This window comes from Bufo gargarizans, chromosome 8, assembly GCF_014858855.1.
Source record: "Bufo gargarizans isolate SCDJY-AF-19 chromosome 8, ASM1485885v1, whole genome shotgun sequence".
Taxonomy (NCBI): Eukaryota; Metazoa; Chordata; class Amphibia; order Anura; family Bufonidae; genus Bufo; species Bufo gargarizans.
Genome location: NC_058087.1, coordinates 198210035 through 198282123, shown reverse-complemented (window position 1 = coordinate 198282123; position 72089 = coordinate 198210035). Strand labels below are relative to the sequence as shown.

The following is a 72089-nucleotide window of genomic DNA, read 5'->3' as shown; positions in this document are numbered from 1 at the left end:
TGCAGTGGAGGCTGAGGACAAGCAGGCAACAGAGGACATTGGTGCAGAACCCACAGCTTGAGAACGTGGATGTGGCAGTGGCCAAGTTGCTGGTAAGGCTGGGCAGGAACCATATTTACCCAGTGGGTCGTAAAGGACATATATTATCCTTCACCGTACTGTAGTTATAGCATCACACGTCGGCACTGCCATGAACTTTAGCAGACACCGAGAGGCTCAAGGACTGGCCCACCTTGTGTTCAACATACAAGTACAGGGCTGGTACTGCCTTTTTGGAAAAGTAATGGCGGCTTTGGACTCTCCACCTTGGTTCGGCACAAGCCATCAGTACTCTAAAAGGTGCACCACATAGAATGGCATGGACTGTGGTACCAGCAACTTGGCCAGGAGCACGTTCAGCTTCTATGCCATTGGATAAGTGCATGCATACTGTTGTCTTTTTGCAATCGCCCCTGTGATCGATTGCTGATGAAATGAGTGACGAGGAGGAGGAGGAACAGTAGCGTCAGGACCAGAAGATGGTTGGAAGGAAACACAGCTCCCTTCTGCTGAGGTGGTGGAGCCTTGACTTCTGAAGAATGGCTGTGGACCACTGGGTGATGCAGCAGGCTGTACCACTACATTAGCTCCACGGTTTTCCCAGGCCACTTTATGGTGCATGTGTTGACTCAGGGCCGTGGTGCCAACATTGGCACCCTGGCCACACTTCACCTTCTGCCCACAGATTCTTCAAATGGCAATGCTGACGTCCTCTGGATGCTTGATGAAAAATTGCCACACCGCTGAGTATGGCATTTTCCCTCCACCACTCCATGCTGACTGCCAGCTACCGCAGCATCCGTGAACCCGTGCACCGCTACTTCTTTCTGGACAGGTAGGCTCCTGCATAGCAGGAGGTCTACCGCGGGCACATTTGTCTCCAGATCTCACACTGCTGCCACACTGCTGACTCACTGCCACACTACCACCCTGCTGGCTCAGCCGCTGCCTCATGACCAAGCTGCCACCCTCTTCTCCTGATGATGATGAAGAACCTTCTTCCCATGTGCCATCGGATACATCATCATCCACTACTGCCTGCATGTCACTGATGTCACCCTCACCAGTATCTGGGCCAGGTGCCTGACTTCCCACAACACAAGTTTCCAAACCTCTCTCATCATTGCTACGTGTCCGCTTACCGGAGTAAGCAGTGGATCTCACATTCAGATCTTGGCTGGGCAGTAGCTGCTGACAGCCCTCTAGAAGCCTGTCCTCGCTGAAAAATAGAGCCGAGCCGATGGCATACAATACTTTTCAAGCTGAAGGAACAGAAAATAAAAGAGGCAGATTGAGGACAGATGGGGGCACAAAGCTTGTTCCCGGGCCATACCAACTGAGCGTGGTGTCAGAGCAACCCACCGACTCCTGGCTGGGGGTGTTTGATGTCACTTGCGATGAAGTAGAAGACCGAGTCAACCAATTCAAGAACAGCTGGATAGCTGGTCAAAACACGACCGCTGGATGACACTGTGCAGGGGCAGTAGGTACGTGCACGGAGGGCTGATGGGAGTAGTAGTTGTGCTCATGGTTTTGTAGCTCCCTCGGTCGGCGTGCAGTGATGAGGAAGACAGCACTAAAGCCTCCGGGGCACTCTCTATTGCAGGGAACACCAGCCAGATGGAAGTTGAGGTGCCCTTGATGATAATGGGTGTTTGAGGTTGCTTGGGTGGCTGGGCCCCTGTGTTGTTGTGACACCAGCACTGTTAGGTGTGCAGCCAGCCAGTAGCGCACGGGCAACACGTGAGGTGCACGGTGGACCGATGAGGGGCCAAATTGAAACACACAGTTCATCAGTTTACTCACGGTTAGCAGAAAGCCTCCCTGGGCTGGCAGCACAGTGTTGAGGTGGACAGCACGAAATCCTCCAGGGCACGCTCTGTGGTAGGGAAGCATCAGCCAAGATGGTGGTTGAGGTGCCCTTGATGTTAGGGGTGCTTAGGGTGCTTGTTGCGGCTGAGTCCCTTGATAGTTTTTGTTGTGATGCCAGTACCGTTAATGGTGGTACAACCATTATTAGGAATAATGAGCTAGACAGCGTAAGATGCAACTCACAACCTTTACTGTTGATGACTTAGGTTGCAGCAGTACAAAAATGCAGTCTCTTGATGTTAACAGAGTAGGTCCGCAAATCCACTGTTTCTAGGCTATTTAGACTTGATTTGGAGCTGTGGGTTAGGTGTACCTTGTTCCTGTTGATGTGCTCAGTCCTATTCATTTTCCTTTCCCTACAAGCTGAACATTGGGACAGGCAAACCCATCTGTCTCTCAGAAGTATGGTGTGGCTTCCAGAAGCTTTAAGTCCTCCACCATGCAAAGGTGTCTGTGGCCCTCAATAATGGCTCTTATCACCGATGATTCCTTAGGAAGCTTGTTTCTATTCCAGGGAGGCAAACTCTCTCCTACTGGTCAGGGATGCAAGTATATAGTCCGGCCACAGAAGGAGAACGCTCTTCTGCGCCTCACATAGTAGTGGGACGCTGCAGGTGCAATGAGCAGATGGAGTGGAATGCTGAGACCAAGTTCCTTAACAAACTCCCAGTACTTTACTGAAGCTGATGCAAAGGTCATCAATGTATGCAAAAGTAATTTACAGCAAGGCAGCTTTTACAGTGATTCAGATCAGTTCCCAAAAGTTGCACAAGGAGCAGTTTTCTATGACAATCAATCTTTCTCCCTTATTTCTCCAGGTTGGAGGGATGTACTATGTCTGCTGTACTGTTTAATCACATACTTCTGTATGCTCTCTAGGATTACTATATTCTGACAGATGTTTTTTCTGTCCTTGGTTATGGTGGGCAGCTTGTAGCTTAGAATCTCTCCACCTAATGCAAAGGAGACTAGAGCCTGATAAACGACAATTACCTTCCTTTACCAATATTCTCACTCCCTCTCTGAGTTGCCTGATTCCTCTGCAATTTTTCCCTTCTATGGGCTGGTTCATGGAACTAACTATGGATTTTGGATAACTCTCCAAATTGGCTGCTGAGGTCATACATCTCACACACACACACACACACACACACTGACCTTCTTCTCCTTCTCCTCTTTACTGTGTGTAGGGTAGAGTCAGCCCTGGAAGGCTTGTTAAAACCTCCCCTTCCCACTTTATTGGAACTCATATGCAAGCACTATTTACATGAAACACGATCACAGTAATAAGCAGTGTGTTTCAGGACACTGCATCTCCCCCTGCTTTAATGTAAGTCGTCCTCGACGCACTCTTGCCACGATGATGCATCACCTGAAAAATATAAAAAGAGCATGCATGCATATACACAGTACTATTACCCCATTCTTGTGTTCTCTCTTCTTTGGCTATAAGAGAATTGGGTTAGGCATATCTATATCAGGAGTATCACAATATAAAATGAGTGGCAAGGGCCGTAGTTTCTCTTGTAACTGGGGATCTGGGGGGCGCTGACCTGGGACAGCAAACAGTAAAGACCAGGATAGTCCATAATGTAAACAAAAGGGACATTTCTCAGGAGGCTCACAGGGTATGAGACCGTTCCCTGGGCATATAGCATGATGGTTGTGAACATCACGGAGGGCTTTAGTGCTTCAAAGTCCATCTCCGGGCACATGACTTGAACGTGGCAAAATAAGGGCAAAAGAGTCTTTAGAGAGTCCTTAGGGCAAGGAAAAGACTCAAGACAATGAGTCTCCTACTCTGGCTCTGTAGCTCTAAATGATGTAAAAATGCAATCATAGTTGAACTGGAAAGGGCTGGTCTCCTCCTCTGCTGCAGCTTCTGGAACACCCTATAACGGGCAGGCGGCTGACCTTTAGTGGTCCGGTCAGATCTCCAAAGTGGCTGTGGCTCTATTGGCCTTGGTTCAATGTAACTTGGTACATCTTCAGCTTCTGAGGATCCTCCACGAGGTAGTTCTTCCAGCTGAAGTGGGGCTGTATTAGTCTTTGCGGGAACAACAAAGTTAAGCCATGGTGTAAGGAACCACTGAAGGGGATCTGAGTCTAATAGTAATTTTCCAATAGACGGTGTTGGTTTCTCTGGATCAGGTGGCTTTTCAGTCAATTGCTCTGTGGATGGAATTTCTTCTTGGACAATTTATTATCGTAGATATCAGTCTCAGGATTAGAAATAGCTGTGATGATGTAGGATTTTCTTTCCCATTTACTGTCCAGCTTCCTACTGTGATAATTATTTTTCAGCCACACATGGTTACCAATTTTGAAGGGTTCTGCTTTGGCAGACTGATCATAGTCTTTCTGATGCATTTGACGTGCATTCGCCATGCAGATCTGGACAATCTCTTGAGCATGAGCTAGGCGTTTTTTACTGTTCACTCACCCAATCTGTTTGTGGTAAAGGATTGATGGAATCTGGAACTTGCACATCCAAGGTGAGATCTGCAGGTAACCTGCCTTGATGGCCAAACATACGGTAATATGGGGTGAATCCAGTAGAACAATGGATGGTATTGTTGTAAAGATACATCAGTTGAGGTAGTAGTGTTGGCCAATCAGTTATTTTAGCAGGTGGTACAGCTCTCAACATTTCAATGAAGTAAGTTTTGGATCATTTTCTCAGAGTCCATTACCTTGAGGACGGTAAGCTGTTGTTCTCATCTTATGACAATTGTGAAGTGAACATAGTTCATGGAAGAGTTGGGATTTAAAGGCAGATCCTTGATCTTTGAGAATTTTTTCAGGACATCCATAGGCCAACAGGAAATTCTTCCAGAAAACGTTTGCAGTGGTTTTGTATGTCAAGTCTTTAACAGGTATAAGCTACAAATAATTTGGCGTAGTGAACAATTATTGTCATAGCGTAGGTATATCCTGAGCGACTTGGTTCTAGCTTTACGTGATCAATGGCCACTATCTCTAGAGGTGTTCGGCTTACAATGGGATGTAATGGTGCTCTTTGGTCTTGTCTTTCACTTCTTCCAATGGCACAAGTAGAACAGTCTCGACACCAATTTTCAATATCTTCTCTCATTCCAACCCAATAAAATCTTCGGCAGATGGTAGCTTCTGTTTTTTGAAGACCAAAGTGTCCTGACTAGAAACGGCCTTGTGGTCATTTTGTGGTGAACTTTGCTCATTCGCGGTTTACCAAACAGGAGAATATATGGTGATGTCCGCCGGCGCCATATTCTTAGCATTGTGAAGAATTTTGACCCATGACACATCCATCAGGTGGGACAGGACAGCCAATTGAGACCTTTTTTAGCACATGGACACACACCAGACCCTATCAATAAACCCGATCTGGCCGCCATTTTACATTCAGTTTTTTTGCCAGTGTAGGGGGAGGTTGCTGTGTGGAGCAGGGACAGGCTGTTAGGGACACCAAACACTAGCTAATAGGGCCACAAAAGTCCTTTTAAGGACTGGTATAGATGTGCTGTCGATAGGTGTGACTTACTGAGGGGTGTGATATACTTATAATATACTTTCTAACATAGAGAACATATTATAGGGCATTTGTATTGTGCAGCAGTTGTGTGCGGTTCTGCTGCGATACCGCAGCTATACAGAGTGACAAACACTATTGGAGTAACTAATTGCAACTGGTGTGATATACCAGTTTCCCCCTAAAAAAAACGATTAAGGGGTGCGATATACCTGCTTCCACAAAATACTGATTGAGGGGTGTGATACACCAGCTTCCACCAAATATTTATTAAGGGGTTTGATTTGCCAGCTTCCAGCAAATACTCATTATTGGGTTCTATATACCTGTTTCCACAAAATACTGATAGAGGGTATTGATATATCGGCTTCCACCAAATATTGATTAAGGCATGCTGTGGCGAAAGCCACTTCGCCACAGTGTTTTGGAGGGGCGCCTCCTGCCCTCTCATCAGCCAGGCCTACTTTGTTCACAAAGGACTTGGACTAACTTGAACCCCTGGTCTAATTAGTACCATTTTGGGATGTTAAATGTCTATGTGTATTGAAAAGGGTGGGACATTTATACGTTGAGTAGGGAGGTCTGTTCCATTGTCTCTCTGTGTGTATTGGCGATGTCCTTTGTCCTGAGAGATAATTGAATTACTTCTCGGTTGTCTCCAGGACAGAGGATATTGTGTATTCGCCTGCCTGTGATGATTGCATCAACCCAGTGTGAGGTAATTCTATCATGGGCAGAGGGGAGGATTTTGTGTGGGAGTGTCTGAGTGTATTGTACACGGGTATTGGCTGTTTTTACAAAACCCTGTGGGTGGTAACCTTGTTGGAAGATGTGTATAAAATGCTTGTGTGTTAAAATAAAGAGGCTGCTTTATACATTCATGAAGTTTTGGCTCATGTTCGGGGAATGCGATAACTACACTCTTGGGGATTGCTATATCACAATACTCCCGTGAGTATAAGCTCTTGTAAGAGCTTGTTCATGGCTCCTGCTCTCTGGATGTAGGAGAGATTCACCCACTGGAAGCTGAAGCCCGGTCTTGGGTCCAGCGTGGGTGGAGGACGGTGAGACCCCAAACAAGCTACGGCGGTTCGTGGGGTCTGCAGTGTGTACGGTGTCAAGTGAAGTGCTGGGAGTCCTCGGAAAGCACTAGGAGCATCTATTGACGGAGGTACCTGGTCGGGGTGCCAGGAGATCCATTACACATGCGATATATCTGCTTACACAAATACTGTTCTTCTATAGGGACTTTGTCACAGGGTCATTTTGAAAATGACAGGCAGAGGAAGAGGTAGGCCATTCCACAGGGGTGGTAGGGGTCGGGCAGGTGCACCAGGCCGGAGCCTAAGTGGGAAGTTGCAGAAGTTGCGTGCGATTACGTCAAAGAACGCGCCAGAGTTGGTTGAGTGACTCACTCAGCCTTCCTCTTCTGCACTCTCCTCATCGTCTCTATCTGCACCCTCTTCACTCTTTGCTGTGTGCACCCCTGAAGACACCACCACCACCACCATAGCCCCCTCCACTCGAGTCAGAGGAATTATTTTCCTATCCATTCCCAGACCTTACTGATGCGCAGCCATTTTTGGCATTGGATGAGGAAGAGGAGGTAGCAACCGCTGTCCCCCAGCAGTCTGACGACAGTACTCAGATCAGCCCAAGGAGAGAGGTCCCCGCTGTTGCTGCCTACTCTGAGATCTCTAATGTCAGTGATGGTGAAGGTGACGATGATGACGTGTCGATGGACATCCCGTGGGTGCCCACAAGAGAGGAAGAGGAGGGGAGTTCAGAGGGAGAGACGGAGCAGCAGATAGGGAGGAGAAGGAGTAACAGGCAGAACTTACAGTGCACAGGAGGCAAAAAGCAGACTGCTAATGTATCTGGAGTGAGCCATCCACCATGCACAGTCACATCTGGCGCTCCCAGGACGCTGGCACATGGCTCCGCAGTGTGGGCTTTTTTTAACGTGTCAGCTGCTGACAATAGTGTTGCCATCTGCAGCCTGTGTTGTCAACGCCTAAGTTGCGGTAAGCCCAACACTCACCTAGGGATGATCGCCTTAAGAAAGTACCTGGCCTCACATCACTGAATCCAGTGGGAGCAGCACCGTCAGAACCCACAAATCCACACTCCTGGAGATCCACGTCCAGCCTTTCTCCTTCTCCTCTCTCCTCCCATTTGTCCTCTACTCAACCTTCCACCTTGCCGTCGTCGCGTTCATCTGGCAAAAGGCAGGCTTCAGTGGCCCAAATGTTAGAACGTAAAAAGTTGATGATGCTAGATAACCCTCTTGCCCAACGGCTGACCGCCAGCATTTCGGAACTGCTAGCCCACCAACTACTGCCATATACACTGGTGGACGTGGAGACCTTTAGAAATTTTGTGGCCATTGGCACACCGCAATGGAAGGTCCCTGGAAGGAAATATTTCTCCCAAAAGTGCATCTCAGAGCTATATGGCCATGTTCAGCGGCAAGTGAATGTATCTCTGGCACACAGTGTCGGTGCCAAGATACATCTGACCACAGACACGTGGTCTAGCAAACACGGGCATGGAAGGTACATTACTTTTACTGCCCACTGGGTAAACCTTCTGACGGCCATCAAGCATGCAACCCGTGGCACCCGTGTGGATTTGGTGTTACCGCCACGGATTACATGCAGGCCTGCCTCTTCTTCTCCTTCTCCTACTCCATCCTCCGTCTCCTCCTCGGCTGACTCCTCCTTTTCAACTTCTACCGCCTACTTCGCTGCACCGCCCTGCTCCCCAGAAACGATTTGACGTGCCAGGTGAGACGTTGCCATGCTGTGCTGCGGCTGTTGTGCCTAGAAGCCACGAGCCATACCGTTCCTACACTGCTTTCAGCTCTGTGGTCACAGGCCGATCAGTGGCTAACCCCGCTCAATTTGGCAGTTCATAAAGTGGTGTGCGACATCGGTGCCAATCTGCTGAGCGCGCTGAAACAGGGCAAAATGACACACATGCCGTGCATGGCACATGTCCTGAACTTAGTCGTGCAGCGATTCATTGCAAACACCCTGGGGTCCAAGACGTTTTGCGGCAGGCCAGGAAAATCTCTGTCCATTTTAGAAGATCTTACACGGCCATGGCTCGCCTTGCTTACATTCAGCGGCGACACCATCTGCCCGTCAGACGTCTGATTTGTGACTTCCCGATGCGCTGGAACTCCACCTTGTATATGCTTGATAGGCTGCTCCAGCAGAAACGTGCAGTTAATGACTACCTCTACGAACTCTGCAGCAGGACAGGTTTTGGTGAGCTTGTTTTTTTTTTCACTGCGCCAGTGGCTGCTCATGCATGATGCATGCAGACTTCTGCGGCCATTTGATGAGATCACCAAACTGGTCAGTCCCAGCCGGGGCGCCATCAGTGACATCGTACCTTACACCTACTTTCTGGAGCGTGCATTGCGTTGTATCATTGATCAAGACGTCGAGGAGCAGGAGCTGGAAGATGATGAAGTCGCAATGCTGGATGAATTCCCAGGGGGGGGCTACTCCATCTGAGACAAGTCAGCAGGAGTCAGAGGAGGATGGTGCCTGGTGTTGTCCGTGGATGGGGGGAGGAGACAGAGGACGACATTCTTCTGGCCTCTCCTGCTTTTCTAAAAATGAATAAGGCATGGATCTCGGAGGAATTCAACACCTGTGACGACCACTTTAATTGAATTTCCTCATGCCAGCCCACACATATCTGCCACCACCCAGAACAAAGAATAGTCCCTGCCTTATGTATATACAGCGGCATAAAAGGCCTTTTCTGTCCGGTGAATGCCTAATTTTTGGGGCCTGTACTAGCCGACAGTTACATATTTATCCTGTGACCGCCTAATGCACATCCAACCACAGAATCCCAAGTTCTTAGCTGTCAGGTGAATGCCTATTGCCTAATTTCTGGGGCCTGTACTGGTCGACAGTTAAATTTTTTATCTGTAGCCACATAATCACACCCCTGTCTCACTCCTCTGCCTCTCATTATGGTGGCGTATGAACCACATAGATCTTCTTTCTCATCATCTTCTCCACTCGGTCCGGACACTTCTCTCAGCCGCCTTGTCTCTGCAGAGTGTGACACACAGACATCTGAGCTTCCTCACATTCTGTCATTATCCCCCAACTGGAGTCCCCACAGTGTTATCCTGCTGAATGCTGTGCCCCCCCCAGGGGTGTAGCTATAGGGGGTGCAGAGGTAGCAGTCGCTACTGGGCCCAGGAGCATGAAGGGGCTCAAAGACACTTGTGCCGCATAAGAAGACACACAAAGCACTGAGGGAAGGGGGGCCCAAGCTGAACTCTTGCACCGGGGCCAATGAGTCCTTTAGTTACGCCCCTGCCCCCCCCCTAATACCCCCAAATACTATCCTGAAGAAACATTACTGCCCCCCATAGTAATAGTGCTCCTCATAGTCCCACCAACAGTAAATTCCCTTCTAGAATGCCCTCATTAATAACACTGCCCCAACCGTGATAATGCTCCTCAACAATGCCCCCATTATTAGAAGAGCCCTCCCATATTAATAATACCCTCATAGAGTCCCCAGTAGAAATAAGGCCCCCTATTGTTCCCCCAGTGGTTAATAAAGCTCCCTACAGACCCCTCAGTAGTAATAAGGCCCCCATAGTGCGCTTAGTAGAAATAAGGCGGATCTATAAGACCCTCCTATAGAGCCCCCAGCAGTAATAAGACCGCCTATAATGTCCCCTGGATCTGCAGTGCCCCCTGCAGTTATAATCCTCCCTCCACCATACAGTCCCATGTAAATAACACCAGCCGCCTCCAACGCACAATCCCATGTAAACATCACCCCCTAAGGCTACTTTCACACTTGCGTTCATGCGGATCTGTCCTGTACTACAAACAAATGCATCCGTTCAGGACCGACTCGTTTGTATCAGATTTGAATTTCTAAGTCCCAATACGGATCCGTCCTGACTTACATTGAAAGTCAATGGGGACGGATCCTTTTACAATTGCACCATTTTGTGTCAATGCAAAGGGATCCGTCCCCATTGACTTACATTGTAAGTCAGGACGGTTCCGTTTGGCTCCGCAAGGCCATGCGGACACAAAAACGCTGCTTGCAGCATTTTGGGGTCCGTCTCCAAAACGGAACTGGGGGCCGTACGGAGCCGAACGAATGCATTCGGAATGAATCCGCATCCATTCAGAATGCATTGGGGTTAAACTGATGCATTTGGGGCTGCTGTGAGAGCCCTGAAACGGATCTCACAAGCGGATCCCCAAACCAAGTGTGAACGTAGCCTAAACATTAAGTCCCATGTACATAAACATCATCACCCCCCCATCCACTTTCAACATACAGTCCCATGTAAATAACATCACTCCCTCCCCAGCCACCTCAAGCACACAGTTCCATGTCAATAACTTCCCTCCCTTCACCCCTAACATACATCCCAGTTAAATAACTACAACTCCCAGCATTGCTCTGCCTCTCCCTTCACTTACCTCTTCTCATGTACAGACATCATCATTAGGCTCCTTCTCCTCTTTACTCTGGTCTAATCCTGCACTGGTCACATGATGGTGACATCATCCAGGTCATCCTATCACAGCCTGTTTTGCTGATCACATGACCTGTGATGTCACCTCAGGTCCTTCAGCTCTTCCCAGTGTATTAGATTCAATTGTATTGCCGTTCTGTGTACAGCAATACAGTTGTATCTAGCAGGCAGGACATTCGGGGCCTGGGACAAAACAGGTTCCAAATGTTTTAATCTAGCGACGCCCCTGCCCTGCATTGTGTCCTCCTATCACACCCTGTGCAGTGCCCCTACTTATTCCCTGTACTGTGCCCTCTTATACTCTTTTATCCGGTCACAGTATGGCAGTGTTATCCGGTCACTGTATGGCGGTGTTATCCGGTCACTGTACAGAGGTGTTATCCGGTCACTGTATGGCGGTGGTATCCAATATCTGGATGGCCATAACTGTATCCCTTTACCTGCCCACGCCATCCTTTTTTAGACCTAGCATGAGCGGAAAAAATATGCAGATTGCGGTGCTAAGGACCCTAAGGACCTTTGCGCCACAATCTGTGTCAGAAATACGCCTAACAGAGACGTATATTTCTATATAATAAATGACCTCCTAATTGTATTATTATTCGGGGGTAGGGCCAATATCTTTATATTATATAGATTCCAGTGTATTATACTGCGCCCTGTATTTACCAGTAGAAGATGATCCTTGGAAGCACAGTCCTCATCCCCGACCACCAGGACCAGGCAGCACTCTGTCAGTACATGGCGGCCTCCCCTCTCCGCCGCGCTGCTCCGCTGTGTACTGGGGCTTATTCTGACACTGGGGCTGGGTTCACATCCTATTTTTGCCATCCATTTAATGCATACCAAAAATGTCTGCGTTACCAGATGCCTCAGACTAATGCCATACAGTGGCGTCCGGTCACCATACAGTCCTCAGACTGATACCGTACAGTGGCGTCCGGTCACCATACAGTTCCATGGTAGAAAAAACATTTACATTAACGTCTGCATTTTTAATGGACTCTGCAGGATGCAAAACGTGGAGCGCTGCACATTCGTATACATCAAACCGATAGGAAATAACATTCTCCTAGGCTCCAGCAGGGCACATTTTTGAGAGTTTCCCTGATTAAAATACATATTTTTAGTGGGAATTTTTGCCATTGATCCCCCTCTGGTCACTGTCCATGTTGTGGGACTATTTGTGGACTCATAGTTTGTATTTGGTGACTGCAAATATGACCTGAAGGTTTTTCAGGTTCGCCTGCTATTAAAGTCAATGGGTACGATGCAAATGCGCGGTTTGTGAACATTTGATGGTGAACGCGCTTTTGCGAATCGTCCCGGCCGATGTTCGTCAATCACTAATGTTCAGGTTAAGTTTTTATCTTCCCCTGAAACTAATGATAGTTATCAACCAGGAATTAACAGTACCCATGCACATCCAGTGGCGCCCACCCCAAGCCTCTGCTGGGCCCCCAGACCAACCTTCAGCAACCAACACTACGGGGGTAATCTTCTGCACCTCACATTACTGTATATGTTGTAAGCATCACAGACCAAACCTGTAACATAAAGGCTGCGGCATGGATCTTGTACCTGACGGTACTGCTACTGCGTTTCCGTCATAATTTAGCAGCTCTGCATTTAAATTCTGCATAACAAAGGGTTAAATCTGCGGCAGAACCCATAGCATAGAAGGACATCTGAATGATTTAAAATCATTACAATAATTTATGGATTTCACCATAGTTTCCACATCTGGTGGATGAGACCTCTTCTAATCACCTCCACTTTGCTGCTACGGTAATTGCTGTGGATTTTCTGCGCCCTCAACTGCCCCGGACTACTCCTCCCCTAATCCATACTTTCCAGTATCTTGGCCCTATGCCCCTTTTTACAGTCCACATCCCCTTTAGAGACAGGTCACCCCATTTACATGACCTGGCTCTGCCCCCTCACTGTGTGGTCGGACTCCAGGGATGAGACTTGCCAACTCTTCCAGAAGTCTCAGTGTTCTGCCCGTCAGGATGAGACGAGCTTCACGTAACCCTTTACCCCTGGATGTGGCCGTGGAGAGGAGAGGATTACAAATGGTGGACAGGATGGTGGATGCAGAGACAGAAGTCCGGCCTTTCCTGTGTTTCTCTATAGGTAGTAACGTCACAGAGTGCTTGACAAGCAACTTAAGCAGGGAGAAATCATAACTTCAGATGGAAAAAATGAGGAATATTAGAAAAACGAATATAAAGCACTATATTTGAAATATTCGTGCGCTCAACACTAATGATAATCTTCCATCTCCTGTAGATTTAGGGTTGCAGGTGATACCAGATCTCCGCATGGCGGTTCTGCTATTATGGGGGTTCCTTGGTGGAGGTAATGACATGTTCAGGGGACCATGGCCTCTATTTCTCCCATGTCGCAATATGTCCTATAGACATCCTTTTTGTGTTACAACTGACACCTGGTGAAAACTATTCCCCTTGTCAAGGGTCGTGTCACACTGACAGCCTCCACTGCAGAAGTGACCACACTGTGCAGGGAACGGCAGCATCTAGTTGTCCCAGTAGGGAACGGTGATTCTGACTGGCCCGTCCCACTGTCCCTATCTTTTTGCATGATCCTCTCTAAGCAGGGGCCCACAACTGGTCAACAGTCCATTCCTAAATATGTGTAGGGGTCTATACGGGAAGAGAAGAACCACTATTGTCCCTGTTACTGCCACTGATGCTGATGCCGCCCTTCCCACTCTGTCATGGAGCCACTACTGTCACTGCCACCCTCTGCAATCTGTCATGGGGCTACTACTGTCACTGCCACCTTCCAATCTGTCATGGGGCCACTACTGTCACTGCCACCCTCTCCAATCTGTCATGGGGCCACTACTGTCACTGCCACCCTCTCCAATCTGTCATGGGGCTACTACTGTCACTGCCACCCTTTCCAATCTGTCATGGGGCCACTACTGTCACTGCCACCCTCTCCAATCTGTCATGGGGCCACTACTGTCACTGCCACCCTCTCCAATCTGTCATGGGGCTACTACTGTCACTGCCACCCTTTCCAATCTGTCATGGAGCCACTACTGTCACTGCCACCCTCTGCAATCTGTCATGGAGCCACTACTGTCACTGCCACCCTCTCCAATCTGTCATGGGGCCACTACTGTCACTGCCACCCTCTCCAATCTGTCATGGAGCCACTACTTTCACTGCCACCCTCTCCAATCTGTCATGGAGCCACTACTGTCACTGCCACCCTCTCCAATCTGTCATGGAGCCACTACTGTCACTGCCACCCTCTCTAATCTGTCATGGGGCCACTACTGTCACTTCCACCCTCTCCAATCTGTCATGGGGCCACTACTGTCACTGCCACCCTCTCTAATCTGTCATGGGGCCACTACTGTCACTTCCACCCTCTCCAATCTGTCATGGGGCCACTACTTGAATCTTGATGCACTGCACGGTTAAGTCCACAGTGATAAATTAGACCTGACGATAAGACTGACCTGTAATACTGATGCTCAGTAAATCTTCCATGTTTCCTCCATCATCTAAATGTCCACGGTCTTGTCCTAGGATGCTGAAGAATCTTCAATTGTTTTTTTTATCCCTTAGAACTCTTCACAGGATGTTTCTGGCTGGAGGAGACATCTTTACACAACCTGATATTTTGTGGTTCTCCATGTTTTTTCCTCATCTACCGTACATGTCGGAAGATAATACTTATATATTGAGGGTGTACTGATTGTATAGAACCAGATGCTGGTAGGAGAATACCTTGACGGGCCCACGATACCTTTCATCTGCTTCTCCAGTCGCTCCTCCTCATATACCCATCTGGCTCTTTTCCTCGAATGGACCAACCAACAGTGATGGACACAAGACCCCCAAGGTTTATTACAGGTATGATATTATTAGAAGTACTTGCACAGAAGCCACGATTCAGTGAAATCACCTTACAACTTCTGGATAATTTTATAAACCCACAGCAACATATGAAATGGAGAGATTGTAAGACATCAGTTCTATAGATCATATCTATCTAGAGCAGGGACGTCCAACCTGTGGCCCACCAGCTATTGCAAAAGTACAACTTCCATCATGCCATCATGCCCGGACAGTGTGCAGCTATCAGGACATGCTTGGAGTTGTAGTTTTGTTGCAACAGCTGGAGGGCTGCGGGTTGGACCTCCCAGAGCATATAAATTAATAGATTTTGATCTTGCAGAATTCTATAAAGGACAATCTCGGGGGACCTCCTGTGCACAGCGTCTATGGTGTTTGTTTTCTTGTACAGTCCTCACCAGCAGCTATGTCAAACATCTATCTGTCATGAGGACCAGCGGCTTCTGTTATAAGAGAGTGATATAACATGGGAGGAGATTAACTAGATCGGTAGATTGCACGATGTGATAGATTTGAGACATCTTGCTGGACACGATGGACACCATCTCTTGGTTGACTTACCTTAGACCTGTATTTTGTCGTAAAATTATGGTCAGCACCATTAATAAATAATTTCCCAACTCCACCTAGCCACTTTTCAAGCCTACCTAGTGGGGTGCAAAAATTGTCAAAAGTTTTCAAAGCTCCAATGACAAAAAGGTAAAAAACATCTGGCTCAACCCATTAGACTTCTTTGGCATATACCTGTGGGACGTTGATTAGATGGCATTGATCGAGGGTCAGTTATGGACGCTGCGTTCCTGGGCTCACATTTTTAGACAGATCTGCACACAGCATTCCTTATCTACAACATCTGCTCTTCCTGGTTTATCACATTTCAGAGTTGGTCACAGTCCAGGAATGCGCTGCACATTCCATGTGACATCTCGGCAGATGCTGCGATTGCATGTCTGCGGGTCATAAGGAAGCAACAGTGAAGAAAAATGATAAATATGGAAATGCTTGTGGATTGGTAGAAAGTTCAATATCTCCAGAGCAGAAGATAGAAGAGGAAGCTCCTGCACTAGTGATGGGATGGATCTTCATCTACAGGTCCCAATGAAGTCAGTTCAACCTGTCATATTTATATAGAGGTCATGCCTGTATGCAGCTGCCATGGCCGTCCACAACATCCAAATCTATAATAATGTACATCCCGCAAGGCTTAGCTCTTAGCATCATGTTTGCTGCAGTCAGTAGGTTTGTGGGTTAGGCTAGGGCTACAGAGTATAACTACACAGCAACATGTGTTGTAATGATAGTCAATGGTGTCACACTGCGACTCAACAGTAGCACAGAAATCCAACTTGGATGGCTTGGATTGCGACAGTCGTGTTGCAGCCGCAGCATGTTGCATGTCGCAGTGCGCCACGATTGACTATCATTATAAAAAATGTCTTGCGACATTGGTGCGGCACGAATGTGTAGCCCTAGCCTTAATCTTCCAGGCACCGATTTGCTTCTTCCCCTGTACACGTTGCCTACCTGCACATTGTGCTGCTGGTGATGATCAAACATCATCGTTAGTGTTGAGCTGAATTTCCTGGCTCTTTGTGGTAAAGAATACATTTTTTCCTAAAATGGCAGCTACACGTGTTACAAAGTGAAAGTAAGAAGCTCGGGAATGCAAGATCACCCATAATGCCATGCAGACGGCCAATCAGCATCTAGCCAGCCCCTGTGATGTCACAGCCCTACAAAAAGCCTCACCCCGTCCGGTCTCTGAGATTTCAATGGGAACGGGGTATAGGGAGAGACGTGACAAACGCTAGGGACAGTGATTAAGAAAGCCTTAAATTGTAAAATATTGGATAGGAAGAGACAGTGTAGGGAGAACATAGGGAGACTTTTTACACTGCATAGGGAGAGCATAGGGAGAGTGCAGGGACTAATTGAACAGTGTCCACCTTGGTTAATAGATAAGCAATTCTACTGCCCCTTGATTCACTAATTGGGGTGAAAAAGCCGTCTAATCCTGCTGCTATTGGGGTGTCCACACTGTTTTATAGAAAAGTCCTTCTATAACGCCTTCATTCTGCAATTGATGTGAAAGTATAAGTGGTCTATTTTTACAGTTATTTCTTTTTCTACCTTCTTTTATAGATAAGTAATTCCAGTAATTAATTCTGTAATTGGGGTGAAAAAACTGTCTATACTACTGCTATAGGGGTGTCCACATTGTTTTATACATACACTACTCACAAAAAGCTAGGGATATTTGACTTTCGGGTGCAATTAATGGAAAATGTGATAAGCTCATGCTACAGTGATATTATATAATGAAAGTCGGGCATTAAGTAGAACCAGGAAAGGTGATTTCCTCATCTTAAACAATTTATTGAAACAAAAAGCCACCACCAGTGCTGGGTATACCCCCACAAAAAATGTCTGGGTCTCAATAATTTGTCCTGTGGCCTTGAGCATCAATTACAGCTTGACAACTACATCTTATGCAGTTTACAAGTCGACCTATTGTCTGCTGAGGCATGGCGTCCCACTCTTCTTAAAGGGTTCTGGGGTACAGAGTTACGAACTTCTACACGGCGACTCAGCTGATCCCATAGGTTTTCAATGGGATTCAGGTCTGGAGAAAGTTAAGGGCACTCCATTTGAGGTACTCCAGTCTCCAGGAGTCGTTCCCTAATGATGCAAACGTGATAAACTTGCACATTGTCCTCCATGAAGATGACATTAGGCCTATGTTGTTCATGCAGAGGCACAATGACTGGATTAATGATGTTCTTCCATTAGTATAGGCTTGTCACTGGACCATTCATAATGTGTAGTGCAGATCTGTATTGACTAGACACCCCTGTCCACACTGTAATACCACCACCACCACCGGCTGGTCTGGTGACAGCAGTGACTGATGCAGAACGCTCTCCTTGACGTCTCCAACATCGTTGGCGCCATCATTTCTGCTCAGCATGAACAGCACTGAGGCCACTGGTCCCTTGTACAGCGTAGATGCTCCCTAGCGCATACAAGATAATAATGCCTGTGCCTGGTGGTGTGGTCAGGTACCCTTGCAGGTTGTTTAGCATCAGACCTTGCTGATGTAAATGGTTTCGAATGGTCTGATGTGACACTTTGGTGCCTCTCACCTCCCTTAACCCCTTAAGGACTTAGGACGTATCGGTACGGCATGGTTCCCGAGTCCTTAAGGACCCATGACGTACCGGTACGTCATGAGTTTAAAATAAGATTGCGGCGCCCCGGGGGTTAATCCGAACGGGATTTCGGCTGAAATCATTCAGCGGCATCCTGTCACAACGCCGAGGGGGGTCATGTGACCCCCCCGTATCGGCGATCGCAGCAAACCGCAGGTCAATTCAGACCTGCAGTTTGCTGCGCTTTTAGCCGATTCTGATCCCCGCGGTCTCTGACCGCGGGGATCAAACGTTAAATTGCCAGAAATTAAGTTTTATTAACCCCCCCTGCACCCCTGAATTATATTATGTGGGCGGGTGGTGCAGGGGGGGTGTCGCAGGCGGTGCGGGAGGCGCCCGCCTCTCCTTGAATAATCGTTGGCTTCTAGTGGGTATACCAGGGTGCCAGCACATTGCTGGCACCCTGGTATAAACGGCTGACATCGGTGATGCGATGTCAGCCGTTTAACCCTTTCCATACAGCGGTCCGTACGGACCGCTGTATGGAAAAGGTTAACAGCTCAGGGAGCTCCCTCCCTCTCCGATCGGGGGGCTGCTGTGCCTTTGCAGCCCCCCCGATGGGAGAGGGAGAGAGCTCCCAGGCAGCCCCCCGACAGACCCGTCCTTACCCTTCCCCGTCTGCGAAGTTCTGAACACTACTGAGCAGACGGGGAAGGTTCCCATGGCAACAGGACGCCTTCTCAGGCATCCTGCTGTCCATGGTGCTGAACAGATCTGTGCTGAAGGCAGAGATCTGTTCAGACAAAGTGTAAGTAAAATTCAGTACAGTACAATATATATTGTACAGTACTGTATTATACAGACATCAGACCCACTGGATCTTCAAGAACCAAGTGGGTCTGGGTCAAAAAAAATGTAAAAAGAAAGTGAAAAAAGTTAAGATAAAAAAAAACACATTTATCACTGAATAAAAAAATAATAAAAAAATACACTACACATATTAGGTATCGCCGCGTCCATAACGACCTGATCTATAAAACGGTCATTTTACTTTCCCCGCACGGTGAACGCCATAAAAATGAAAAAATAAAAACTATGAGAAAATTGAAATTTTGCCCACCTTACTTCCCAAAAAAGGTAATAAAAGTGATCAAAAATTTGCATGTACGTCAAAATAGTACCAATCAAACCGTCATCTCATCCCGCAAAAATCATACCCTACCCAAGATAATCGGCCAAAAACTGAAAAAACTATGGCTCTTAGACTATGGAAACACTAAAACATGATTTTTTTTGTTTCAAAAATGAAATCATTGTGTAAAACTTAAATAAATAAAAAAAAGTATATATATTAGGTATCGACGCGTCCGTATCGACCAGCTCTATAAAAATATCACATGACCTAACCCCTCAGATGACCACCGTAAAAAAATAAAAATAAAAACTGTGTAAAAAAAGCAATTTTTTGTCATCTTACATCACAAAAAGTGTAATAGCAAGCGATCAAAATTCATATGGACCCCAAAATAGTGCCAATCAAACCGTCATCTCATCCCGCAAAAAATGAGATCCTACTTAAGATAATTGCCCAAAAACTGAAAAAACTATGTCTCTTAGACTATGGAGGCACTAAAACATTTTTTTTGTTTTAAAAATGAAATCATTGTGTAAAACATACATAAAAAAAAAAATTGTATACATATTAGGTATCGCCACGTCCGTGACAACCTGCTTATAAAATTACCACATGATCTAACCTGTCAGATGAATTTTGTAAATAACAAAAAATAAAAACGTGCCAAAAAATCTATTTCTTGTTACCTTGCCGCACAAAAAAGTGTAATATAGAGCAACCAAAAATCATATGTACCCTAAACTAGTACCAACAAAACTGCCACCCTATCCCGTAGTTTCTAAAATGGGGTAACTTTTTTGGAGTTTCTACTCTAGGGGTGCATCAGGTGGGTTTCAAATGGGACATGGTGTCAAAAAACCAGTCCAGCAAAATCTGCCTTCCAAAAACCGTATGGCATTCCTTTCCTTCTGCGCCCTGCCATGTGCCCGTACAGTGGTTTACCACCACATATGGGGTGTTTCTGTAAACTACAGAATCAGGACCATAAATAATGAGTTTTGTTTGGCTGTTAACCCTTGCTTTGTAACTGGAAAAAAAATATTAAAATGGAAAATCTGCCAAAAAAGTGAAATTTTGAAATTGTATCTCTATTTTCCATAAAATCTTGTGCAACACCTAAAGGGTTAACAAAGTTTGTAAAATCAGTTTTGAATACCTTGAGGGGTGTAGTTTCTTAGATGGGGTCACTTTTATGGAGTTTCTACTTTAGGGGTGCATCAGGGGGGCTTCAAATGGGACATGGTGTCAAAAAACCAGTCCAGCAAAATCTGGCTTCCAAAAACCATACGGCGCACCTTTCCCTCTACGCCCTACTGTGTGCCCGTACAGTAGTTTACGGCCACATATGGGGTGTTTCTGTAAACGGCAGAGTCAGGGCAATAAAGATACAGTCTTGTTTGGCTGTTAACCCTTGCTTTGTTAGTAGAAAAAATGGGTTAAAATGGAAAATTAGGCAAAAAAATGAAATTCTCAAATTTCATCCCCATTTGCCAATAACTCTTGTGCAACACCTAAAGGGTTAACAAAGTTTGTAAAATCAGTTTTGAATACCTTGAGGGGTGTAGTTTATAGAATGGGGTCATTTTTGGGCAGTTTCTATTATGTAAGCCTCGCAAAGTGACTTCAGACCTGAACTGGTCCCTAAAAATTGGGTTTTTGTAAATTTCAGAAAAATTTCAAGATTTGCTTCTAAACTTCTAAGCCTTGTAACATCCCCAAAAAATAAAATATCATTCCCAAAATGCTGCAAACATGAAGAAGACATATGGGGAATGTAAAGTCATCAACATTTTTGGGGGTATTGCTATGTATTACAGAAGTAGAGAAACTGAAACTTTGAAATTTGCAAATTTTTCTAAATTTTTGGTAAATATGGTATTTTTTTATCCCAAAAAATTTACTTTTTTGACCCAATTTTTGCAGTGTCATGAAGTACAATATGTGATGAAAAAACAATCTCAGAACGGCCTGGATAAGTCAAAGCGTTTTAAAGTTATCAGCACTTAAAGTGACACTGGTCCGATTTTCAAAAAATGGCCAAGTCCTTAAGGTGAAATAGGGCTGAGTCCTTAAGGGGTTAAATGTGCCTAGAATTGTGAGGCATTCATCATCCTGTTCATGCATAACCATGGGAGACTGGTGAGAGGGCATAACCATGGGAGGCTGGTGAGAGGGCATCCACCTGGCCTATAACCTTCCCTTTGTTCTGCCCGACCAACGCCAGCAGAGCTTGGTTTATCACCAAAACTGTGGTCTTGCCCAATAGAAACTGCCTAAAGGCCTCTTGTGCCCATCTCATGGCCAGATACTCTTTTTCTACTCTTTCCCGGGTGATGATGATGCGCTCTCGCACTCTTTGATATCACTCTCTTTTTAGATCCTCTGGCTCCCGCACATGATCCTCATGTCCTTTCTTGGACTGCTGCCGCTCTTGACTGAACTGTTCCCAGTCATGGTCGCGTCCAGACACTTGTCCAGACACTTTCTCCTTTGTTTTGCAGGGCTCCTTCAGCAGAGCATGCTTGCCCCTGCTCGCTTCTTTTACGTGCATCTGGTTCACTTCTTCCTTCTTTTTAGCAGTGGTTTCCCCAGCTTTGGTGGCAGATTCAGAGACCTTTGCTTCTTTAGTGGCTTTTTCCACTTCTGCTGCCAGACTCTGCTTTGGACTCTGCCGCACCTGCTGACTTCACGGCCTTAACTTCTTCAGCCTTTGTCTTTTTGGAGTCTCCAGTCTCTTTGACAGCCTTCTCATCCTTCTCGGACATGGCACCATATACTTGCCCTCTTAACGCCTCCCCCTCTTTCTCATTGAGGCAGGAGGCACCGGGACACCGGGGTTTTCAGCAGACTCCTCTTCTTCTGGCATTTTCTCAAGAGGCTCACCCAGGACACTGTTCTCTTTTCGGGGAGGAGTCCAGAAAGCCAGCCCATAGTAATAGTCATGATCCGAAAACTGATCGTTCACCTCCTCATACTTCTTCCCCAGCAGGCTTCTGGCTATTTGGAAGGACTTGGAGGCAGAGGAAAAGTCTTCCAGGACCGGGCGACACTCTACCACGGCATATACATCAGCCCCATCAACTGGTTTAGCAGAAGCATCTTCCATCTTCTCTGCCTTGGCCAGCACTGCAGTGCCACCATCTCCAGACCCATTCTTAATAGGCTCTGGCTTAGACTTCTCCAACTCATAGACATTCTTTCCGACATCATCCTCACAAGATCCTCTATCTCTGCTCTGAGTTGAGAAATTGAAAAACTTCGGCCAGATGTTTCAAGTGATCTTCATAAGATTTGGAGTAGATGATGACATTATCTAAGTATAACAGGACAGTTTCAAAATTTTTGTGGCCCAGACAACGCTCCATTAATATTTAAAAAGTTTTGGGCGCATTGCAGAGTCCAAAGGGCATGCAGTTAAACTCAAATAGGCCCATAGGGGTGGTAAATGCAGTCTTCTCACGATCTTCAGGTGCCATTAGTACTTGCCAGTATCCACTGGTTAAATCAAGAGTAGAGAAGTAGGCTGAAGATCCTAAAGCTGTCAAAGATTCCTCTATGCGTAGTGAAGGGTAAGCATCTTTGTGAGCGATTTGGTTGATTTTTCTGTAGTCCACACAGAATGACGTCTTTTTTCCGGACAAGGACTAGTGGTGCAGCCCATGGGCTATGGCTGTCTTTGATGATATTTGAGTCTTTCATCTCCTGGATCATTTGCTTTACGGATTGGTACATAGTTGGTGGTATATGCCGATACCTTTCTTTGATCGGTGGGTGTGACCCTGTAGGGATGGAGTGCTTAATGATATCTACTTCTCCATAGTCTGTAGAATGCTTACTGAAGGCACGGTGATGTTCCTTCATGATTTTCAGTACTCCTTCCAATTGGTGTTCTGGCATTGAAGCATCTCCCACATGAAGTTCTTTCCACCAGGGGGTGCTTAAATTTTGGTCCTGTGTTGTTTCTTAGTAAGTTGTTCCTTGGTATCCGTAGCCACGCTGATGACATCTTGAAATGTAACTTGGATCAGCTGTGCAATGGGACGGTACTTTGTTAATGTTACACTGTGATCACTCAAGTTTAGGAGATGAATAGGCACTTTACCTTCAGAGACGGTTACTAGGCTTCTTGCAACTCTAACTAGAGGATAGTCTTCCAAGACAACAGGGTCTACCGAGGCTTGGTAGTCTTGACCTTGAATTCCGACTATAGCTCGACACCACAAGAGGGTTTCGGTGTTGGGCTTGAGAATCACAGGTTGATTATCTCGGATGCGGACACAGAAGATTTCTCCTTTTTCATTGGCGAATCTCTGTTGCACATTTAGTACACGGATGGTTTGTTGGATCACCTTCTTAGAAGTAGAAGAGGCAGTAGGCACTGACTGGTGCAAGGCTTCCAGCATTTCAACATAGCAGTTCCTGAGGACATTCATTCCTAGGACTATTGGAGGGTTATTGTTATTTTCTTTGACTTGTACCACAATAATGCCTTGTCGAGATAGCAGAGTTTCTCCTACTTGAATGATAGGTTCCCAATAACCAAGTATTGGTACGGGTTTGCCGTTACTGGCTATGAGACTCAGCCAGGATTCTGGGGGCTGGGTAAGCTGATTTTGGTCCCAGTATTTTTCAAATGCTGCTTGTTGGATGGTAGTGACTAGTGATGAGCGGCAAGGGAAATATTCGAATTTGAAATATTTCGCGAATATTTGGCCGAATATTCACCATATATTCGAGAATTCGCAAACTCGTTATCTCCAGGCGTTATTTTCTTCTTTTCTTTTAAAAATCTTTTTATAGATTTTTTAACATGTAAAGGAATTACAAACAATGGTATGTGTACCAGTGATGTACAAAGCTTCAACATTGTATAAAGGTAAAGACAGAGATCTTGTGTATAAGGTACTACATTACATTAGCAGGACCTAAGCGTATATCGTAGATGAGAAAGACTCCCCACAAACTAGAGAAGGGGCTTAGATAAGCGCCAGAGAAGAAACAAACCATAAAAAATTGGTAAACTTTAGGATAAGTAAAGGTGCCAGCGTAATGCAGGCGATAATGATCCATCAAATTTGGGAACTAGGTCTAAAAGGTGGACCTGTCTTTCTCATGTATGCTATACGTTGTACAATACACATTGGAGGCTTTTTCAAATAAGCTTGATAATTCGAACATGGAAAATAAATAAAAATTAAGAGTAACACAAGAACCGGGAGGGGAGGAAAGGGGGGGCAAGAGGGAAGGGGGTGGGAGAGGGAAAAATATGTGTAGGTGGTGAGTACAAATGATATCCGTTCCATTTAAGTATCTGACTCTGCGAAATCCGTAAGTGCCTGCGTACAAGTAAAGAAGGCAGCTATAGAGACTGACCAGCCAGTTGTAGAGCCTAACATACATATATAAATCTATTCAGTGGGGAAGATAAAGAGCAAATAAATAAATAACCTGAGACCCAGGTGATTAGGATCACAGAGTATTCAACTCCTTAAGTATAATTGGGTTCATAGTGTCCCTCCTAGCGATCCAGGGAAGCCAAATTTTTATATATTTGTGGTGTGACTGTAATTCCCAATGTGATAGTTCCTCTAGTCTTGCTAGAGCTTCAACTTTTCCTCTCCAATGAGAAATTGATGGAGTGGTAGAAGATTTCCAATTGGAAGCGATTAGTAATCTAGCCACAGCCAGTAAAATTCTCAGGAGGGAAAGTTTCGGATTGACTAAGGGATTGGGTAATAAGGTCAGGAGAGCTATTCCTGGACTACTAGGGAGTAGACCTACATTTAGCCCCAAAATATCTCTTATTATCTTAAAAACTAAATCCCAGAAAATTTTGATTTTAGGACACGACCACCCAATGTGTAGGAAGGTGCCTTTACCAGAAAGACATCTCCAACAGCGGTTAGAAGTACCTACATACATCAAACTCAGTCTTACCGGGGTTAAGTACCATCTTGTGAGGATTTTGTAGGCGTTCTCTTGAATAGTTACACATCTGGATATAATCTTGGGAGTACTTAAAATAATCTGGGTGTCCCTATCAGAGAATTTAACGTCTAGATCTCTCTCCCACTCCCTTAAAAAGTAAAGGGGGGAAGATAGCTCCAGTGAAATTAGGTTTCTAGATACGCTAGAGATAATCTTTGCTGGATACAGCGATTGTGAGACAAGTTTTTCAAACCAAGTTGGAGGTGTAGTAATTTGGTATTTAGCAAGAATAGGGTTAATGGTGGTTTTAAGGTATGAAAATTGCAACTGATTGAAACTTTTAAGTTTAAATTTCTCTGCTACAGAAGTGAGGTCAAGAAAGGTGCCCTCATTATCCCATAGTTCGTGCGGCGTGAGGTTGGAGTTCCGTAATTGGGGGGCAGGATCAGGGCCTGACCCTGATTGAGACTAAGGCAGTCCTTAATAGTTATAAGTGGGGAGGGGTAAGACAAACACAAACCTCTTATATCTACATTATTCCAAATAGCTATTGTAGCTGATGTCAAGGTATCTCTTGAAGAAATCTGAGTAGTCTTACCAGGTTCTGATAAAAGAAGTAGGGGTCTAATTGGGTCACTTACCAGTTTTTCCTCTGAAGGGATCCAAAGTTTATGTTTTGGTCTTCTCAGTATGTCAATGATTCTGTTTATGTGTACCGCCTTATGGTATCTTTTGACAGAAGGAAAGCCTATGCCTCCTTTAAGGAAGGGACGGAGCAGGATTTTATTGGCAATTCTAGTTTTTTTGTTACCCCAGATATAGGAGGAAGCAATCTTCCTAAAAGTGTTAAAGAAACTACTTGGCAATTTTATCGGGAGAACTTGCATTAAGTACGTGATTTTGGGTACTATTAAAGAGTTAAAAATGTTGCGTCTACCTATCCAGGAAATGAAAGAGGGGGACCAAGAATTTAGTGTGTCAGGAATGGATTTTAATAAAGGGGGGAAATTGACTTCATATAGACGATTCAGTTCTGGCGTAATGTTAACTCCTAGAAATTTTATGTGGGAGTGGGTCCACTCGAAGGGGGAGTTTTCTTTGAGTTTCTGTAAAGGTTTGAGTGAAAGAGTGATGTTCATTGCTACTGATTTGGATAAGTTTATCTTGAAGTTTGAGATAAAGCCGAAAGTGGTGAAAGTATTAATAATGACCGGGAAAGCTTGGGCAGGATTGGAAATCATTAGTAGTAGGTCATCAGCATACGCTGCTTGCTTGATCTCTAGACTGCCACAGATCAAACCTTTTATCTCTTTAGTTTGTCTAATGAATTGTAAAAGAGGTTCGACTGTGAGAATAAAGAGAAGGGGTGATAGAGGACAACCCTGTCTTGTTCCATTATTTATCGGGACAGGTTTAGAGAGAATATCATTGACTTTAATGTTGGCACTTGGTTGGGCATACATAGAAAAAACCGCCTCAATAAAGGGGGGGGGGGGGGAGCCAAACTTAGATAGAGTGGTGGCCACCCGACAGCTTAGGGAGGGTGGGCAGGGACTGGTGGTCCCCCCCCTTTTTTCTTATCCCCCTTTTGTCTGGTTCTCCCACTGGCACCCGTTTTGTGTGGGCAGTTAGGGGTGTATTTGCTGATCCGGTTGGGAGAGGAGGCGGGCGTCTAGGAGGGCTTATATGCCACTGTCCCGCCTCTCCTCTTCCTCTTTGAGCGGAAGCGATTTGTCCCTCCCTCCCTCCCTTGTGAGTTGGTAGTGGGGGGCCTCTTTCGAGTGGGGTTTTATACGTGGTTCGTGGAAGTGGTTTATGGGCGTTGTGCCTCGTTGGAATTTTCTTAAGTCACAGCTGGTGGCAAGTTATTACAGCTTAAAGGTGTTGGAGAAAAAATGGGCGAATCCGCCCGCTGGGAGACCAGCGGCTGACGGAGAGCACAGTTCAAAGTTATGGTTTTGCCGTTTGAATAAAGCTGTGGCCGATTACCACCCAACAAAATAAAGGGTTGAAAGTTGAACGGTGTCAGTGTCGTTATTGAAGGGTTTAGATGGGGTTGGTATGCGGGGCCAGAGGTAGGGTTGGAGTTACCCCTTCCCCATTCCTGATGGTGCCAACAGTCTATCTTTTATGAAGGGCCATGCCACTCTATCAAACGCTTTTTCAGCGTCTGTTCCCAAAACCACAAAAGGGATCCCGTTCGTTTTTGCTAATGCAATAGAGTTTATGACTTTATAAGTATTATCTTTACCTTCGCGCCCAGGAATGAATCCTGTTTGGTCAGGATGGATGAGGTCCTTCAATAAGGGTTTAATCCTGTTTGCCAGTATCTTAGCATACATTTTTATATCTAAATTTAACAGAAATATAGGTCTGTAGCTTGAGCATAAGTTAGGGTCCTTTTGTGGTTTGGAAATCAGCATAATATGTGCGTTAACTGTCTGAGGGAGAAAAGGTTTACCTGTAAGTGCATCATTGAAGGAATTAGGTAGGTAGGGCAGATAAGAGAGATAATATAGCATTGGGAGGCCGTCTGGCCCTGGGGATTTACCTTTAGCCATTCTTTTAATAATATCAGAAAGCTCGGCTAATTTGATTGGTGAACAAAGGCCAATAGCTTGAACAGATGATAAGGACGGGAGATGTATTTTGCTAAGGAACTCTTTGGTCAATCTGCTTTTTTCATCTTTCAAGGCGACGGAATCAGATTTATCTATATTATATAGCTCTGAATAGAACTGTTGGATGGCCTCTGCTATCTCAATATCATTTCTCACTAGTACCTTATGATTATTAAAGATCGTAACAATCCTAGATTTCCTTTTACGTTGCTTTATTAGTGCTAGCATGAACTTAGTGGCCTGTTTCCATGAGCAAAGAACTTCTGTTAGAGGGCTAAGTATAGCTTAGCTGACTTCTTGTTTAGGAGTTCCCTAAGCTTGTCCCTAGTAACTGAAAGTTGTAATAAAAGTTGTTTATTCTGAGATTTTCTATGTGAGGATAATTCCGCTATTCTGCTATATAATTCCGCAACCTCAGCACGTCTTAGTTTGTTTACGTAAGAAGCAATTGCTATAAACTCGCCCCTAATCACCGATTTATGTGCTTCCCATAATGTGTGTGGGGAGATCGATTCAGAGTTATTTATAGCGAAAAATTCCCTTAGTTTAGTTACTACTTTTTCTTTTATTTGTTGGTCATCTAGAAGAGTCTCATTGAGTCTCCATATGTAGGTCTTGGGGGGGGGGTGTCACGGGGTTTTAAGGTTAGGAATACTGGTGCGTGATCAGAGTGCACAATACTGCCGATGTGTGTTTCCGAGCAGTTTAGTAGATGGGGTATAGGGACTAGGATATAGTCTAATCTGTGGTATGTGTTATGAAGATGGGAATAAAAGGAGAAATCTTTTTCACTCTGGATATTCGCTCTCCAAACATTTATAAGATTACTGTTGAAGATCAATCTTTTGATAGTAGCAAGTGTTTTTAGGGGGACCATTGATCTGCCTGCTGAGGTGTCTAATTGAGGGTTTAGGGCTACGTTAAAGTCTCCCGCTACTATCGCTATCCCTTCTCTAAATTCTTCAAATGAATGCCAGGTATTCTTAAACCAAGTTTTGTGAGATACATTGGGAGCGTATAAGTTTATGAACGTGTACATTTGGGAATTTATTGTCCCTTTTAGTAATAAAAATCGTCCTAAGGGGTCAGACTTTACACCTGTCATGGTGAAGTCAATATGTTTATGAAAACCTATACTTACACCCAGCCTATTAGAGTGTTCTGAGGAACTGTGGTACCACATATTATAGTAGGATTTAGACAAATTTGGAATCTTATTGTTTTTAAAATGTGTTTCCTGGATAAAGATCACTGAGGCTTTTTCTTTATGTAGACGATGTAGGATCTGGCTCCTCTTTGCGGGGGCTTTAAAGCCTTTGACATTGTATGTAGCTATATGTATATCAGCCATGGAATTGACTGGAAAGGTAAGGATTTGTACTTACATATAACAGCTGCCTGGGCCCGTGTATGGTGCAAATAGTCACAAGGTAGGTTACAGGAGTCACTTGTACTAGGTGAAAACAGATGAAGGGGGGGGGGGCTATAAGGTAAAGGGAAAGGCATCAGTATACAAGGAACAAATTGCACGAACAATAACAATAGCAATCCTCTGCCAGAAGTGGAATTTAAGGATTTTAACATCCCATAATGAGACCTTCTCAGGTCTGGTCCTCTAGACGAAGACAGATGTAGCAGAGGTAGTAAGCCCTGAGCATCTATCAGGGTATACATAGTATGAGTTAACAACAAACCAAACTAAAGTTGGAGAAGAAGAAGTGAGTAGTTTGTAAGATAAAATTATTACTCACTGACATCAGTATTCAGCTCATAAGATCACAACTAGACAGAAACTAATCGGACATATAGAGTCAAGATTGCTGGTTGTCAATCCCTTTTAAACAGAAAGAGGAACTGAAAGGTTGAGAAAAAACCTCACTAGGATATTAAGGGAAATGAGAAATAAATGCGGAAGATTTCAATCAGCAATCATGACTAGAGTTGAGCGGACACCTGGATGTTCGGGTTCGAGAAGTTCGGCCGAACTTCCCGAAAATGTTCGGGTTCGGGATCCGAACCCAATCCGAACTTCGTCCCGAACCCGAACCCCATTGAAGTCAATGGGGACCCGAACTTTTCGGCACTAAAAAGGCTGTAAAACAGCCCAGGAAAGGGCTAGAGGGCTGCAAAAGGCAGCAACATGTAGGTAAATCGCCTGCAAACAAATGTGGATAGGGAAATGAATTAAAATTAAAATTAAATAAATAAAAATTAACCAAAATCAATTGGAGAGAGGTCCCATAGCAGAGAATCTGGCTTCACGTCAGCCACCAATGCAACAGTCCATTGTCAGATATTTAGGCCCAGCACCCAGGCAGAGGAGAGAGGTCCCGTAACAGAGAATCTGTCTTCATGTCAGCAGAGAATCAGTCTGCATGTCATAGCAGAGAATCAGTCTTCATGTCACCCACCACTGGAACAGTCCATTGTCATATATTTAGGCCCAGCACACAGGCAGAGGAGAGGGGTCCCGTAACAGAGAATCTGGCTTCATGTCAGCAGAGAATCAGTCTGCATGTCATAGCAGAGAATCAGGCTTCACGTCAGCCACCACTGTAACAGTCCATTGTCAGATATTTAGGCCCAGCACCCAGGCAGAGGAGAGAGGTCCCGTAACAGAGGATCTGGCTTCATGTCAGCAGAGAATCAGTCTTCATGTCATAGCAGAAAATCAGGCTTCACGTCAGCCACCACTGCAACAGTCCATTGGCATATATTTAGGCCCAGCACCCAGGCAGAGGAGAGAGGTCCCGTAACAGAGAATCTGGCTTCATGTCAGCAGAGAATCAGTCTTCATATCATAGCAGAGAATCAGGCTTCACATCACCCAACATTGGAACAGTCCATTGTCATAAATTTAGGCCCAGCACCCAGGCAGAAGAGAGAGGTACCGTAACACAGAATCTGGCTTCATGTCATAGCAGAGAATCAGGCTTCACGTCACCCAACATTGGAACAGGCCACTGTCAGATATTTAGGCCCCGGCACCCAGGCAGAGGAGAGGTTCATTCAACTTTGGGTAGCCTCGCAATATAATGGTAAAATGAAAATAAAAATAGGATTGAATGAGGAAGTGCCCTGGAGTCCAATAATATATGGTTAAGGGGAGGTAGTTAATGTCTAATCTGGACAAGGGACGGACAGATCCTGTGGGATCCATGCCTGGTTCATTTTTATGAACGTCAGCTTGTCCACATTGGCTGTAGACAGGCGGCTGCGTTTGTCTGTAATGACGCCCCCTGCCGTGCTGAATACACGTTCAGACAAAACGCTGGCCGCCGGGCAGGCCAGCACCTCCAAGGCATAAAAGGCTAGCTCTGGCCACGTGAACAATTTAGAGACCCAGAAGTTGAATGGGGCCGAACCATCAGTCAGTACGTGGAGGGGTGTGCACACGTACTGTTCCACCATGTTAGTGAAATGTTGCCTCCTGCTAACACGTTGTGTATCAGGTGGTGGTGCAGTTAGCTGTGGCGTGTTGACAAAAGTTTTCCACATCTCTGCCATGCTAACCCTGCCCTCAGAGGAGCTGGCCGTGACACAGCTGCCTTGGCGACCTCTTGCTCCTCCTCTGCCTTGGCCTTGGGCTTCCACTTGTTCCCCTGTGACATTTGGGAATGCTCTCAGTAGCGCGTCTACCAACGTGCGCTTGTACTCGCGCATCTTCCTATCACGCTCCAGTGCAGGAAGTAAGGTGGGCACATTGTCTTTGTAGCGTGGATCCAGCAGGGTGGCAACCCAGTAGTCCGCACAGGTTAAAATGTGGGCAACTCTGCTGTCGTTGCGCAGGCACTGCAGCATGTAGTCGCTCATGTGTGCCAGGCTGCCCAGGGGTAAGGACAAGCTGTCCTCTGTGGGAGGCGTATCGTCATCGTCCTGCCTTTCCCCCCAGCCACGCACCAGTGATGGGCCCGAGCTGCGTTGGGTGCCACCCCGCTGTGACCATGCTTCATCCTCATCCTCCTCCACCTCCTCCTCATCCTCGTCCTCCTCGTCCTCCAGTAGTGGGCCCTGGCTGGCCACATTTGTACCTGGCCTCTGCTGTTGCCAAAAACCTCCCTCTGAGTCACTTCGAAGAGATTGGCCGGAAAGTGCTAAAAATGACCCCTCTTCCTCCTCCTCCTCCTCCTGGGCCACCTCCTCTTCCATCATCGCCCTAAGTGTTTTCTCAAGGAGACATAGAAGTGGTATTGTAACGCTGATAACGGCGTCATCGCCACTGGCCATGTTGGTGGAGTACTGGAAACAGCGCAACAGGGCACACAGGTCTCGCATGGAGGCCCAGTCATTGGTGGTGAAGTGGTGCTGTTCTGTAGTGTGACTGACCCGTGCGTGCTGCAGCTGAAACTCCACTATGGCCTGCTGCTGCTCGCACAGTCTGTCCAGCATGTGCAAGGTGGAGTTCCACCTGGTGGGCACGTCGCATATGAGGCGGTGAGCGGGAAGGCCGAAGTTACGCTGTAGCGCAGACAGGCGAGCAGCGGCAGGATGTGAACGCCGGAAGCGCGAACAGACGGCCCGCACTTTATGCAGCAGCTCTGACATGTCGGGGTAGTTGTGAATGAACTTCTGCACCACCAAATTCAGCACATGCGCCAAGCAAGGGATGTGCGTCAAATTGGCTAGTCCCAGAGCTGCAACGAGATTTCGCCCATTATCACACACCACCAGGCCGGGCTTGAGGCTCACCGGCAGCAACCACTCGTCGGTCTGTTGTTCTATACCCCGCCACAACTCCTGTGCGGTGTGGGGCCTGTCCCCCAAACATATGAGTTTCAGAATGGCCTGCTGACGTTTACCCCGGGCTGTGCTGAAGTTGGTGGTGAAGGTGTGTGGCTGACTGGATGAGCAGGTGGAAGAAGAGGAGGAGGAAGCCGAGAAGGAGGAGGTGGCAACAGGAGGCAAAGAATGTTGCCCTGCGATCCTTGGCGGCGGAAGGACGTGCGCCAAACAGCTCTCCGCCTGGGGCCCAGCTGCCACTACATTTACCCAGTGTGCAGTTAGGGAGATATAGCGTCCCTGGCCGTGCTTACTGGTCCACGTATCTGTGGTTAGGTGGACCTTGCCACAGATGGCGTTGCGCAGTGCACACTTGATTTTATCGGATACTTGGTTGTGCAGGGAAGGCACGGCTCTCTTGGAGAAGTAGTGGCGGCTGGGAACAACATACTGTGGGACAGCAAGCGACATGAGCTGTTTGAAGCTGTCTGTGTCCACCAGCCTAAATGACAGCATTTCATAGGCCAGTAGTTTAGAAATGCTGGCATTCAGGGCCAGGGATCGAGGGTGGCTAGGTGGGAATTTACGCTTTCTATCAAATGTTTGTGAGATGGAGAGCTGAACGCTGCCGTGTGACATGGTTGAGATGCTTGGTGACGGAGGTGGTATTGGTGGTACATCCCCTGTTTGCTGGGCGGCAGGTGCCAACGTTCCTCCAGAGGCGGAGGAAGAGGCCGAGGCGGCAGCAGCAGAAGAGGCTGAGGCGGCAGCAGCAGAAGAGGCCGAGGCGGCAGCAGCAGAAGAGGCCGAGGCGGCAGCAGCAGAAGAGGCCGAGGCGGCAGCAGCAGAAGAGGTAGCAGGGGGAGCCTGAGTGACTTCCTTGGTTTTAAGGTGTTTACTCCACTGCAGTCCATGCTTTGCATGCAGGTGCCTGGTCATGCAGGTTGTGCTCAGGTTCAGAACGTTAATGCCTCGCTTCAGGCTCTGATGGCACAGCGTGCAAACCACTCGGGTCTTGTCGTCAGCACATTGTTTGAAGAAGTGCCATGCCAGGGAACTCCTTGAAGCTGCCTTTGGGGTGCTCGGTCCAAGATGGCGGCGGTCAGTAGCAGGCGGAGTCTCTTGGCGGCGGGTGTTCTGCTTTTGCCCACTGCTCCCTCTTTTGCTACGCTGTTGGCTCGGTCTCACCACTGCCTCTTCCTCCGAACTGTGAAAGTCAGTGGCACGACCTTCATTCCATGTGGGGTCTAGGACCTCATCGTCCCCTGCATCGTCTTCCACCCAGTCTTGATCCCTGACCTCCTGTTCAGTCTGCACACTGCAGAAAGACGCAGCAGTTGGCACCTGTGTTTCGTCATCATCAGAGACATGCTGAGGTGGTATTCCCATGTCCTCATCATCAGGAAACATAAGTGGTTGTGCGTCAGTGCATTCTATGTCTTTCACCGCTGGGGAAGGGCTGGGTGGATGCCCTTGGGAAACCCTGCCAGCGGAGTCTTCAAACAGCATAAGAGACTGCTGCATAACTTGAGGCTGAGACAGTTTCCCTGGTATGCATGGGGGTGATGTGACAGACTGATGGGCTTGGTTTTCAGGCGCCATCTGTGCGCTTTCTGCAGAAGACTGGGTGGGAGATAATGTGAACGTGCTGGATCCACTGTCGGCCACCCAATTGACTAATGCCTGTACCTGCTCAGGCCTTACCATCCTTAGAACGGCAATTGGCCCCACCATATATAGCTGTAAATTCTGGCGGCTACTGGGACCTGAGGTAGTTGGTTCACTAGGACGTGTGGCTGTGGCAGAACGGCCACGTCCTCTCCCAGCACCAGAGGGTCCACTAACACCACCACGACCATGTCCACGTCCGCGTCCCTTACTAGATGTTTTCCTCATTGTTATCGTTCACCAAAACAACAAAAATATTATTTGGCCCAATGTATTGTATTCAAATTCAGCTGAATATAAATTTGAGGCCTAGTATTTAGGCGCTGGGTGACCGGTATGGGTTTAGTGACAGAATTAGACTTGGAAATGCACAGTAGCGTGTGTGTGAAGTTATTCTGAATGACCCTATGTGCACCTTGAATATTATATACCCTTTTAGGGATAGATTTCAAATAGCTCTGATACAGCAGAAACCACTAAATTATGAAATTGCTAAGTTGGGAATTGTATTTCAACCCAGAACAAAAAATGTGCTTTGACGGACACTAAATAACTTTCCCAGCCACAACAGGACAGCGGTAACGAGAGATTTAGCGGGATATAAATTTGAGGCCTAGTATTTAGGCGCTGGGTGACCGGTATGGATTTAGTGACAGAATTAGACTGGGATATGGCCAAAAAATACTATTGCTGGTTAAATGCACTTGGTGACGGGCGCAGCTTGCCCCTGATGTAGTATATGGCCAAAAAATAAACAGACTATTGCTGGTTAAATGCACTTGGTGTGACAGCTTCACCCTGATGTAGGCTTTAGCCAAAAAACAACCACACCATTGAGGGTTAAATGCACTTGGTCGCAGCTTGTGCTGGCGCACCACAAGACACAAAATGGCCGCCGATCACCCCAGAAAAAAGTGACTGACAAACGGTCTGGGCAGCCTAAAAACAGTGAGCAATTGAGGATCAGCAGCTCAATGACCCACAGCTGCAGATCGATCAATAATCAAGTCCTTTGGAGGAGTTAATCTGCCTAATCTCGCCCTACTGTCGCAGCCGCAACCTCTCCCTACGCTAATCAGAGCAGAGTGACGGACGGCGCTATGTGACTCCAGCTTAAATAGAGGCTGGGTCACATGGTGCTCTGGCCAATCACAGCCATGCCAATAGTAGGCATGGCTGTGACGGCCTCTTGGGGCAAGTAGTATGACGCTTGTTGATTGGCTGCTTTGCAGCCTTTCAAAAAGCGCCAAGAAAGCGACGAACACCGAACCCGAACTTTTACGAAAATGTCCGGGTTCGGGTCCGTGTCACGGACACCCCAAAATTCGGTACGGTTCGCTCATCCCTAATCCTGACAACACACGACTAGATCCTGAGGTCACAGATCTGACCCCTATAACATAAGACTCACTGAGGTCAAATGATCTGACAAGATGTGATCTCAACTCTGCAAGATCTGAGCCTCAGGGGACTGTAAGGACTCCTCGGGGTAGACAGCGCCCCCTCGGCACAGGACCTTTCTTCTGCTGCCCTCACATGTCACAGTCGTAGACTCAGCTCTGACTAATGAGGGAGTGAGCAAAAGGGAAAGTGAAAGTAGATCAGAAGCTGAGCAAGGAGGAGGGGAGACTGCGAGGGAGAGGAAAGTCCAGAGACTGAGCGAGACAGAGAGGAAGAGACAACCACCAGAGACAGAGAAAGACAGACAACCACCTAGAGAGAGAGAGAGAGACAGACAACCACCTAGAGAGAGAGAGAGAGAGAGAGACAGACAACCACCAGAGACAAAGAAAGAGAGACAACTACCAGAGACAGAGAAAGAGACAACCACCAGAGACAGAGAAAGACAGACAACCACCTAGAGAGATAGAAAAAGTTAGAAATAGGAGAAAACATCAAAGAGACAGAAAGAGTGAGGAAAAGAAGGAGAGGCAGAGAAGACTCATCCACTGCTCAGGAAGAAGACATGAGCTACAGAACCCGGTGAGTCTCATTCTGGCTACATACCGTCATCTTATATCCCCCTACATACCGTCATCTTATATCCCTCTACATACCGTCATCTTATATCCCCCTACATACCGTCATCTTATATCCCTCTACATACCGTCATCTTATATCCCCCTACATACCGTCATCTTATATCCCCCTACATACCGTCATCTTATATCCCTCTACATACCGTCATCTTATATCCCCCTACATACCGTCATCTTATATCCCCCTACATACCGTCATCTTATATCCCCCTACATACCGTCATATTATGTCCCCCTACATACCGTCATCTTATATCCCCCTACATACCGTCATCTTATATCCCCCTACATACCGTCATCTTATATTCCCCCACATAGCGACATCTTATATCCCCTTTCATACCGTCATCTTATATCTCCCTACATACCGTCATCTTATATTCCCCCACATAGCGACATCTTATATCCCCCTACATACCGTCATATTATATCCCACTACATACCGTCATCTTATATCCCTCTACATACCGTCATCTTATATCTCCCTACATACAGTCATCTTATATCCCCCTACATAGCGACATCTTATATCCCCCTACATACCGTCATCTTATATCCCACTACATACCGTCATCTTATATCCTTCCTACATACCGTCATCTTATATCCCCCTACATACCGTCATCTTATATCTCCCTACATACCGACATCTTATATCCCCCTACATATCTTCATCTTATATCCCCCTACATACCGTCATCTTATATCCCCCTACATACCGTCATCTTATATCCCCCTACATACCGTCATCTTATATCCCCCTACATACCGTCATCTTAAATCCCCCTACATACCGACATCTTATATCCCCCTACATACCGACATCTTATATCCCCCTACATACCTTCATCTTATATCCCCCTACATACCTTCATCTTATATCCCCCTACATGCCGTCATCTTATATCCCCCTACATACCGTCATCTTATATCCCCCTACATACCTTCATCTTATATCCCCCTACATACCTTCATCTTATATCCCCCTACATACCTTCATCTTATATCCCCCTACATGCCGTCATCTTATATCCCCCTACATACCGTCATCTTATATCCCCCTACATACCGTCATCTTATATCCCCCTACATACCTTCATCTTATATCCCCCTACATATCTTCATCTTATATCCCCCTACATACCGTCATCATCTTATATCCCCCTACATACCGTCATCTTATATCCCCCTACATACCGTCATCTTATATCCCCCTACATACCGTCATCTTATATCCCCCTACATACCGTCATCTTATATCCCCCTACATACCGTCATCTTATATCCTTCCTACATACCGTCATCTTATATCCCCCTACATACCGTCATCTTATATCCCCCTACATACCGTCATCTTATATCCTTCCTACATACCGTCATCTTATATCCCCCTACATACCGTCATCTTATATCTCCCTACATACCGACATCTTATATCCCCCTACATATCTTCATCTTATATCCCCCTACATACCGTCATCTTATATCCCCCTACATACCGTCATCTTATATCCCCCTACATACCGTCATCTTATATCCCCCTACATACCGTCATCTTAAATCCCCCTACATACCGACATCTTATATCCCCCTACATACCGACATCTTATATCCCCCTACATACCTTCATCTTATATCCCCCTACATGCCGTCATCTTATATCCCCCTACATACCGTCATCTTATATCCCCCTACATACCTTCATCTTATATCCCCCTACATACCTTCATCTTATATCCCCCTACATACCGTCATCTTATATCCCCCTACATGCCGTCATCTTATATCCCCCTACATACCGTCATCTTATATCCCCCTACATACCGTCATCTTATATCCCCCTACATACCGTCATCTTATATCCCCCTACATACCTTCATCTTATATCCCCCTACATAGCCGTCATCTTATATCCCCCTACATACCGTCATCTTATATCCCCCTACATACCGTCATCTTATATCCCCTACATACCGTCATATATCCCCTACATACCGTCATCTTATATCCACCTACATACCGTCATCTTATATCCCCCTACATACCGTCATCTTATATCCCCCTACATACCGTCATCTTATATCCCCCTACATACCGTCATCTTATATCCCCCTACATACCGTCATCTTATATCCCCCTACATACCGTCATCTTATATCCCCCTACATACCGTCATCTTATATCCCCCTACATACCGTCATCTTATATCCCCCTACATACCGTCATCTTAAATCCCCCTACATAGAGTCATCTTATATCCCCCTACATACCGTCATCTTAAATCCCCCTACATACCGACATCTTATATCCCCCTACATACCGACATCTTATATCCCCCTACATACCTTCATCTTATATCTCCCTACATACCGTCATCTTATATCTCCCTACATAGAGTCATCTTATATCCCCCTACATACCGTCATCTTAAATCCCCCTACATACCGACATCTTATATCCCCCTACATACCGACATCTTATATCCCCCTACATACAGTCATCTTATATCCCCCTACATACCGTCATCTTATATCCCCCTACATACCGTCATCTTATATCCCCCTACATAGCGTCATCTTATATCCCCCTACATACCGACATCTTATATCCCCCTACATACCGTCATCTTATATCTCCCTACATACCGACATCTTATATCCACCTACATACCTTTATCTTATATCTCCCTACATACCGTCATCTTATATCCACCTACATACCTTTATCTTATATCCCCCTACATACCGTCATCTTATATCCCCCTACATACCGACATCTTATATCCCCCTACATACCTTTATCTTATTTACCGCTACATAGCGTCATCTTATATCCCCCTACATACCGTCATCTTATATCTCCCTACATACCGTCATCTTATATCCCTCTACATACCATCATCTTATATCCCCCTATATTTTACCGTCATCTTATATCCCCCTACATACCGTCATCTTATATCCCCCTAAATACCGTCATCTTATATCCCCCTATATTATACCGTCATCTTATATCCCGCTACATACAGTCATCTTATATCCCCCTACATACCTTCATCTTATATCCCCCTACATATCTTCATCTTAAATCCCCCTATATTATACCGTCATCTTATATCCCCCTACATACCGTCATCTTATATCCCCCTACATACCTTCATCTTATATCCCACATATTATACCGTCATCTTATATCCCGCCACATACCGTCATCTTATATCCCCCTACATACCGTCATCTTAAATCCCCCTACATACCGATTCCTTATATCCCACTACATACTTTCATCTTATATACTCTACATACCGTCATCTTCTAACCTTCTACATACCTTCATCTTATATCCCCCTACATACTGTCATCTTATATCCCCCTATATACCGACATCTTATATCCCCCTACATACCGTCATCTTATATCCCCCTACATACCGACATCTTATATCCACCTACATACAATTATCTTATATCCCCCTACATACCGTCATCTTATATTCCCCTACATACTGTCATCTTATATCGCTCTACATACCGTCATCTTATATCCCCCTACATACCGTCATCTTATATCCCCCTACATACCGTCATCTTATATCCCCCTACATACCGTCATCTTATATCCCCCTACATACCGTCATCTTATATCCCCCTACATACCGTCATCTTATATCCCCCTACATACCGTCATCTTATATCCCCCTACATACCTTTATCTTATATACCCCTACATAGCGTCATCTTATATCCCCCTACATACCGTCATCTTATATCTCAATACATACCGTCATCTTATATCCCTCTACATACCGTCATCTTATATCCCCCTACATACCGTCATCTTATATCCCCGTATATTATACCGTCATCTTATATCCCGCTACATACAGTAATCTTATATCCCCCTACATACCTTCATCTTATATCCCCCTACATATCTTCATCTTATATCTCCCTATATTATACCGTCATCTTATATCCCTCTACATTCCGTCATCTTATATCCCCCTATATTACACCGTCATCTTATATCCCGCTACATACAGTCATCTTATATCCCCCTACATACCGTCATCTTATATCCCCCTACATACCGTCATCTTATATCCCCCTATATTATACCGTCATCTTATATCACGCTACATACCGTCATCTTATATCCCCCTACATACCGTCATCTTATATCCCCCTACATACCGTCATCTCATATCCCCCTACATACCGTCATCTTATATCCCCCTACATACCGTCATCTTATATTCCCCTACATACCGACATCTTATATCCACCTACATACCTTTATCTTATATACCCCTACATACCGTCATCTTATATCCCTCTACATACCGTCATCTTATATCCCCTACATACCGTCATCTTATATACCCCTACATAGCGTCATCTTATATCCCCCTACATACCGTCATCTTATATCCCTCTACATACCGTCATCTTATATCCCCCTATATTATACCGTCATCTTATATCCCCCTACGTACCGTCATCTTATATCCCCCTACATACCGTCATCTTATATCCCCCTATATTATACCGTCATCTTATATCCCGCTACATACAGTCATCTTATATCCCCCTACTTACCTTCATCTTATATCCCCCTACATATCTTCATCTTATATCCCCCTATATTATACCGTCATCTTATATCCCTCTACATACGTCATCTTATATCCCCCTATATTACACCGTCATCTTATATCCCGCTACATACAGTCATCTTATATCCCCCTACATACCGTCATCTTATATCCCCCTACATACCGTCATCTTATATCCCCCTATATTATACCGTCATCTTATATCCCGCTACATACCGTCATCTTATAACCCCCTACATACCGTCATCTTATATCCTCCTACATACCGTCATCTTATATCCCCCTATATTACACCGTCATCTTATATCCCGCTACATACAGTCATCTTATATCCCCCTACATACCGTCATCTTATATCCCCCTACATACCGTCATCTTATATCCCCCTACATACCGTCATCTTATATCCCCCTACATACCGTCATCTTATATCCTCCTACAAGGCGTCATCTTATATCCCCCTATATTATACCGTCATCTTATATCCCGCTACATACCGATATCTTATATCCCCCTACATACCGTCATCTTATATCCCCCTATATACCGTCATCTTATATCCCCCTACATACCGTCATCTTATATCCCCCTACATACCGACATCTTATATCCACCTACATACCTTTATCTTATATACCCCTACATACCGTCATCTTATATCCCCCTACATACCTTTATCTTATATACCCCTACATAGCGTCATCTTATATCCCTCTACATACCGTCATCTTATATTTCCCTATATTATACCGTCATCTTATATCCCCCTACATACCGTCATCTTATATCCCCCTACATACCGTCATCTTATATCCCCCTATATTATACCATCATCTTATATCCCGCTACATACAGTCATCTTATATCCCCCTACTTACCTTCATCTTATATCCCCCTACATACCGTCATCTTATATCCTCCTACATACCGTCATCTTATATCCCCCTACATACCTTCATCTTATATCCCCCTACATACCGTCATCTTATATCCCTCTACATACCGTCATCGCATATCCCCCTACATAGCGTCGTCTTATATCCCCCTATAGACCGTCATCTTATATCCCTCTACATATCGTCATCTTATATCCCTCTACATACCGTCATCTTATATCCCCTACATACCGTCATCTTATATCCCCCTACATACCTTCATCTTATATCCCCTACATACCTTCATCTTATATCCCCCTACATAGCGTCATCTTATATCCCCCTATATACCGTTATCTTATATCCCCTACATACCATCATCTTATATCTCCCTACATACCGTCATCTTATATCCCGCTACATACAGTCATCTTATATCCCCCTACATACCTTCATCTTATATCCCCCTACATACCTTCATCTTATATCCCCCTACATACCTTCATCTTATATCCCCCTACATATATTCATCTTATATCCCTCTATATATCTTCATCTTATATCCCCCTACATACCGTCATCTTATATCCCCCTACATATCTTCATCTTATATCCCCCAACATACCGTCATCTTATATCCCGCTACATACCTTCATCTTATATCCCCCTACATACCGTCATCTTATATCCCCCTACATAGCGACATCTTATATCCCCCTACATACCGTCATCTTATATCCCGCTACATACCTTCATCTTAAATCCCCCTACATACCGTCATCATATATCCCCCTACATACCGTCATCTTATGTCCCCCTATAGACTGTCATCTTATATCCCCCTACAGACCGTCAACTTATATCCCCCTACATACCGTCATCGTATATCCCCCTACATACCGTCATCGTATATCCCCCTACATACCGTCATCTTATATCTCCCTACATACTGTCATCTTATATCGCCCTACATACCGTAATCTTATATCTCCCTACATACCGTAATCTTATATCTCCCTACATACCGTCATCTTATATCTCCCTACATACCGTCATCTTATATCCCCCTACATACCGTCATCTTATATCCCCCAACATACTTTTATCTTATATCTCCCTACATACCGTCATCTTATATCTCCCTACATACCGTCATCTTATATCCCCCTACATACCGTCATCTTATATCCCCCTACATACCGTCATCTTATATCCCCAACATACTTTTATCTTATATCTCCCTACATACCGTCATCTTATATCTCCCTACATACCGTCATCTTATATCCCCCTACATACCGTCATCTTATATCCCCCAACATACTTTTATCTTATATCTCCCTACATACCGTCATCTTATATCTCCCTACATACCGTCATCTTATATCCCCCTACATACCGTCATCTTATATCTCCCTACATACCGTCATCTTATATCTCCCTACATACTGTCATCTTATATCTCCCTACATACCGTCATCTATATCCCCTACATATCGTCATCTTATATCCCCCTACATATCGTCATCTTATATCCCCCTACATGCCGTCATCTTATATCCCTCTACATACCGACATCTTATATCCCCCTACATACCGTCATCTTATATCTCCCTACATACCGTCATCTTATATCCCCCTACATATCGTCATCTTATATCCCCCTACATATCGTCATCTTATATCCCCCTACATATCGTCATCTTATATCACTCTACATACCGTCATCTTATATCCCCCTACATACCGTCATCTTATATCCCCCTACATACCGTCATCTTATATCCCCCTACATACCGTCATCTTATATCCCTCTACATACCGTCATCTTATATCCCCCTACATACCGTCATCTTATATCCCTCTACATACCGTCATCTTATATCCCCCTACATACCGTCATCTTATATCCCCCTACATACCGTCATCTTATATCCCTCTACATACCGTCATCTTATATCCCCCTACATACCGTCATCTTATATCCCTCTACATACCGTCATCTTATATCCCCCTACATACCGTCATCTTATATCCCCCTACATACCGTCATCTTATATCCCCTACATACCGTCATCTTATATCCCTCCTCATACCGTCATCTTATATCCCCCTACATACCGTCATCTTATATCCCCCTACATACCGTCATCTTATATCCCCCTACATACCGTCATCTTATATCCCTCTACATACCGTCATCTTATATCCCCCTACATACCGTCATTTATATCCCCCTACATACCGTCATCTTTATATCCCCCTACATACCGTCATCTTATATCCCCTTTCCCCTGGTTTTATTTGTTTTCTTTTTCTTCTCTTTGTTTTACATTCTCCGGTATCAGGGGGACAGAGAATTTATAAACGGAGCAAAAATGTGCAACCGATACATAAAAATATATACCGTAGTCACATGTACAGCCGGTACTTATAGATACTGACTATAGTCACATGTACAGCCGGTACTTATAGATATATAGTCACATGTACAGCCGGTACTTATAGATATATAGTCACATGTACAGCCAATACTTATAGATATATAGTCACATGTACAGCCGGTACTTATAGATATTCAGTACATATAGTCACATGTACAGCCCGTATTTATAGATATATAGTCACATCTACAGCCGGTACTTATAGATATATAGTCACATCTACAGCCGGTACTTATAGATATATAGTCACATGTACAGCCGGTACTTATAAATATATAGTCACATGTACAGCCGGTACTTATAGATATACAGTCACATGTACAGCCGGTACTTATAGATATATAGTCACATGTACAGCCCGTATTTATAGATATATAGTCACATGTTCAGCCGGTACTTATAGATATATAATCACATCTACAGCCGGTATTTATAGATATATAGTCACATGTACAGCCGGTACTTATAGATATATAGTCACATGTACAGCCCGTATTTATAGATATATAGTCACATGTTCAGCCGGTACTTATAGATATATAATCACATCTACAGCCGGTATTTATAGATATATAGTCACATGTACAGCCGGTACTTATAGATATATAGTCACATGTTCAGCCGGTACTTATAGATATATAATCACATCTACAGCCGGTATTTATAGATATATAGTCACATGTACAGCCGGTACTTATAGATATATAGTCACATGTACAGTCGGTATTTATAGATATATAGTCACAGCTACAGCCGGTACTTATAGATGTATAGTCACATATACAGCCGGTACTTATAGATATATAGTCACATCTACAGCCGGTATTTATAGATATATAGTCACATGTACAGCCGGAACTTATAGATGTAAAGTCACATGTACAGCCGGTATTTATAGATATACAGTCACATGTACAGCCGGTACTTATAGATATACAGTCACATGTACTGCCGGTACTTATAGATATATAGTCACATGTACAGCCGGTATTTATAGATATATAGTTACATGTACAGCCGGTATTTATAGATATACAGTCACATGTACAGCCCGTACTTATAGATATATAGTCACATGTACAGCCGGTGCTTATAGATATATAGTCACATGTACAGCCGGTACTTAAAGATATATAGTCACATGTACAGCCCGTATTTATAGATATATAGTCACATGTTCAGCCGGTACTTATAGATATATAATCACATCTACAGCCGGTATTTATAGATATATAGTCACATGTACAGCCGGTACTTATAGATATATAGTCACATCTACAGCCGGTACTTATAGATGTATAGTCACATATACAGCCGGTACTTATAGATATATAGTCACATCTACAGCCGGTACTTATAGATGTAAAGTCACATGTACAGCCGGTATTTATAGATATACAGTCACATGTACAGCCGGTAGTTATAGATATATAGTCACATGTACAGCCGGTATTTATAGATATATAGTATCATGTACTGCCGGTATTTATAGATATACAGTCACATGTACAGCCGGTGCTTATAGATATATAGTCACATGTACAGCCGGTACTTAAAGATATATGGTCACATGTACAGCCGATACTTATAGATACATGGTCACATCTACAGCCGGTACTTATAGATATATGGTCACATGAACAGCCGGTTCTTATAGATATATGGTCACATGTACAGCCGATACTTATAGATACATGGTCACATCTACAGCCGGTACTTATAGATATATGGTCACATGTACAGCCGGTTCTTATAGATATATAGTCACATCTACAGCCGGTACTTATAGATGTAAAGTCACATGTACAGCCGGTATTTATAGATATACAGTCACATGTTCAGCCGGTACTTATAGATATATAGTCACATGTACAGCCGGTATTTATAGATATATAGTCACATGTACTGCCAGTATTTATAGATATACAGTCACATGTACAGCCGGTGCTTATAGATATATAGTCACATGTACAGCCGGTACTTAAAGATATATGGTCACATGTACAGCCGATACTTATAGATACATTAAATTAAGGAATGTCGCACTAAGACACTGAAACCACACCAGGTGCTCCTGTGAATTGAGACCACTCTCTCAATACAGTAAATTATTTAAAATGAATAAACAGGGCACTCAAGGATAACAGAGACCAGGTACTATAAGCAAATATTAGCTTTTATTACTACAACGAAAAAAGTTGATAAAACAATGTAGCACAATGTATCACAAATATAACAGATAAAACTATGTATCATAAGGATTGTAACATGGGTAAGCTGTAGACAGAGTAAATTGTGTTTGATGACCAGCTGATAAATGTTCAAAAATGCGATCTAAATAGGCCTCTTAGTCCAATGGGAATGACTCCGAAAATAATGTCAGTATTTCATTAACTGCAGTATTTCAAATAAATATGGCGACGTCACGCCAAAGCAATCTAGGTAGCGGCGTCCCGCTCCTGAATAGCTTGCAAAGAGAGATAATCCGTTACCTTTCCTTCGACCTGTTGTTCATCCGATGATATTACTTTGAGCCTTCAGGTGTTTTTACTCCCAGAATATGCCTTTAGTTGTTTTTAGCACTATTCCATCAGGATATTGGGGTCGGCTCGTTTTTTCGGTTGCGGTCGGTTGGTTGGTAAATTCAATGTTTCAGTACAGCAATGGGGTGTAGCACCAATTTAGGGTTACACCCCATTGCTACACCCCATTGCTACACCCCATTGCTGTACTGAAACATTGAATTTACCAACCAACCGACCGCAACCGAAAAAACGAGCCGACCCCAATATCCTGATGGAATAGTGCTAAAAACAACTAAAGGCATATTCTGGGAGTAAAAACACCTGAAGGCTCAAAGTAATATCATCGGATGAACAACAGGTCGAAGGAAAGGTAACGGATTATCTCTCTTTGCAAGCTATTCAGGAGCGGGACGCCGCTACCTAGATTGCTTTGGCGTGACGTCGCCATATTTATTTGAAATACTGCAGTTAATGAAATACTGACATTATTTTCGGAGTCATTCCCATTGGACTAAGAGGCCTATTTAGATCGCATTTTTGAACATTTATCAGCTGGTCATCAAACACAATTTACTCTGTCTACAGCTTACCCATGTTACAATCCTTATGATACATAGTTTTATCTGTTATATTTGTGATACATTGTGCTACATTGTTTTATCAACTTTTTTCGTTGTAGTAATAAAAGCTAATATTTGCTTATAGTACCTGGTCTCTGTTATCCTTGAGTGCCCTGTTTATTCATTTTAACTTATAGATACATGGTCACATGTACAGCCGGTACTTATAGATATATAGTCACATGTACAGCCGGTACGTATAGATATATGGTCACATGTACAGCCGGTACAAATAGATATATAGTCACATGTACAGCCGGTATTTATAGATATATAGTCACATGTACAGCCGGTACTTATAGCTGTATAGTCACATGTACAGCCGGTATTTATAGATATATATTCACATGTACAGCCGGTACTTATAGCTGTATAGTCACATGTACAGCCGATACTTATAGAGATATAGTCACATGTACAGCCGGTACTTATAGATATATGGTCACATGTACAGCCGGTACTTATAGATATATAGTCACATGTACAGCCGGTACTTATAGATATATGGTCACATGTACAGCTGGTACTTATAGATATATAGTCACATGTACAGTGGGTATTTATAGATATATAGTCACATGTACAGCCGGTACTTATAGCTGTATAGTCACATGTACAGCCGGTATTTATAGATATATAGTCACATGTACAGCCGGTACTTATAGATGTATAGTCACATGTACAGCCGGTATTTATAGATATACAGTCACATGTACAGCCGGTACTTATAGATATATAGTCACATGTACAGCCGGTACTTATAGATATACAGTCACATGTACAGCCGGTACTAATAGATATACAGTCACATCTACAGCCGGTACTTATAGATATATAGTCACAGCTACAGTAAATTTTTATAGATATATAGTCACATATACAGCCGGTACTTATAGATATATAGTCACATATACAATAAGTACTTATAGATATATAGTCACATATACAGTAAGTATTTATAGATATATAGTCACATCTACAGCCGGTACTTATAGATATATAGTCACATCTACAGTAAGTATTTACAGATATATAGTCACATACACAGTAAGTATTTACAGATATATAGTCACATATACAGCCGGTACTCATAGATATACAGTCACATCTACAGCTGGTACTTATAGATATACAGTCACATCTACAGACGGTACTTATAAACATATAGTCACATGTACAGCCAGTATATATATATATATATATATGGTCACATATACAACTGATACTTATAGATGTACACATATGTGTGAGATTACGTGAGAGATATTAGGAGAGGAGAGGCTGTGGACTGGAGATTATAGGGGAGGGGGTATCAGGAGAATAGGTCAGAGATGTATGGAGAGGACAGGCTGTGGACTGGAGATTATAGATGAGGGGTATCAGGAGATTAGGTCAGAGATGTATGGAGAGGAGAGGCTGTGGACTGGAGATTATAGGGGAGGGGGTATCAGGAGAATAGGTCAGAGATGTATGGAGAGGACTGGCTGCGGACTGGAGATTATAGATGAGGGGTATCAGGAGATTAGGTCAGATATGTATGGAGAGGACAGGCTGTGGACTGGAGATTATAGATGAGGGGTATCAGGAGAATAGGTCAGAGATGTATGGAGAGGAGAGGCTGTGGACTGGAGATTATAGGGGAGGGGGTATCAGGAGAATAGGTCAGAGATGTATGGAGAGGAGAGGCTGTGGACTGGAGATTATAGATGAGGGGTATCAGGAGATTAGGTCAGAGATGTATGGAGAGGACAGGCTGTGGACTGGAGATTATAGGGGAGGGGGTATCAGGAGAATAGGTCAGAGATGTATGGAGAGGAGAGGCTGTGGACTGGAGATTATAGGGGAGGGGGTATCAGGAGAATAGGTCAGAGATGTATGGAGAAGAGAGGCTGTGGACTGGAGATTATAGATGAGGGGTATCAGGAGATTAGGTCAGAGATGTATGGAGAGGACAGGCTGTGGACTGGAGATTATAGGGGAGGGGGTATCAGGAGATTAGGTCAGAGATGTATGGAGAGGACAGGCTGTGGACTAGAGATTATAGATGAGGGGTATCAGGAGAATAGGGCAGAGATGTATGGAGAGGACAGGCTGTGGACTGGAGATTATAGATGAGGGGTATCAGGAGAATAGGTCAGAGATGTATGGAGAGGAGAGGCTGTGGACTGGAGATTATAGGGGAGGGGGTATCAGGAGATTAGGTCAGATATGTATGGAGAGGACAGGCTGTGGACTGGAGATTATAGATGAGGGGGTATCAGGAGATTAGGTCAGAGATGTATGGAGAGGACAGGCTGTGGACTGGAGATTATAGGGGAGGGGGTATCAGGAGAATAGGTCAGAGATGTATGGAGAGGACAGGCTGTGGACTGGAGATTATAGATGAGGGGTATCAGGAGAATAGGGCAGAGATGTATGGAGAGGACAGGCTGTGGACTGGAGATTATAGATGAGGGGTATCAGGAGATTAGGTCAGAGATGTATGGAGAGGACAGGCTGTGGACTGGGGATTATAGATGAGGGGTATCAGGAGAATAGGTCAGAGATGTATGGAGAGGACAGGCTGTGGACTGGGGATTATAGATGAGGGGTATCAGGAGAATAGGGCAGAGATGTATGGAGAGGACAGGCTGTGGACTGGAGATTATAGATGAGGGGTATCAGGAGATTAGGTCAGATATGTATGGAGAGGACAGGCTGTGGACTGGAGATTATAGATGAGGGGTATCAGGGGAATAGGTCAGAGATGTATGGAGAGGAGAGGCTGTGGACTGGAGATTATAGGGGAGGGGGTATCAGGAGAATAGGTCAGAGATGTATGGAGAGGAGAGGCTGTGGACTGGAGATTATAGGGGAGGGGGTATCAGGAGAATAGGTCAGAGATGTATGAAGAGGACAGGCTGTGGTCTGGAGATTATAGATGAGGGATATAAGGAGAATAGGTCAGAGATGTATGGAGAGGACAGGCTGTGGTCTGGAGATTATAGATGAGGGATATAAGGAGAATAGGTCAGAGATGTATGGAGAGGACAGGCTGTGGTCTGGAGATTATAGGGGAGGGTGTATCAGGAGAATAGGTCAGAGATGTATGGAGAAGAGAGGCTGTGGACTGGAGATTATAGATGAGGGGTATCAGGAGAATAGGTCAGAGATGTATGGAGAGGACAGGCTGTGGACTGGAGATTATAGGGGAGGGGGTATCAGGAGAATAGGTCAGAGATGTATGGAGAGGACAGGCTGTGGACTGGAGATTATAGGGGAGGGGGTATCAGGGGAATAGGTCAGAGATGTATGGAGAGGACAGGCTGTGGACTGGAGATTATAGATTAGGGGTATCAGGAGAATAGGTCAGAGATGTATGGAGAGGACAGGCTGTGGACTGGAGATTATAGGGGAGGGGGTATCAGGAGAATAGGTCAGAGATGTATGGAGTGGACAGGCTGTGGACTGGAGATTATAGGGGAGGGGGTATCAGGAGAATAGGTCAGAGATGTATGGAGTGGACAGGCTGTGGACTGGAGATTATAGATGAGGGGTATCAGGAGAATAGGTCAGAGATGTATGGAGAGGACAGGCTGTGGACTGGAGATTATAGGGGAGGGGGTATCAGGAGAATAGGTCAGAGATGTATGGAGAGGACTGGCTGCGGACTGGAGATTATAGGGGAGGGAGTATCAGGGGAATAGGTCAGAGATGTATGGAGAGGAGAGGCTGTGGACTGGAGATTATAGGGGAGGAGGTATCAGGGGAATAGGTCAGAGATGTATGGAGAGGACAGGCTGTGGACTGGAGATTATAGGGGAGGGGGTATCAGGGGAATAGGTCAGAGATGTATGGAGAAGAGAGGCTGTGGACTGGAGATTATAGATGAGGGGTATCAGGGGAATAGGTCAGAGATGTATGGAGAGGACAGGCTGTGGACTGGAGATTATAGGTGAGGGGGTATCAGGAGAATAGGTCAGAGATGTATGGAGAGGACAGGCTGCGGACTGGAGATTATAGGGGAGGGGTATCAGGAGAATAGGTCAGAGATGTATGGAGAGGACAGGCTGTGGACTGGAGATTATAGGGGAGGGGGTATCAGGAGAATAGGTCAGAGATGTATGGAGAGGACTGGCTGCGGACTGGAGATTATAGGGGAGGGAGTATCAGGGGAATAGGTCAGAGATGTATGGAGAGGAGAGGCTGTGGACTGGAGATTATAGGGGAGGAGGTATCAGGGGAATAGGTCAGAGATGTATGGAGAGGACAGGCTGTGGACTGGAGATTATAGGGGAGGGGGTATCAGGGGAATAGGTCAGAGATGTATGGAGAGGACAGGCTGTGGACTGGAGATTATAGGTGAGGGGGTATCAGGAGAATAGGTCAGAGATGTATGGAGAGGACAGGCTGCGGACTGGAGATTATAGGGGAGGGGTATCAGGAGAATAGGTCAGAGATGTATGGAGAGGACAGGCTGTGGACTGGAGATTATAGGGGAGGGGGTATCAGGAGAATAGGTCAGAGATGTATGGAGAGGACAGGCTGTGGACTGGAGATTATAGGGGAGGGGTATCAGGAGAATAGGTCAGAGATGTATGGAGAGGACAGGCTGTGGACTAGAGATTATAGGGGAGGGGGTATCAGGAGAATAGGTCAGAGATGTATGGAGAGGAGAGATTGTGCAGTGAAGGTTATGAGTGAGGAGTTATCAGGAGATTACAATGGGCCATCAACAATATTCTTTGTCTTGAAAAACCTTTGTAGTTGTGGGTAATGTACCGTGTATTCCTCTGTGCTGATCTCCCTCATTACTAATGCACCTAAAGAAAGTGTAGGGAAATGATTGGAGACACGTTACCAGCAGTTTACATGTGATTTTCTCATTTTATTCCTTGTTTTTATTTTCTGAATTTACAGCATTAGGAGTTTTAAGGAGCTTTCACACGTGGCAGATTTTGTGGCAGAAAATTCCGCCACTGAAAATCATTTCTATTCACCTTAATGGAGCAGAAGTCCAGTGTTTGCCGCCCCGTTAAACTGAATGGAACTGATTCTCAGTCACAGACTTTTCTGCCACAAAATCGGCCTAACTAATCGGTGTTACTTGTCCTGACCGGCCTTCTTCAGCGCAAGGTCCACAAACAGTTACCTGAGTCCAAGGAAACAATCAGAAATCAAACCTTGTTCAGGCGCTGGATGATACTTTGTATCTGTAACCAGATAACCATCTGTCATATCCACGAAGCTGAATCTCCTTGTGCTTTGTGATAACGAATCGATTATCCCTGAACTGGCAGAAAAAAAATATACACACTCACCGCATGCAAAGAGGCCGCCACAGCCATCATGATTGAAGATACCGTGCAACACACGCAGTGACATATGACATCACCATGCTGCTTACCGTGATGACGTCATCACATCACCGAGTGAGATTTCACATGGTGTCTTCTATCGATATGGCTGCGGCGACCTCTACGCAATCAAATGGATAAGGTGAGGGGTTTTTTTTATTTTTATTTTTTTTACTGGATTAACCCCTGAAAGGCCTCGATGTTATTTACAGATCCTGTGATCGGCAATGAACGCAACATCTGAGGGGTTCAATGACGGAGGCGGCAGAATCACCGTTCCCCGCCATTGCGCCCGCTATATACAATTAAGTATTTTGTCACAAAGCAAATTTCGTCAGCAGCTAAATTGAATTTTTCAATACTTCACAGATCTCTACTCTGATTGCTGGGGGTTCATTGGGGCAGATCTACTGATCATGTCCTAAAATTGTCATCAAACAAGAGCAGACCGGCAAAAACAGTTCCAAGTTTAGGCTGCTACTACAGCATCTCAGCTCTGTACAGAAAGAAGGGCGCCATATTTCAAATAAAGACCAATTGGAAAAATAATTTTTAGCTCAAAAAGAATATCAATGCAATAATAAAAACAAACTCCCCCCAAAGGTGTCCATAGCCTTTAAAACGGACCAGTGCAGCGAAGAATGAGAATCAATCACAGCTTTCTACAACAATCTTTTACTTCCCCTTTGAACTGGCTTTGCCGGCAGAAGAAGCCCCTAATCTATAACGGGGGCATGCACCTCGTCATTAATTAGGGCACCTTCAAGAGTCTGTGTGCCTGGCAATAAAACTAGACCAGTCCTTGGCTGGAGTAGTTTTTCACCAACATTTACGCCTGTTTCCAGGCACGCCCCCGCCACATCCTCGACACTCCTATGTGTCGAACATGGCACTAAAACACACGTGCAACAAAACATTGTCACATAGAAATTCCAAAATTCATAAAAAGGGGGTTGGGCAATATTTTTGCACCAAAAACTTGGGTAAAGTGTTCATAAATGACCCCCATTAAGACTATCTATATAGTAAATCTGGCGCAACATTTACATCACTTTTTTGTAGCACAATTTGAGCCAGTTTAGCTTTGTAAATCTCCTTCATTAGGCCTAGCCCCCCGATGCTATTACCTAATGAACTAACCATAGCCTCTGTCTTTAAGAACTTGTGATTTTCTTTTGCAGTAACAAGGTTGTTGTAGGGATCAGTTCCAGATCTTCAGAGGAAGACTTGCGATGGTTAATGGAGTTCATCCGAGGGACATTTCTGGAACTTGTATCCGATGTGAAGTATCTACCAATCACTAACAATAACTCCCTAGAATGGAAGGATGAAATGAGGAGATGTTCGGTCGGGATCCTGTATCACACCAAACGTCACGGTCGGATTAACATGGTTGACGTAGATGGGGCGTTATATGATGACGAGCTTCAATCACTCTACCATACTCTAGGTAATGGTGACACCCCATCATATGTGGCCTTATGGCCTAATGGAAACATTATGACTTGCTGATTTTATGAAATGTTGTTAAAATTGTACTAGAAGACTTTAAATCATAAATGAAGCAAGAATAAAGTACACTGCAGCAGAACTGGTGTGTGCCCCTCAGCAAGCATGCAATGGCCCTCACTTACCAAGTAGGAGCAGAACAGGCAGATCAGAGGGAAGGATTATATTCACCTTTGCTTAAGTTACTTGTGCCAAACTGAAAATGCTGCTTCTCTGGTCTAGAACCTCAGAGAAACCTTGTTTTCTCCTGTGTAGTCTTGGTTGTTCATGTCTAGCCATGATCTCTTCTGTCCAGCTAAAGCCTCCCTTGTCCAGTTTAGGTTTCCTCTGTTCAGTACTGGTCTCCCCTGTCCAGTTTTTGTCTTGTTAATCTAGTCTTGTTCTTTTGTCTTCAGCCTTGGTTTTGCCTGGCCACTCTTAGTCTCCCCTGTCCAGTCTTGGTCTACCATGTCCAGTCTTAGGTTCCTCTGTCTACCCTGGGTCTTCTCAGTCCAATTTTGTTATTGTTAATCCAGAGTTGGTCTATTGTGTTCAGTCTTGGTTTCTCCTGACCACTCTTTGTCTCTCATGTCCAGTCTTGGTTTCTTATGTCTGATCTTGGCCTCCCTTGTCCAGTCTTGGTCTTTAGTCTTTAATCCTGGTTTCTCCTGTCCTCCCTGTATGTTATTGGTTTCTTTTATATATGTGGGTGACCAACAAAATATTGAACTATATATGCAAAATTTAGACTTGAAGAACATTATTATGGGGGTGGCCATCTTGCCTGAGCTGTTCTTAACATCATTTACAAACCATTAAAAATGGCTTCACGGCAACCCCATGGTCCATAGACACAATGGTCTGGCGGGGACCCCATTGACTTACACAGGAGAGTTTTCTAGGCATGCTCTGTGACCTGTACAAGGAAATAAGAGATAAGATTTGACAATCTTCTATTGTGAATGGTGGATCCTGTCTTATCTATACACAGAGGTGGTATCATTATAGGCAGGATTAGAATGAGTTAACTGCAGTAAAGAGATCTGTACAAACCAAGAAGTGGCACCAATTAGTGGCCAGTGCAAAAACTGCAGGATTTTTGGTTTTAGTTTAAATATAAAAAGTGACATAGATAATTTAAAATAAAAAAAGTGATTAAAACACCAGGTCTTTGTCTGATGAAACATTTCATTTCATTTGCGTTTACAGGAAAAAGTAAGGTTCTGGTGGTAGTGGATGATCTGGAGAACTGCTCTGACAGCGAGAGGGAAAGGATCCTGGACACACAATCCAGCCTGAGGCACCGCTCTTCTCAGCTCCTGCTCTTTCCTGAAACAGGCAAAATTGAAGAAGCAAAGAAGAAGAAGGAAGAATTTCTGAAATTCCTTGGCAACAATGCAGGAGGTGAGGATCTCCAAGTCAACACTAAAAACCCTGAAGGTGGTCTAATATGGAAAAGTATCAAGGACAGGATACCTGGTAAATATTATTTGTGTATAAAACTGCCTTTACCAGCTACTAACCATCATTCGACAGGGGTCAGACATTCTTCGGATGTCCCCACAGTCCATTTACAGGGTTGGTCCTTGATGTTGCCCCTGTTTTTGATAAATCCATAAAACAGGAGTATAAATAAAAGTAGGGCCTCCTCATGAAATATTATTATTGCGCATTCAGCCAAAAGTCTAATGTCTACAGCAGAGGTGGAGCAGGCTTCACCCAGGGCAAAGATTGTTTGCTTCATTAATCCTGTTCCTGAAGACCACCGGCAAGGCAGAGTGGACTGTTGATGCCCCCACCCCAGTACCTGGCACCCAGCCCCCCTCACAATGCCGGTAGTTTGTAGAGATGTAAATGGCGGAGTAGACATTGATGACTTTAGATATCTTTTTTGTACATTTTTAGGTGTAGGGTGATAGGACAGCTGACCTCAATATGAAAGGAACATGGGAGATTTCATGTCTGTCCTTAATATATACAAGCGGATAAGACCCTCATGTGATCTCACAATTATCCACCATGGACAGTCTCGGAGCAGTGCAGGTTCTCAACCTGAAATCCTATGTACTCTCCCTATCTGTGGATATTGTTAGAGACAAGCCACACAAGTAGGTCAGCAGATGTCCACAGTGCCCGCATGACCAATAATTCCATGGCAGCATCATTTGAGACTGGAATTATGTAGATTATTGGTAACTCTCAGTTTCTCCACAGGCGCATCTTTTCTCTCTGGCTTTTCCCCATTTTCCTCAAATCAAGTAAGTCCTTGCAGCAAGAACTTCTTTCTGTGATCATTATAATGAAACATGGACAGGCAACCGCACTCACACAGTGAGCCCTAACCTGAACCCAACCTGCTGTCCGAGCCTACTAAGCAGCAAGTCCGCCACTGGTTGACAGTCCCTATGCTGGTAAGTGCAGGGGGACAAGCCAAGCACATGCGGTAAAAACTGCAGGGACCTGTTCACACGGCCGGAACCTAAAACATACAAACACACAGAGAAGGGTGATACAGAAGTAGCTCAAAGTCAGGAGGTCAATACGGAACCAAATCACAGAATGGGGAGTAGTCAAAAATAGCCAAGCCAAAGGTCAAAACCAGACGGAAAACAGGGGGCAGAGAGAGGTCAGAGGCAAGTCAGGTCCAATAGCAACAGGAGCACAGTAAGGGAAAACCTAGAACCGGCCAGGGTGTGCTGTCAGCAGGAGCAGAACCTGATACGTCCAGGGACTCAGCGCCCCATTGGACCAGAACACAAGCGGTCCTGAGATAGACAGGCTGACCTGTCACCCATCACAAACATACACGGGTGATACAAATACCTCACTACTCTCCCCCATCAAGCATGTGCACTTAAGCGGGACTGCACGAGGGGGCGTGACCTATGTAACGTATAACAAGGGGCGTGGCCTAGGTGGCGCATCACGGGGCGCAGCTTGGCAGTTTGTCTGGCAGAGTACCATTAGATAGAATGGAACTTACCATTCCATTCTCCCCCTTTTTGGGCAGAAGTGGGCTAGTTCTGCTTCCTTTCAAGGGAGGGTTGCAGGAAGTTGGGGAGTTGAGTTTTAGAGTCGAACGAGATCAGACATGGAGCAGTGAGTCTTCCAAGGGAAGCAGCTTGCAAAGCACCCTGACTCCTTCCAGTTTATAGACAAGGGGGTCAACAGCCAAAGGCACCCCGCTCAAAGGTACCAGAACTGTCAGAAAGTCCAGTAACCAGACCGAAGCCACAGTCACAGTAGGCAAAGATAAAGCAAGGTATCCAAGTCTGCCTGCCAGTTTACCCAAAAACCTCTGGAGCCAAGAGAAATATCGAATATTGTCTGGATACAAGTTTATTCAGGTAAAGCTTTTGAACTTTTACTGAGTCTGGACTCTTACTCCACCAACTCTCCCCTTTGTTGCTCCGGAGCCTATCCCTGAAGAGTGACGATATCCAGGTAGGAGCACCAGTGACACTGACACCTGACAATCTGATAGGGCCGCATCACCACTCGGCATTCTTAAAAACCTGGGACACAAACTGCCCTGGGGGCTGCATGTTGCAAATTTTTTTCATGAGACAACTCCTGTAAGTAAAAAATGGCAAGTAAAGGCTAACTAGTGGATTTCAATTGCTTTTGCCACAAGATAACCGAGATAATATCATGACATGTGTTATCAGAGTCGATTTTAGCTCAGCTGCATCTGTACATACATTCCTATTGACTTCTCTTGATATCACTGTAGACATCCCCCACTGTAGACAGTATTGTGCTGGTGGTATGGATGGACTTGGCGAACAGTCATGAATTTTATTTAACTTTCAGAATAGCCGTGAAACATCTTCAGATCCCAAACAGAATTGCCTCTCAAAAGGCTTAGTAAGAAAACGTAAGTCAAGACTGAAAATTGGCATCTTCTCGAGGTCAGCACAAAGTAATTATGAGTGGCTGATGGAATGGCTGAAGACCAAGTGTGTGATGAGACCCATAGATGTCCATGCTTTCTGCATCACCAATAATTCTACAAGGTTTTACTCTGAGCTCCCAAACTGCTCGTTTGCCATCCTGTATCACACACAAAAGCAAGGACGACTCAACGTCACAGATGTCACAGACTCCTTGTACAATGAGGAGCTCAAACAACTCTCTGATTTTCTGGGTGTGTAAGAAATCTCATGTACATTTTGCCGATTGCCTCCGTTTCTGCAGTTCATGCGAGTTTGACTGCTTTCTTGTATTTTTCTACAGGTAGAGAGAACATCATTGTGGTGATCGATGATCTGCAGAATACTGACTATACCAAGAAGAACCAGATACTGAGACACCAGCCCAGCATCGGTATACTGGCCCGAGGCCTATATCTGTTCAACGAGAAAAAGAAGAATCCTGAAAACCTGGAAGACATACAACGAATCCTGATGGGGAAAATAGAGAAAATACAAGATGAGGAGGAGTGGGCAGTGATGGACTCTGGTTTGTATTCTTGTATCTCTTGGCCCCACAGCAATGTATATTCTGCAGCATGATGCACACTAAGTGGCGAGCAGCTTCCAGCTCTTACATGGGAGGTACATATGCTGGGGGTACTGGTTTGTATTCTTGAAGAGAGAATACATGGCAGCAGAAACATTTAGTGTCTCTTGGCAAGCATGAAATGACCCTCACTGAGTAGGTGTAGAATAGGCAGATCAGATAAAAGGACAATATTCAACTATAGTATAGTTACTCGTCCAATCATGAAAACCCTGCTTCCCCAGACTAGAACTTCAAATACATCTTGGTCTCTCCTCTGTAGTGGTGGTTATTCATATCCTGTCTAGGTCTCCTCTGTCCAGGGTAAGTTCACCTGTCCAATCTAGGATTCCTCATCTCCAGTCGTGGTCTCCTCTGTCCAGTTTAAGTCTCCCTTGTCTAATCTAGGTTTCCTCTCTCTAATTCTTGTTTCCCCTGTCCAATTTTGGTCTTGTTAATTCAGTCTTGGTCTTTTGTTTACAGTCTTGGTTTCTCCTTTCCACTCTTGGTCTCCCCTGTCCAGTATTGGTATTCTCTTTCTAGTCTAGGTCTACCATGTCTAGTCTTGGTTTCCTCTATGTACGCTTGGTCTCCTATAACCAATTTTGGTCTTGTTAATACAGTTTTGGTCTACTGTGTTCAGTCTTGGTTTCTCATGTCCGGTCTTTGCCGCCCCTGTCCACTCTTGGTCTTTAAGCTTTAATCCTGATTTCTCCTGTCCTCCCTGTATGTTCTTGGCTTCTTGCATATACAGTACAGACCAAAAGTTTGGACACACCTTCTCATTCAGAGTTTTCTTTATTTTCATGACTATGAAAATTGTAGATTCACACTGAAGGCATCAAAACTATGAATTATCACATGTGGAATTATATACATAACAAAAAAGTGTGAAACAACTGAAAATATGTCCTATTCTAGGTTCTTCAAAGTAGCCACCTTTTGCTTTGATTATGAACACTAAATGCAGAATTTTGTAAATAAAAATATTCAAAAATGAGACTCAACAGACTTGATAGCAACTGCAGAGATCTGAGATGAGGTGTACGATGTGTATGTGTGAATAGAGCGGTAATCAGCCTTAACCACAGACTGTCAGTTTTCAAAACATCTTTCATTCTATATATTGATGTCCATAGTGACCACATAACCGATAGTTTCATGGCAGCATTACCTGAGACTGGAATCATGTAGATTATTGGTAACTTTCACTCTCTCCACAGGCGCATATGATTATTCTTCTGGCAATCCCGCAATATTATCATGTCAAGTAAGTCCTAGAAACAAGAACTTCTTTCTGTCTTCTATGCTTATTATAATGAAACTCTGGTTCATCTAATCTTCGGTTCTGCTCCGTTTATTATGGCTGGATGTTCAGCTGATTTCACCCATCGGCCTGAGGCTCCAAGACACAGCTCTCCTCTTTATACTATATTAGGGTGACCGGTCTTCTGAACCAGCACCTGGAACTCATCCAGAGGGACTGCATACATACAGAGCTGTGGGCTGCATACAACTCAATTATATACAGTCCCATTGACTGCTCTTGATATCACTGTAGAGATCCCCCACTGTAGACAGTATTGTGCTGGTGGTATGGATGGACGTGATGGACAGGTCATAAATATTTATTTTACTTTCAGAATAGCCATGAAACATCTTCAGATTCCAAACAGAATTGCTCTTCGAGACTAAAAGTCATCATCTTCTCGAGGTCAGCACAAAGTAATTATGAGTGGCTGATGGAATGGCTGAAGACCAAGTGTGTGATGAGACCCATAGATGTCCATTCTGTCTACATCACCAATAATTCTACAAGGTTTTACTCTGAGCTCCCAAACTGCTCGTTTGCCATCCTGTATCACACACAAAAACAAGGACGACTCAACGTCACAGATGTCACAGACTCCTTGTACAATGAGAAGCTCAAAGAACTCTCTGATTTTCTGGGTGTGTGAGAAATCTCATGTACATTTTGCCGATTGCCTCCGTTTCTGCAGTTCATGCGAGTTTGACTGCTTTCTTGTATTTTTCTACAGGTAGAGAGAACATCATTGTGGTGATCGATGATCTGCAGAATACTGACTATACCAAGAAGAACCAGATACTGAGATACCAGCCCAGCATCTGTAGACTGGCCCGAGACCTATATCTGTTCAACGAGAAAAAGAAGAATCCTGAAAACCTAGAAGACATACAACGAATCCTGATGGAGAAAATAGAGAAAATACAAGATGAGGAGGAGTGGGCAGTGATGGACACAGGTTTAAATTCTTCTATCTCTTGGCCCCACAGCAATGTATATTCTGCAGCATGATACACGCTAAGTGGCGAGCAGCTTCCAGCTCTTACATGGGAGTTACATATGCTGGGGGTAGGTAGTGAAGGCCTAAGTACAGTACATGTGCTGGAGGTAGGTAATACCGACCTAGGTACATGCGCTGGGGGTAGGTAGTTCAGAAATGTGTACATGTACTGAGGGTAGATAGTGCAGACCTGGGTACATGTGCAGAGGGCAGGTAGTTCAGACCCAGGTACATGTGCTGGGGGTAGGTTGTGCATGACTGGTTAAATGTGCTGGGGGTATGTTGTGCAGAACTGGTTACATGTGCTGTGGGTAGGTAGTTCTGACCCAGGTACATTTAATAAGGGTAGGTAGTTCAGACCTGGGTACATGCACTGAGGGTAGGTAGTTCAGACCCAGGTACATGTACTGAGGGTAGGTAGTTCAGACCCAGGTACATGTACTGAGGGTAGGTAGTTCGACCCAGGTACTTGTACTGAGGGTAGGTAGTTCAGACCCAGGAACATGTACTGAGGGTAGGTAGTTCAGACCCAGGTACATGTACTGAGGGTAGGTAGTTCAGACCCAGGTACTTGTACTGAGGGTAGGTAGTTCAGACCCAGATACATGTACTGAGGGTAGGTAGTTCAGACCCAGGTACATGTACTGAGGGTAGGTAGTTTAGACCCAGGTACATGTACTGAGGGTAGGTAGTTCGACCCAGGTACATGTACTGGGGGTAGGTAGTTCAGACCCAGGTACATGTACTGAGGGTAGGTAGTTCAGACCCAGGTACATGTACTGAGGGTAGGTAGTTCAGACCCAGGTACATGTACTGAGGGTAGGTAGTTCGACCCAGGTACTTGTACTGAGGGTAGGTAGTTCAGACCCAGGAACATGTACTGAGGGTAGGTAGTTCGACCCAGGTACATGTACTGAGGGTAGGTAGTTCAGACCCAGGTACTTGTACTGAGGGTAGGTAGTTCAGACCCAGATACATGTACTGAGGGTAGGTAGTTCAGACCCAGGTACATGTACTGAGGGTAGGTAGTTTAGACCCAGGTACATGTACTGAGGGTAGGTAGTTCGACCCAGGTACATGTACTGGGGGTAGGTAGTTCAGACCCAGGTACATGTACTGAGGGTAGGTAGTTCAGACCCAGGTACATGTACTGAGGGTAGGTAGTTCAGACCCAGGTACATGTACTCAGGGACACCTTTAAAATGCTTTTATTTATGGGGTTTGTAAGGAGCAGTTTTTTCACCTTCCATTAATTTTAATGGGAATTTCCAGCAGGAATGAATGTGGTTTTCCTGAAACTTGGATTGTCAATCCACAACTTGGAAAAAAAAACTGCTGCATGTAAACTAGGGCTGAGGTTTTCCACTGAAGACGATGGGGCTGTCAGGAGGATGTCAGGAGGAATCTGCACGACAAAGTCCACGCAGAAAACACTACGGGGAGATTTATCAAAACTGGAGCAAAGGAAAACTGTATTAGTGGCCCCTGGCAACCTATCAGATTCCAGATTTCATGTACCAAAGCAGCTCTGAGAAATGATCGGTGCAATCTGATTGGCTGCTATGGACACTGTGCCAGATTTCCAGTGCAATCTGATTGGCTGCTGTGGACACTGTGCCAGATTTCCAGTGCAATCTGATTGGCTGCTATGGACACTGTGCCAGATTTCCAGTGCAATCTGATTGGCTGCTATGGACACTGTGCCAGATTTCCGGTGCAATCTCATTGGCTGCTATGGACACTGTGCCAGATTTCCAGTGCAATCTCATTGGCTGCTGTGGACACTGTGCCAGATTTCCAGTGCAATCTCATTGGCTGCTATGGACACTATGCCAGATTTCCGGTGCAATCTCATTGGCTGCTATGGACACTGTGCCAGATTTCCAGTGCAATCTGATTGGCTGCTATGGACACTGTGCCAGATTTCCAGTGCAATCTGATTGGCTGCTATGGACACTGTGCCAGATTTCCAGTGCAATCTGATTGGCTGCTATGGACACTGTGCCAGATTTCCGGTGCAATCTCATTGGCTGCTATGGACACTGTGCCAGATTTCCAGTGCAATCTCATTGGCTGCTGTGGACACTGTGCCAGATTTCCAGTGCAATCTCATTGGCTGCTATGGACACTATGCCAGATTTCCGGTGCAATCTCATTGGCTGCTATGGACACTGTGCCAGATTTCCAGTGCAATCTGATTGGCTGCTATGGACACTGTGCCAGATTTCCAGTGCAATCTGATTGGCTGCTATGGACACTGTGCCAGATTTCCAGTGCAATCTGATTGGCTGCTATGGACACTATGCCAGATTTCCGGTGCAATCTCATTGGCTGCTATGGACACTGTGCCAGATTTCCAGTGCAATCTGATTGGCTGCTATGGACACTGTGCCAGATTTCCGGTGCAATCTGATTGGCTGCTATGGACACTGTGCCAGATTTCCCTTGCACCAGTCTTTATAACTCTCCTCCTGTGTGTGAACACAGTCTAAGCGAATGACCACATGGATCTGATATTCCACAGAGGATTTTTTGCAGCAGATTTTGATTCCTCTTTAATATCCACATAAATCTTGACATTTAGATTTGTTGCAGATTTTGCTGTGAGTTTATTATCATTTTGCAGACTCGTCTCCCCTACAGATATTTTTCTGCAGCATGTGAATGGGGTTTTGTCGCCCACTTTTCTGGATCGGTTTACGTTGTAGATTTTCCATCATGTAAATCAGTGGTGTGTCCGCCATGTGTGAACACTCCCTAATGGCGCCTGCACATCGCCAGATCCGCTCTGGACGCTACAGACGTTAAACTCCAGACAAATGTCACTTTCCGCTTCACGTAGACTTGTCTGCGCCTCGTCTGCTTTGCTGCATTACACTGTGGACTGACCATCGGGAAATCTACACGTAAAATCCTACAGAACGTGGACATGTGGCCCTAGAGGTCAGAGTCACTTTCCGGCTTCTCCTCCTTCCGGTCATGGAGTCTGAATCCCGGATAGACCAGGGGTAGTGCTGCTATAGGTCCTGCCATCGATGGACATGAAAGCCACCATGTCTTATTCTGGGATATTGCACGTGGCGGATGTCTTCTGCTGTCCCACTAAAGCCACAAATCCACGTCTCTAAGTATTAAAAGTCTCTTTAAACTGAAGAAATAATGGACTACGTAATTAAAGGAATGTTCCAGTTTCTGTGAATACAGGTTATCCACTGTACTTTATCATCTAAACTCTTTCTGGTTGTCAAGATCTCTGCTTGCTGTCATTCAATGGATGCATTTCTTCTAGTGGTTGTGTGATGGTCACACAGGTAGACGGCTCATTGAAGTCCCCTTATCAGAGCTATAAGGAGCTGTTCACTCGACCAGAGAGGTTTTATCCATCAGAATAGATGATGCCTACTGAATGACAGCAAGCAGAGGTCTAACAGCTGTGTGGAAAGTACAGTGGAAGTTGTGGAACATTTCACTGTTCAATGAGTAACCTTTCTGTTAAAGCTATAAAACTCCTTTAATACCTGAGGCCAGCGGCGTACATAGAGAAGTAAGGGCCCCATAGCAAGGGTCAAACCAGGCCCCGCACAGGACAGAAGGGTTTCTGCCTAAACCCCTTTCAATGACCCTTGGGCCATTTTTCCACTGTCACATTTGCTAAAAGTTGTTCCTTTAGAGGGCAGAGTCCCCAAGTAGAAGAGGAGATGATCCCAACTTAGACTGGGCCCCCTCTTGTCTTGGGCCCCATAGCAGTCGCATGGTCTGCCACTATGGCAGTTACGCCCCTGCCTGAGGGTCCCATATTCAGCCAGGTCTCTAAAGCTACCGGAGATGTCGATGTTGTGACAGAAAAAGCAGACAATCTGCAGCTTTCATTGGTTTTGGAAAGAACTTACAGTCTCAGAGATCAGAAGGTTCCTTCACGTTTACATCTTGTTTTTTATTTCTTCCGTTTAGATTTTCTACAGGATGATTCTGGCAGAAAACCCAGTGAACCAGACATGTCTGCTATGGGTCTACAGCAGGAGGCTTTCCAGGACAGCAGTGTAGATAATGAACCTGCATCTTCAGGGGCTTCAAGTACAAAATCCACTAAAGAAGGTGATTTGTCTGCTGCTCGGGTTCGGAAAGGAGTTGATGATTTGAATGGACCAGAAGCAAAAAAGATAATTCTAGACCTCAGCATGTCGACCCTTCATATTGCTGAGGTGGACAGTGCACTCCAAGATCTAGTTTCTTCATCTTTGTCAGTTTATAATAAAAGTATTACAACACAAGCACTAATCAGAGAAATGAGTCAAAAAATACAAAAACTTCAAAGCGAAAACGAGGAGCTTCAAAGTCAAAATAGAAGCTTACTTAGGGAGAAGAGTGAAAATGAAGATGCTAAAAAACAGGTGGTAGAGGCATGCCACGAGATCATGAAAGAGAGAGAAAGCACTATAGAGATGCTCCAGAAAGATCTGCGGGACAAGGAGAGGATCATAGAGCAGGAACGTCGAAGAATCCAGAATATGGAGCTGAAAATTGATGAAATGATGAAGGAACTGAGAGAAAAAAAGGTACATGAAATGCCGACCAGAAAAGAGAATCTCCACCAAAATCTGCATGACAAGGACAGGACCACAGAGGTGGAGCACAAAACAATCCAGAATATGGAGCAGGATATTCAACAGCGAAAGAGCTACATCCATGAAATAGAAAATAAACCGAACCAAGAAATGGAAACTAGAAAGTCCAACAGATATGAGGAGAGAAGCCCAGTACCTGGACAAGAAGATGAGGAGAAGGCCCAGCATGAACACAGGCAATGTAACCGGAGAACTGAGATGATGGATGAAGGCTTCCTATGGGACACAACCAAGGGGAATATTGATGCAAGGTTCAATCATCGGGAAAGATCTGAAGAGATACAAAGCCTGACCCTAGCAAATGACCAGATCGAGCAGCTGAAAAATATAATCGGGCAGAAGGATGAAGAAATCCAGATGCTGAAAGCAAAAGCCCACCAGCAAGTGTCTGCCCTGGAGGCACTTATAAGTGAGATACTGAACGCATCAGAGAGTGGAAAGGATAAAGCAACACACTGATCAGAAACCTCAGCTCTGGGTGGAGAATTCCTGTTCTTCCCCACTATATTGTCCTATGTAGGGGCCAGCATGTGCACAGCCTCCACTGCCAGCTGAGGATTTTTATCTGTAGAGCTATTATGTCAGATTTATTGAAAGAATGTAATCACATATTAGAATGAGTGGGTCTCCTTGTTCTGCCCACATTGTTGAAAGTGAATGTATGCAATGTACTGTAATGGATTATACTGCAATGTTATTTTGAAGTTGATGCCATCTAGTGGTCAGAGTTACTTATTAGTTAAATCAGGACTTGACAGGAAGTGGTAATTTTCACATAGAGAGACAGTAACCTTTAACCTGGAACTTCCTATCCTCCATTTCGTAATTGCTTCTGGATCTAGCAAGCAGCATACAGTGGAGCTTATGATGGAATTGTCCGTGAGTACTCTCACTGATGGAATGAAGCTGTTGTATAATGTTTATTGTACTGACACTTATGTTGTAGTTTTACAAAGTTATTCAGAACAAAGAATACATACAGATCTGATGTCTCACGTTTCTTGACTTCTTAATTATTGTTAGGCTGTCTGACTAGTGTTATACAACAGTTCAATAACGCAAAGCAGAACACTCCTCCAAAATCATCCTGAAATAAATCATACCGCCATGTAGGGTAGGTGTCTCGAAAAATAACCATACAGTTTGTGGAGAATCTGCTCCTCTGATCCTAATAAATGCGTATTTTTATAGAAATAAAAAGAGTTTTTGGTGCACCATGTATGGGGGCGCTCTGCTCGGTGCATCTGGCTTCCCTTGTGTCATTATTACTGGCTCAAGGACGGTCAGTCAATTAGGAGGAGCTTACTGGTGAGGTGGTGGTGCACCAAATGGATCAGCCCCGCCCACGGGGCGCCAAATGGATCAGCCCCGCCCATGGGGCAACAATTTCCTTGTTTGCATAAATAATAAGCATTTCTCAGGATTCGAGGAGTGGATTCGCACTTTCCTTCCTGGCGGTATCATGCCTCCCAACTTTTTGGATGGTCAAACAGGGACACCTCTGGTTCATTGTTTGAAAGATCCCTTTTCCCTGCATATCTACTCACTGCAATGGTTTTATTTTATATAGAGATTTCTAAAATCCAAATTGTATCAAATAAAGAAATAGTATAGAGGGTTTGGTCTAATATACAGAGAGGAACCAGACAAACACTTTCTGGGTCAATATTGTGAATGTAATCATGCAAATCTATCCCTTAGATCAGAAAGAGGGACATTAAAGGAGAAAAGAGGGACAGAGGGACTAGGGTCAAAAAAGGGACTAAAGAAAATGAATAGACATTGGCTATGATGATTCTGGTTTTGGCCTAATTTCTTTAAGACATAATTTTTATTATCTCTTTGTCACAACCAGACAGCTGAGAAGCTCTGACAGAAGGCCTTTCAGAACCTCCTCCATGAGTTTTCTTTGTTGTGGTGTTCGGTTCTTCATCTCGTTAGCCTCTCTCAGCTGTCATGTAGTTGGACTGATTGCATCCCTTTAAATTCCGCCCCATAATGCATTACTGGGTGGCTTATACAGCTTCCTGGAGTGTGTGTGCATGCTGATCCTGTTTCCCAGTCTGCTACAAAGTTAAGTGCTGTACATTTATTTGTTATTTTCTGTTTGCTGGATCCCAGGTGACCCTGACTCCCTCCGTGTCTGGTGTAGGGAGCCGGTGGTCGTGTCCCCTCACTATTGTAGTAGAAAAGAACGTAAGGCAGCTCTCACCTGCAGTAGTAGAAACACCAGAGGTGCACGGATGCCGCTCCTGGATGCGGTATATGCAATAAGAAAGAGAAGAAAATCCAGCTCTCTCCGGTGAAAAAATGCAAAACTTTATTCCAGCGAGTTAAAATCCATACAGGTGTACAAACACAGTCAACATGTTTCAGACCTCAAAAGAATATGGGTCCTTCCTCATGACAAACGTGTTAATGAAATGGGAGCTCTCCCTTAAGTAGCCCAAGCTAACCCCAGGCTGATAGATATCACCTGGGAGGTGGAGACCCAAGGGGGCGTTCCCATGCACATGACAAAATAGAAACCCTATTAAACAATGGCAGACACCAGCAAAAGAAAACACTTACATATAGATAAATTAAGTCACTAAAAACAGTGATCATTGTACTAAGTAAAAATACAAGTACAAACAGAGCAAAAGTACTAATAGCAAAGCATATGTGTGGTAGAAAAGACGAAACGGTCCCAAATCAATACTGTAAGATGAGATCATGGCGTCTATTTAAACCACAGGGCTGGCGAGATTCTAACTGGAAGATCCAGAAAGCCTCCCTATTGAGGAGTTTCCTCCTGTGATCTCCCCCCCTAGGCGGCAAAAAAACTCTTTCTATACCCTTTACTAGTAGGTGGGATACATCACCAGCATGTACCACTGCAAAATGCAGGCTGACTGCAGAGACATTCCGGTCCTTATAATGAGGCACATCGGAAATGTGTCTGCGAATCCGATTTTTTAAGGGGGTAGTGGTGCAGCCCACATACAACAAAGAACAAGCCGTACATGTAACAAGATACACCACGTATTTGGTGTTACAATTGATGTAGGATTGAATATTGTATACCCTCTTGTTATTCATGGACTTGAACGTTTTTTCAGTAGTCATATGTTGGCAACAAATGCATTTTTTATGACCACACTTAAAGTTACCTTTATGCTGTAACCAGGTGGCTTGTGGTTTTTTGGACACTGAAAAAAAGCTAGGGCTAATAATATTGCCTAGGGTCGGTGCTTTCTTAGCTACACACTTTATTCCGTTAGACACAATATCAGACCACTCGCCATCAAAATTAAGTACATTAAAATATTTCTTCATAATTTTACATATGGCAGAAAACTCTTGGCTATATTGTGTAACGAAATAAGTTGCTTGCTGGCAATGATTAAAATCCACTGGTGACCTACGTGCCTGAGATTGTTCCGGAAAAATCAACGACTGTCTATTAATTTGTGAAACCATTTTTTTAGCATGTTGTATATCTTGCTGTGAATAGTCCCTACGTAACAGTCTCTTAGTAATGTTAGAGGCTTCTGTTTCAAAAGCTCTCTGATCGGAACAATTGCGACGGGCACGTATAAGTTCACCCCTGGGGATGCTATGGATAGTATGGGAAGGATGGCATGACTGGGCCAGAAGTATGGTATTACCTGCTAATTGTTTGCGATAAGTCAGTGTGTTGACTGCACTAGTGGAGGGATCCCCCCTCAGGCACAGATCCAAAAATTGAATTTCAGTTTGGTGAGTATGAAACACAAATTGTATATCATCCACCTTGGAATTGAAATATTCCATTAACTCCAGTATGGACGTCACATCACCAGACCACACCATCAGTAGGTCATCGATGTAACGTCCATACCAGAGCAGGTGGTCCAGGAGTGGGAGGGTGTCGATGAGGAGAAAGCATCCCTCCCACCATGCCATAAATATATTAGCTATGGAGGGAGAGAACTTGGCCCCCATCGACACCCCCGAAATCTGTAAATAAAAATTCTCACCAAACAAAAAATAATTGTGCCTGAGGAGGAAATCCACCACGTGGACAACATATTCCCTCAGTGTCTGGGTGTAATCACTATAATGTTCAAAAAACCACCTCAGCGCAATGATGGCCAAATTGTGGGGAATATTGGTGTATAAGGACGTAATGTCCGCTGTTACCCATGAGTAGTTGTCCCTCCACTTAAAATCAGCAAAAGCTTGTAGCACCGCCCTAGTGTCCTTGAGAAACCCTGATCCTACATCAATTGTAACACCAAATACGTGGTGTATCTTGTTACATGTACGGCTTGTTCTTTGTTGTATGTGGGCTGCACCACTACCCCCTTAAAAAATCGGATTCGCAGACACATTTCCGATGTGCCTCATTATAAGGACCGGAATGTCTCTGCAGTCAGCCTGCATTTTGCAGTGGTACATGCTGGTGATGTATCCCACCTACTAGTAAAGGGTATAGAAAGAGTTTTTTTGCCGCCTAGGGGGGGAGATCACAGGAGGAAACTCCTCAATAGGGAGGCTTTCTGGATCTTCCAGTTAGAATCTCGCCAGCCCTGTGGTTTAAATAGACGCCATGATCTCATCTTACAGTATTGATTTGGGACCGTTTCGTCTTTTCTACCACACATATGCCTTGCTATTAGTACTTTTGCTCTGTTTGTACTTGTATTTTTACTTAGTACAATGATCACTGTTTTTAGTGACTTAATTTATCTATATGTAAGTGTTTTCTTTTGCTGGTGTCTGCCATTGTTTAATAGGGTTTCTATTTTGTCATGTGCATGGGAACGCCCCCTTGGGTCTCCACCTCCCAGGTGATATCTATCAGCCTGGGGTTAGCTTGGGCTACTTAAGGGAGAGCTCCCATTTCATTAACACGTTTGTCATGAGGAAGGACCCATATTCTTTTGAGGTCTGAAACATGTTGACTGTGTTTGTACACCTGTATGGATTTTAACTCGCTGGAATAAAGTTTTGCATTTTTTCACCGGAGAGAGCTGGATTTTCTTCTCTTCCTCACTATTGTAGGGTGTTCAGGGGTTATATAGTCGAGGTATGTGGATATGCAACCATCCACCTTTGGGATCTTTGCATAGGCTGAGCAGCCAGGGAAAGTGCCAGGTCTTGCTCATCCTGCGGGAGAATAAATTATATGCGAAACTGGAAAAATGTGTGTTTGCGGTTCCAGAAATTCAAATTCTGGGGTTTCTTCTCTCCGCTTCTGGTTTTCGCATGGACCCCGAGAAGGTCCGCGCTGTGCTTGAGTGGGAGCTTCCTGAGAATCAGAAGGCGCTGATGTGTTTTTTGGGCTTTGCCAATTATTACAGGAAGTTTATTTTGAATTATTCCTCTATTGTTAAACCACTCACTGATATGACCAGAAAGGGGGTAGATTTTTCTTCTTGGTCGGTAGAGGCGCGTAAGGCTTTTTCTAATATCAAGAAGAGTTTTGCTTCCGCTCCCATCTTGGTGCAACCTGATATTTCTTTACCCTTCATAGTTGAGGTTGATGCTTCTGAGGTGGGTGTGGGGGCGGTCTTGTCTCAGGGTTCCTCTCCTGCCAAATGGCGACCGTGTGCCTTTTTCTCGAAAAAACTCTCCTCCGCAGAGAGAAATTACGATGTGGGAGATAGGGAATTGTTAGCCATCAAGTTGGCTTTTGAGGAATGGCGCCATTGGCTAGAGGGAGCCAGACACCCTATTACCGTGTTTACTGACCATAAAAATCTGGCCTACTTGGAGTCAGCCAAGCGTCTGAACCCGAGACAGGCCAGATGGTCTTTGTTCTTTTTAAGGTTTAATTTTGTGGTCACGTTCCACCCTGGGGTTAAGAATGTGAAGGCAGATGCCCTGTCACGTTGTTTTCCGGGAGGCGGGAATTTTGAAGACCCGGGTCCCATTTTGGCTGAAGGTGTGGTGGTCTCTGCTCTTTTTTCTGAATTGGAGGCAGAGGTGCAGGCAGCCCAGTCAGAGGCTCCTGATCTTTGTCCTCCTGGGAGGTTGTTTGTGCCTCTCGCTTTAAGACACAAGATTTTTAAGGAACACCACGATACGGTCCTTGCTGGGCACCCGGGGGCAAGAGCCACACTGGATCTCATCGCTCGGAGATTCTGGTGGCCTGCGCTTCGTAAGTCGGTTGAGGGTTTTGTGGCAGCCTGCGAGACTTGCGCTCGTGCCAAAGTCCCTCATTCACGGCCATCAGGTTCTCTCCTTCCCTTACCTATTCCTTCCTGTCCTTGGACACATCTGTCCATGGACTTCATAACGGACCTGCCTCGTTCCTCGGGGAAGACTGTGATTCTGGTGGTGGTGGACCGTTTTAGCAAAATGGTGCATTTCATCCCTTTTCCTGGTTTGCCCAATGCTAAGACGCTGGCGCAGGCATTTATTGATCACGTTGTCAAATTGCACGGTATTCCTTCAGACATAGTCTCTGATAGGGGCACGCAGTTTGTTTCCAGATTCTGGAAGGCTTTCTGTTCTCGCTTGGGGGTTCGGTTGTCATTCTCTTCTGCTTTCCACCCGCAGTCGAATGGCCAGACGGAGCGCGTCAATCAGAATCTGGAATCTGCTTTAAATAACCGTCGTCAGGAGTCCTCTGATAAGTCACCATTTTATGGTGCATATGGGTTTCATCCGC

At 44.8% G+C, this 72089-nt stretch overlaps 1 protein-coding gene across 5 annotated transcripts; it reads left to right on the top strand.

Annotated features, from left to right (window-relative positions):
• Positions 1-35820: 35820 nt before the first annotated feature.
• LOC122944718 (uncharacterized protein PFB0765w-like) lies at positions 35821-66444 on the top strand. 5 transcript variants are annotated; one of them, XM_044303275.1, is made up of 10 exons: positions 35821-36060; positions 53712-53980; positions 55228-55422; positions 56233-56276; positions 57832-58165; positions 58255-58479; positions 59742-59788; positions 60162-60468; positions 60558-60782; positions 64776-66444. In XM_044303275.1, the coding sequence occupies exons 1-10, from the start codon at positions 36044-36046 to the stop codon at positions 65906-65908; spliced, it is 2796 nt and encodes a 931-aa protein (XP_044159210.1). In that variant the 5' UTR covers positions 35821-36043; the 3' UTR covers positions 65909-66444. The 5 variants fall into 5 exon arrangements, with proteins under 5 accessions (XP_044159210.1, XP_044159209.1, XP_044159211.1 ...); XM_044303274.1 differs by having other exon boundaries at positions 55228-55497; XM_044303278.1 differs by lacking the exons at positions 35821-36060; positions 53712-53980 and having other exon boundaries at positions 55345-55422; positions 56233-56429.
• Positions 66445-72089: the final 5645 nt, after the last annotated feature.

Excerpts from the sequence above, each read along its gene's own strand:
- LOC122944718 (XM_044303274.1), top strand. Across the intron at positions 58,166-58,254 it reads ACAACTCTCTGATTTTCTGG|GTAGAGAGAACATCATTGTG; the intron begins GTGTGTAAGAAA and ends ATTTTTCTACAG. Across the intron at positions 60,783-64,775 it reads GTGGGCAGTGATGGACACAG|ATTTTCTACAGGATGATTCT; the intron begins GTTTAAATTCTT and ends TCTTCCGTTTAG.